The 72089-nt window shown below is 45.8% G+C and overlaps 2 protein-coding genes across 2 annotated transcripts in view; both read right to left on the bottom strand.

Annotated features, from left to right (window-relative positions):
* Window positions 1-36514, bottom strand: part of LOC311124911 (aminopeptidase N-like) — a gene marked incomplete at its 5' end in the record, with an annotated part of 67572 nt that extends 31058 nt beyond the window's left edge. Inside the window, 8 exons of the mRNA XM_084199007.1 lie at window positions 5527-5592; window positions 6742-6885; window positions 7231-7344; window positions 28433-28587; window positions 28802-28928; window positions 29449-29588; window positions 30203-30345; window positions 35922-36514. Coding sequence (XP_084055133.1) covers window positions 5527-5592; window positions 6742-6885; window positions 7231-7344; window positions 28433-28587; window positions 28802-28928; window positions 29449-29588; window positions 30203-30345; window positions 35922-36514 — 1482 coding nt within the window. The remainder of the gene's footprint in view (window positions 1-5526; window positions 5593-6741; window positions 6886-7230; window positions 7345-28432; window positions 28588-28801; window positions 28929-29448; window positions 29589-30202; window positions 30346-35921) is intronic.
* Window positions 36515-49914: 13400 nt separating this feature from the next.
* On the bottom strand, window positions 49915-71743 carry LOC311124908 (aminopeptidase N-like; the record flags this gene model as incomplete). Its single annotated transcript, XM_084199005.1, has 12 exons — window positions 49915-50596; window positions 52280-52361; window positions 55682-55822; window positions 64142-64309; window positions 64559-64669; window positions 64897-64988; window positions 66463-66568; window positions 66876-66917; window positions 69932-69987; window positions 70084-70217; window positions 70568-70644; window positions 71568-71743. Coding segments are annotated over 12 exons (1338 nt in total), but the record flags the coding sequence as incomplete, so codon positions are not given.
* Window positions 71744-72089: the final 346 nt, after the last annotated feature.

Here is a 72089-nt window from a genome sequence, read left to right as displayed (position 1 = left end):
TGGTGTCAGCCTGAAGGAGTTTCAGGGTTGGTGTCAGCCTGAAGGAGTTTCAGGGTTGGTGTCAGGCTGAAGGAGTTTCAGGGTTGGTGTCAGGCTGAAGGAGTTTCAGGGTTGGTGTCAGCCTGAAGCTGTTTCAGGGTTGGTGTCAGGCTGAAGGAGTTTCAGGGTTGGTGTCAGCTTGAAGGAGAATCAGGGTTGGTGTCAGCTTGAAGGAGAATCAGGGTTGGTGTCAGCTTGAAGGAGTTTCAGGGTTGGTGTCAGCTTGAATGAGTTTCAGGGTTGGTATCAGGTTGAAGGAGTTTCAGGGTTGGTGTCAGGTTGAAGAAATTTCAGGGTTGGTGTCAGGTTGAAGGAGTTTCAGGGTTGGTGTCAGCTTGAAGGAGTTTCAGGGTTGGTGTCAGCTTGAAGGAGTTTCAGGGTTGGTGTCAGCTTGAAGGAGAATCAGGGTTGGTGTCAGCCTGAAGCTGTTTCAGGGTTGGTGTCAGGCTGAAGGAGTTTCAGGGTTGGTGTCAGCTTGAAGGAGAATCAGGGTTGGTGTCAGCTTGAAGGAGAATCAGGGTTGGTGTCAGCTTGAAGGAGTTTCAGGGTTGGTGTCAGCTTGAATGAGTTTCAGGGTTGGTATCAGGTTGAAGGAGTTTCAGGGTTGGTGTCAGGTTGAAGAAGTTTCAGGGTTGGTGTCAGGTTGAAGGAGTTTCAGGGTTGGTGTCAGCTTGAAGGAGTTTCAGGGTTGGTGTCAGCTTGAAGGAGTTTCAGGGTTGGTGTCAGGTTGAAGAAGTTTCAGGGTTGGTGTCAGGTTGAAGGAGTTTCAGGGTTGGTGTCAGCTTGAAGGAGTTTCAGGGTTGGTGTCAGCTTGAAGGAGTTTCAGGGTTGGTGTCAGGCTGAAGGAGTTTCAGGGTTGGTGTCAGGTTGAAGGCGTTTCAGGGCTGGTGTCAGGTTAAAGGTGTGGGTCGGCCCAGACCAGTGTCTAAGCCTATGGCACTGACCCCCGCGTGAGCCTCCTTTTGGACCATTATAGTCTTTGGACCCGGAGGTCCTTCCTACAAGACTGCCCTTCTCATGGCCTTAGCGGACAAGCATGTTGGGACAATCTCCACGCTATCAGTACACCCTTCCTGTTTGGAGTTTGCTCCTTCTGTTATGCCTATAGACTAGAGGTCTCTAGCGTTCCAGCTATCCTCTGTCTCACCTCCTCCGTTTGCTTCCAGTGAACAGCAGAGGTTGCATGGCAGTAGTGGGTGCACACACATACAGTATCAGTCAATAGTTTGGACACACCTGCTCATTCAAGGGTTTTTCTTTATTTTTACTGTTTTATGTATTATAGAATAATAGTGAAGACATCACAACTATGAAATAACACATATGGAATCAAGTAGCAACCAAAAAAGTGTTAAAGAAATCAAAATATATGTTGCCTTAACGACAGTTTTGCACACTCTTGGCATTCTCTCAACCAGCTTCATGAAGTAGTCACCTGGAATGCATTTAAATTAACAGGTGTGCCTTCTTAAAAGTTAATTTGTGGAATTTCTTTCCTTCTTAATGCGTTTGAGCCAATCAATTGTGTTGTGACAAGGTAGGTGGGGGGTATACAGAAGATAGCCCTATTTGGTAAAAGACTAAGTCCATATTATGGCAAGAACAGCTCAAATAAGCAAAGAGAAACGACAGTCCATCATTATTTTAAGACATAAAGGTCAGTCAATGCGGAACATTTCAAGAAATTTGAAAGTTTCTTCAAGTGCAGTCGCAAAAACCATCAAGGGCTGTGATGAAACTGGCTCTCATGAGGACCGCCACAGGAAAGGAAGACCCAGAGTTACCTCTGCTGCAGAGAATAAGTTCATTAGAGTTACCAGCCTCAGATTGCAGCCCAAATAAATGCTCCACAGACTTCAAGTAACAGATTCATCTCAACATCAACTGTTCAGAGAAGACTGTGTGAATCAGGCCTTCATGGTCGAATTGCTGCAAAGAAACCACTACTAAAGGACACCAATAAGATGAAGAGACTTGCTTGGGCCAAGAAACACGAGCAACGGACATTAGACCGGTGGAAATCTGTCCTTTGGTCTGATGAGTCCCAAATTTGAGATTTTTGGTTCCAACCGCCGTGTCTTTGTGAGACGGAGAGTAGGTGAACGGATAATCTCCGAGCCACTGCCTGTTCACCCCGCTATCATCCAGAAGACGAGGTCAGTACAGGTGCATCAAAGCTGGGACTGAGAGTAAATAGTCCGGGTGGCCATTTGATGAATTGTTCAGCAGTCTTATGGCCTGGTTGTAGAAGCTGTTAAGGAGCCTTTTGGACCTTGGCGCTCCGGTACCGCTTGCCGTGTGTTAGCAGAGAGAACAGTCTATGACTTGGGTGACTGGAGTCTTTGGTACCGCTTGCCGTGTGTTAGCAGAGAGAACAGTCTATGACTTGGGTGACTGGAGTCTTTGGTACCGCTTGCCGTGCGTTAGCAGAGAGAACAGTCTATGACTTGGGTGACTGGAGTCTTTGGTACCGCTTGCCGTGCGTTAGCAGAGAGAACAGTCTATGACTTGGGTGACTGGAGTCTTTGGTACCGCTTGCCGTGCGTTAGCAGAGAGAACAGTCTATGACTTGGGTGACTGGAGTCTTTGGTACCGCTTGCCGTGCGTTAGCAGAGAGAACAGTCTATGACTTGGGTGACTGGAGTCTTTGGTACCGCTTGCCGTGCGTTAGCAGAGAGAACAGTCTATGACTTGGGTGACTGGAGTCTTTGGTACCGCTTGCCGTGCGTTAGCAGAGAGAACAGTCTATGACTTGGGTGACTGGAGTCTTTGGTACCGCTTGCCGTGCGTTAGCAGAGAGAACAGTCTATGACTTGGGTGACTGGAGTCTTTGGTACCGCTTGCCGTGCGTTAGCAGAGAGAACAGTCTATGACTTGGGTGACTGGAGTCTTTGGTACCGCTTGCCGTGCGTTAGCAGAGAGAACAGTCTATGACTTGGGTGACTGGAGTCTTTGGTACTGCTTGCCGTGCGTTAGCAGAGAGAACAGTCTATGACTTGGGTGACTGGAGTCTTTGACCATTTTTGGAGCCTTCCTCTGACACTGCCTAGTATATAGGTCCTGGATGGCAGGAAGCTTGGCCCCAGTGATGTATTGGGCCGTACGCACTACACTCCACTACAGCCCCGTCGATGTCCTTTTCCTGTAGTCCACGATCATCTCCTTTGTCTTGCTCACATTTAGGGAGAGGTTGTTTTCCTGGCACCACACTGCCAGGTCTCTGACCTCCTCCCTATAGGCTGTCTCATCGTTGTCAGTGATCAGGACTACCGCTGTTGTGTCGTCAGCAAACTTAATGATGGTGTTGGAGTCGTGCTTGGCCACGCAGTCGTGGGTGAACAGGGAGTACAGGAGGGGACTGAGCACGCACCCCTGAGGGGCCCCGGTGTTGAGGATCAGCGTGGCAGATGTGTTGTTGCCTACCCTTACCACCTGGGGGCGCCCCATCAGGAAGTCCAGGATCCAGTTGCAGAGGGAGGTGTTTAGTCACAGGGTCCTTAGCTTAGTGATGAGCTTTGTGGGCACTATGGTGTTGAACGCTGAGCTGTAGTCAATGAACAGCATTCTCACATAGGTGTTCCTTTTGTCCAGGTGGGAAAGGGCAGTGTGGAGTGCGATTGAGATTGCGTCGTCTGTGGATCTGTTGGGGCGGTATGCGAATTGGAGTGGATCTAGGGTTTCCGGGATGATGGTGTTGATGTAAGCCATGCACGTCATGGCTACCGACGTGAGTGCTACGGGGCGGTAGTCATTTAGGCAGGTTACCTTTGCATTCTTGGGCACAGGGACTATGGTGGTCTGCTTGAAACATGCTGGTATTACAGACTCGGTCAGGGAGAGGTTGAAAATGTCAGCGAAGACACTTGCCAGTTGGTCTGCACATGCTCTGAGTACACGCCCTGGTAATCTGTCTGGCCCTTCGGTCTTGTGAATGTTGACCTGTTTAAAGGTCTTGGTCACATCGGCTACGGAGAGCGTGATCACACAGTCGTCATATTCCAGTCTGTGCTAGCAAAACAGTCCTGTAGCGTAGCATCTGCGTCATCTGACCACTTCCTTATTGAGCGAGTCACTGGAACTTCCTGCTTTAGTTTTTGCTGTAAGCAGGAATCAGGATGATAGAATTATGGTCAGATTTGCCAAATGGAGGGCGAGGGAGAGCTTTGTATGCATCTCTGTGTGTGGAGTAAAGGTGGTCTAGAGTTTATTTGCTCTGGTTGCACATGTGACATGCTGATAGAAATGAGGTAAAACTGATTTAAGTTTGCCTGCATTAATGTCCCCGGCCACTAGGAGCGTCGCTTCTGGATGAGCATTTTCTTGTTTGCTTATGGCCTTAGACAGCTCATTGAGTACGGTCTTAGTGCCAGCATTGGTTTGTGGTGGTAAATAAACAGCTACGAATAATATAGATGAAACTCTCTTGGTAGATAGTGGGTCTACAGCTTATCATGAGATACTCTACCTCAGGCGAGCAATACCTCGAGACTACCTTAATATTAGACATTGCACACCAGCTGTTATTGACAAATAGACACACACACCCACCCCTCGTCTTACCAGACGCAGCTGCTCTGTCCTGCCGATGCATGGAAAACCCAGCCAGCTCTATATTATCCATGTCATCGTTCAGCCACGACTCAGTGAAACATTACAATTTTTCATGTCCGTTGGTAGGATAGTCTCGATCATAGATCATCCAATTTGTTTTCCAGTGATTGCACGTTGGCCAATAGAACCGATGGTAGTGGTGATTTACTCACTCGCCTACGAATCCTCACAAGGCACCCCGACCCCCGCCCCGACCTCCGCCCCGACCTCCGCCCCGACCTCCGCCCCGACCTCCGCCCGACCTCCGCCCCGACCTCCGCCCCGACCTCCGCCCCGACCTCCGCCCCGACCTCCGCCCCCTGTGTCTCCGTCTTTTCTTCACGTGAATGACGGGGATTTGGGCCTGGTCTCCGGGAAGCAGTATATCCTTTGCGTCGGACTCATTAAATAATATATATTTGTCCAGTTCGAGGTGAGTAATCGCTGTTCTGATGTCCAGAAGCTATTTTCGGTCATAAGAGATGGTAGCATCAACTTTATGTACAAAATAAGTTACAAACAATGCGAAAAAACTAACAAAATAGCACAATTGGTTATGAGCCCGTAAAACGGCAGCCATCCCCTCTGGCGCCATTATATCATCACTTTAACAATGTTTACATACTGCTTTACTCATTTCATATGTATATACTGTATTCTAGTCTGGAAGTGGGCTCTGCGTTCATTGGCCCATTGGGTGTGTTTTTAGTTTTCTTAAAGTGAATGTGATTGGTCGTTGACTCCCAATAGCATGTTATACCTCGTTCCCTCCTTCAGGGAACAGTAGTTATATTCATAACTGTACGTTCTCACTTAAATATGTGTCACTTTATATATATCAACAAAATGATGTGATACAAAATATAGTGATTAGTAATGTACGTAAACAATACTCACACTAAGTCCTCGGGCGAAGACAGGCTCTGTCAAGAACTCAGACAGCATCCTCAGAACTGCAGCTCCCTGGGAGGAAGAGAACACAGGATATAAGAAATAAAACATGATGACTGACGTTTTGTGCCCGTCACGGCCCAGTACAGCCTGTCACCGCCCTGTACAGCCTGTCACGGCCCAGTACAGCCTGTCACGGCCCAGTACAGCCTGTCACGACCCAGTACAGCCTGCCTCACTCACCTGTCACGGCCCAGTACATTCTGCCTCACTCACTTGTCACGGCCCAGTACAGCCTGTCACGGCCCAGTACAGCCTGTCACGGCCCAGTACAGCCTGTCACGACCCAGTACAGCCTGTCACGACCCATTACATTCTGCCTCACTCACCTGTCACGGCCCAGTACATTCTGCCTCACTCACTTGTCACGGCCCAGTACAGCCTGTCACGACCCAGTACATTCTGCCTCACTCACCTGTCACGGCCCAGTACATTCTGCCTCACTCACTTGTCACGGCCCAGTACAGCCTGTCACGGCCCAGTACAGCCTGTCACGGCCCAGTACAGCCTGTCACGACCCAGTACATTCTGCCTCACTCACCTGTCATGGCCCAGTACATTCTGCCTCACTCACCTGTCACGGCCCAGTACAGCCTGTCACGACCCAGTACAGCCTGCCTCACTCACCTGTCACGGCCCAGTACAGCCTGTCACGACCCAGTACAGCCTGTCACGGCCCAGTACAGCCTGTCACGGCCCAGTACAGCCTGTCACGGCCCAGTACAGCCTGTCACGACCCAGTACAGCCTGTCACGACCCAGTACAGCCTGCCTCACTCACCTGTCACGGCCCAGTACAGCCTGTCACGGCCCAGTACAGCCTGTCACGGCCCAGTACAGCCTGTCACGGCCCAGTACAGCCTGTCACGGCCCAGTACAGCCTACCTCAGTCACCTGAGTCAAAATCCGTAAGAGAAATGCAGACACAAAATAATTTCATTTCCTTGAGGACGTGTGGCATTTGCTATTTCAATGTATTGCTGATTTATTTATTTAAAGGTGATTTTGACCCAGATGATTTTGACCCAGGTGACTTTGACCCAGGTGACTTTGACCCAGGTGACTTTGACCCAGGTGAATGTGGCATGCTGTGCTGTGTTGTGAAGGGCAGAAAAAGACTGCATCTGTAGGACGCCAGTAAGAGGTTTGATTAGAACCACACCTTGCTGTAGGTGATGGAGTCAAACAGTTCACTGATCTGTGCAGGTCTCATGATGTCTTCCTCTTTAGCAGAGAGAGGGTGAGAGGAGGCCAGCGCGTCTGCAGACATCACACCATGCACCTCATTCAGCACTATCAGGTCTGTCTGTGGAGAGAGAGTTAACAGGTCAACACAGAAGGCCTCCGCTTTTAAAATGTTCAGTCATTTAGCAGACGCTCTTATCCAGAGCGACTTACAGTTAAAGTGCATACATTTTTTTTTTTCATACTGGTCCCCCGTGGGAAACGAACCCTCAACCCTGGCGTTGCAAACGCCATGCTCTACCAACTGAGCTACACGGGACTTTCACTTTTATCGTCAAATGGAATTTGGAGAGCAGATTTCTTTGTCGGTTAAATCCTTGAGAAACATGTATATTTGGAGAGCTGTGTAACAGTTAAAGTTGTACCGTACACACAGATATGATTTTAAAAAAAAAGAAAGACTCACAATGTTCCATGTCGGTTCAGCAGAGTTGGCCCCCAGATACGAGACGTAGGAGGCAAAGCCCTCGTTGAGCCACAGGTCATTCCACCACTTCATGGTCACCAGGTTTCCAAACCACTGAGGACACATAAACCCCGTTCATACAGCGGCAGAGAGGGACAGGACACAGGCTGCAATACAATTACCAGAGACTGTCCTAATATGGACACCAAACATTAATAAGGTGTTAAATGAGCTATTACATGGAGCCTCTGGTTGCTCCCTATTTCCATAGGCTCCTGGTCAAACGTAGTGAACTATATATGGAACAGGATTCCATTTGGGATGCACCGTAGGCTACATGTAATAAATAATATTAGTATTAACACTTTAATCATTCCTTAAGAGTCTATCGATGCACCAGTGCGTCAGTCTAAGTAACATAATAAAATAATCCCCATCAAAATGTCAGTTGAAGCTGGAGACATCAGCTGGAGACATCCCAATAAATGTGTATTTTCACAAAAACGTCTGTAGTGTCTGAAGGCAACTCATAGAAATGAATGGAAGTATGGAGGTAGTTTTGTGCCAACTAAAATAAGGGGTTAAATATATGTCTAAAAGAATAACTACAATATTTCCAGAGTTTTCTTGTATCTCCGAGATATAGAACAAACACTTCAAAACCTTATTCCTTATGATTCATTTTTTGACTGTCTGTTTTGCCATTTCTGAGTGAGTTATTCAATGTGTTTCTATGGGCTACAGTAGTAAAGGCTAAAGTCCATATTTTCCACGTAAGACCAGTTCTGGAGTATGCTGTCGCTGCCTGGCACCCTGGCACCCTGGCACCCTGGCACCCTGGCACCCTGGCACCCTGGCACCCTGGCTCCCTGGCACCCTGGCACCCTGGCTCCCTGGCACCCTGGCACCCTGGCACCCTGGCACCCTGGCACCCTGGCATCCTGGCACCCTGGCTCCCTGGCACCCTGGCACCCTGGCACCCTGGCTCCCTGGCACCCTGGCACCCTGGCACCCTGGCCTCTCTCAACCTCTGTCTGCTCAGCTGGAGAGCGTCCAGAAGACAGCCTGCAGAATAATTATGGGCGAGTTGAACACCAGCTTTTGTGAAGCCCTCGAAACTCTAGGAATCATGTCTTTGGAGAGCAGATCTGCCTGACATTTGCTAAATCCCTGCAGAGGTCCCAGGTTGCAGACAGGCTCCCCCAGCCAGACAGCAGGTCTCTGGACGAGTAACCCGAAACAGCCAAACTGAACACCCATGACACGGACAGGCTGCTATCAGAACTCTCCCATCCCACACTTCACTAAACTAATCAATGCACACACCATTTAGCCCAGGGGCCTTAGGGATACCTATGGAAATATTTCTAAATCTGCCAACCCAAACCCTAGTCCCCCAGTCCCTGCCGCTGAAAAACATCCCCACAGCATGATGCTGCCACCACCATACTTCACCGTAGGGATGGTGCCAGGTTTCCTCCAGACATGGCGCTTGGAAGTCAGGCCAAAGAGTTCAATCTTGGTTTCATCAGACTAGAGAATCTTGTTTCTCATGGTCTGAGAGTCCTTTAGGTGCTTTTTGGCAAACTCCAAACAGGCTGTCATGTGCCTTTTACTGACGAGTGGCTTCCGTCTGGCCACTCTACCATAAAGGCCTGATTGGTGGAGTGTTGCAGAGATGGTTGTCCTTCTGGAAGGTTCTCCCATCTCCATAGAGGAACTCTGGAGGTCTGTCAGAGTGACCATCAGGTTCTTGGTCACCTCCCTGACCAAGGCCCTTCTCCCCAGATTGCTCAGTTTGTCCGGGCGGCCAGCTCAAGGAAGAGTCTTGGTGGTTCCAAACTTCTTCCATTTAAGAATGATGGAGGCCACTGTTTTCTTGGGGACCTTCAATGCTGCATAAATGTTTTGGTACCCTTCTCCAGATCTCTGCCTTGACACAATCCTGTCTCAGGGCACTACGGACAATTCCTTCGACCTCATGGCTTGGTTTTTGCTCTGACATGCACTGTCAACTGTGGGACCTTATATAGAGGTGTGTGCCTTTCCAAATCATGTCCAATCAATTGAATTTACCGCAGGTAGACTCCAATCAAGTTGTAGAAACATGTCAAGGATGATCAATGGAAACAGGATGCACCTGAGCTAAATTTCGAGTCTCATAACAAAGTGTCTGAATATTTATGTAAATAACGTATTTCTGTTTTTATTTTTAATAAATTTGCCAAAATTTATAAAAACCCGTTTTCACTTTGTCATTATGGGGTATTGTGTGTAGATTGACGAGGGAACATTTTAATTTCATCCATTTTAGAATAAGGCTGTAACGTAACAAAATGTGGAAAAAGTCAAGGGGTCTGAATACTTTCTGAATGCACTGTATGTAGTCAGTGGAGTGGACACTCAGCTATGTAGTCAGTGGAGTGGACACTCAGCTATGTAGTCAGTGGAGTGGACACTCAGCTATGTAGTCAGTGGAGTGGACACTCGGCTATGTAGTCAGTGGAGTGGAAACTCAGCTATGTAGTCAGTGGAGTGGACACAGCTATGTAGTCAGTGGAGTGGACACTCAGCTATGTAGTCAGTGGAGTGGATACTCAGCTATGTAGTCAGTGGAGTGGACACTCAGCTATGTAGTCAGTGGAGTGGACACTCAGCTATGTAGTCAGTGGAGTGGACACTCAGCTATGTAGTCAGTGGAGTGGACACTCAGCTATGTAGTCAGTGGAGTGGACACTCAGCTATGTAGTCAGTGGAGTGGACACTCAGCTATGTAGTCAGTGGAGTGGACACTCAGCTATGTAGTCAGTGGAGTGGACACTCAGCTATGTAGTCAGTGGAGTGGACACTCAGCTATGTAGTCAGTGGAGTGGACACTCGGCTATGTAGTCAGTGGAGTGGATACTCAGCTATGTAGTCAGTGGAGTGGACACTCAGCTATGTAGTCAGTGGAGTGGACACTCAGCTATGTAGTCAGTGGAGTGGACACTCAGCTATGTAGTCAGTGGAGTGGACACTCAGCTATGTAGTCAGTGGAGTGGACACTCAGCTATGTAGTCAGTGGAGTGGACACTCAGCTATGTAGTCAGTGGAGTGGACACTCAGCTATGTAGTCAGTGGAATGGATACTGAGCTACCTTAAAAGAAAATCCTGCCACAGGCGCAGAAATCTCTGTATTTTTAGCCATGACAATTTGGATTCCAGAAAAAAATTGAAGCGCAGCCACACCGTATATATAACAGTACAGTATTGACTGTAAAACATACCAGGGAGCCATCTGCAGCCACTCCGTATATATCACAGTATAGTATTGACTGTAAAACACACCAGGGAGCCATCTGCAGCCACACCGTATATATAACAGCATAGTATTGACTGTAAAACATACCAGGGAGCCATCTGCAGCCACTCTGTATATATAACAGCATAGTATTGACTGTAAAACATACCAGGGAGCCATCTGCAGCCACTCTGTATATATAACAGTATAGTATTGACTGTAAAACATACCAGGGAGCCATCTGCAGCCACTCTGTATATATAACAGTATAGTATTGACTGTAAAACATACCAGGGAGCCATCTGCAGCCACTCTGTATATATAACAGCATAGTATTGACTGTAAAACATACCAGGGAGCCATCTGCAGCCACTCCGTATATATAACAGTACTGTATTGACTGTAAAACATACCAGGGAGCCATCTGCAGCCACTCCGTATATATAACAGTACAGTATTGACTGTAAAACATACCAGGGAGCCATCTGCAGCCACTCTGTATATATAACAGCATAGTATTGACTGTAAAACATACCAGGGAGCCATCTGCAGCCACTCCGTATATATAACAGTACAGTATTGACTGTAAAACATACCAGGGAGCCATCTGCAGCCACTCCGTATATATAACAGTACAGTATTGACTGTAAAACATACCAGGGAGCCATCTGCAGCCACTCTGTATATATAACAGTATAGTATTGACTGTAAAACATACCAGGGAGCCATCTGCAGCCACTCTGTATATATAACAGCATAGTATTGACTGTAAAACATACCAGGGAGCCATCTGCAGCCACTCCGTATATATAACAGTACAGTATTGACTGTAAAACATACCAGGGAGCCATCTGCAGCCACTCCGTATATATCACAGTATAGTATTGACTGTAAAACACACCAGGGAGCCATCTGCAGCCACACCGTATATATAACAGCATAGTATTGACTGTAAAACATACCAGGGAGCCATCTGCAACCACTCTGTATATATAACAGCATAGTATTGACTGTAAAACATACCAGGGAGCCATCTGCAGCCACTCTGTATATATAACAGTATAGTATTGACTGTAAAACATACCAGGGAGCCATCTGCAGCCACTCTGTATATATAACAGTATAGTATTGACTGTAAAACATACCAGGGAGCCATCTGCAGCCACTCTGTATATATAACAGCATAGTATTGACTGTAAAACATACCAGGGAGCCATCTGCAGCCACTCCGTATATATAACAGTACAGTATTGACTGTAAAACATACCAGGGAGCCATCTGCAGCCACTCCGTATATATAACAGTACAGTATTGACTGTAAAACATACCAGGGAGCCATCTGCAGCCACTCTGTATATATAACAGCATAGTATTGACTGTAAAACATACCAGGGAGCCATCTGCAGCCACTCCGTATATATAACAGTACAGTATTGACTGTAAAACATACCAGGGAGCCATCTGCAGCCACTCCGTATATATAACAGTACAGTATTGACTGTAAAACATACCAGGGAGCCATCTGCAGCCACTCTGTATATATAACAGTATAGTATTGACTGTAAAACATACCAGGGAGCCATCTGCAGCCACTCTGTATATATAACAGCATAGTATTGACTGTAAAACATACCAGGGAGCCATCTGCAGCCACTCCGTATATATAACAGTACAGTATTGACTGTAAAACATACCAGGGAGCCATCTGCAGCCACTCTGTATATATAACAGTATAGTATTGACTGTAAAACATACCAGGGAGCCATCTGCAGCCACTCTGTATATATAACAGCATAGTATTGACTGTAAAACATACCAGGGAGCCATCTGCAGCCACTCTGTATATATAACAGCATAGTATTGACTGTAAAACATACCAGGGAGCCATCTGCAGCCACTCCGTATATATAACAGTACAGTATTGACTGTAAAACACACCAGGGAGCCATCTGCAGCCACTCTGTATATATAACAGCATAGTATTGACTGTAAAACACACCAGGGAGCCATCTGCAGCCACTCTGTATATATAACAGCATAGTATTGACTGTAAAACACACCAGGGAGCCATCTGCAGCCACTCTGTATATATAACAGCATAGTATTGACTGTAAAACATACCAGGGAGCCATCTGCAGCCACTCCGTATATATAACAGTATAGTATTGACTGTAAAACATACCAGGGAGCCATCTGCAGCCACTCCGTATATATAACAGTATAGTATTGACTGTAAAACATACCAGCCATCTGCAGCCACTCTGTATATATAACAGCATAGTATTGACTGTAAAACACACCAGGGAGCCATCTGCAGCCACTCTGTATATATAACAGTATAGTATTGACTGTAAAACATACCAGGGAGCCATCTGCAGCCACTCCGTATATATCACAGCATAGTATTGACTGTAAAACACACCAGGGAGCCATCTGCAGCCACTCTGTATATATCACAGTATAGTATTGACTGTAAAACATACCAGGGAGCCATCTGCAGCCACTCCGTATATATAACAGCATAGTATTGACTGTAAAACATACCAGGGAGCCATCTGCAGCCACTCCGTATATATAACAGTACAGTATTGACTGTAAAACATACCAGGGAGCCATCTGCAGCCACTCCGTATATATCACAGTATAGTATTGACTGTAAAACACACCAGGGAGCCATCTGCAGCCACACCGTATATATAACAGCATAGTATTGACTGTAAAACATACCAGGGAGCCATCTGCAGCCACTCTGTATATATAACAGCATAGTATTGACTGTAAAACATACCAGGGAGCCATCTGCAGCCACTCTGTATATATAACAGTATAGTATTGACTGTAAAACATACCAGGGAGCCATCTGCAGCCACTCTGTATATATAACAGTATAGTATTGACTGTAAAACATACCAGGGAGCCATCTGCAGCCACTCTGTATATATAACAGCATAGTATTGACTGTAAAACATACCAGGGAGCCATCTGCAGCCACTCCGTATATATAACAGTACAGTATTGACTGTAAAACATACCAGGGAGCCATCTGCAGCCACTCCGTATATATAACAGTACAGTATTGACTGTAAAACATACCAGGGAGCCATCTGCAGCCACTCTGTATATATAACAGCATAGTATTGACTGTAAAACATACCAGGGAGCCATCTGCAGCCACTCCGTATATATAACAGTACAGTATTGACTGTAAAACATACCAGGGAGCCATCTGCAGCCACTCCGTATATATAACAGTACAGTATTGACTGTAAAACATACCAGGGAGCCATCTGCAGCCACTCTGTATATATAACAGTATAGTATTGACTGTAAAACATACCAGGGAGCCATCTGCAGCCACTCTGTATATATAACAGCATAGTATTGACTGTAAAACATACCAGGGAGCCATCTGCAGCCACTCCGTATATATAACAGTACAGTATTGACTGTAAAACATACCAGGGAGCCATCTGCAGCCACTCTGTATATATAACAGTATACTATTGACTGTAAAACATACCAGGGAGCCATCTGCAGCCACTCTGTATATATAACAGCATAGTATTGACTGTAAAACATACCAGGGAGCCATCTGCAGCCACTCTGTATATATAACAGCATAGTATTGACTGTAAAACATACCAGGGAGCCATCTGCAGCCACTCCGTATATATAACAGTACAGTATTGACTGTAAAACACACCAGGGAGCCATCTGCAGCCACTCTGTATATATAACAGCATAGTATTGACTGTAAAACACACCAGGGAGCCATCTGCAGCCACTCTGTATATATAACAGCATAGTATTGACTGTAAAACACACCAGGGAGCCATCTGCAGCCACTCTGTATATATAACAGCATAGTATTGACTGTAAAACATACCAGGGAGCCATCTGCAGCCACTCCGTATATATAACAGTATAGTATTGACTGTAAAACATACCAGGGAGCCATCTGCAGCCACTCCGTATATATAACAGTATAGTATTGACTGTAAAACATACCAGCCATCTGCAGCCACTCTGTATATATAACAGCATAGTATTGACTGTAAAACACACCAGGGAGCCATCTGCAGCCACTCTGTATATATAACAGTATAGTATTGACTGTAAAACATACCAGGGAGCCATCTGCAGCCACTCTGTATATATAACAGCATAGTATTGACTGTAAAACATACCAGGGAGCCATCTGCAGCCACTCCGTATATATAACAGTACAGTATTGACTGTAAAACATACCAGGGAGCCATCTGCAGCCACTCCGTATATATCACAGTATAGTATTGACTGTAAAACACACCAGGGAGCCATCTGCAGCCACACCGTATATATAACAGCATAGTATTGACTGTAAAACATACCAGGGAGCCATCTGCAGCCACTCTGTATATATAACAGCATAGTATTGACTGTAAAACATACCAGGGAGCCATCTGCAGCCACTCTGTATATATAACAGTATAGTATTGACGGTAAAACATACCAGGGAGCCATCTGCAGCCACTCTGTATATATAACAGTATAGTATTGACTGTAAAACATACCAGGGAGCCATCTGCAGCCACTCTGTATATATAACAGCATAGTATTGACTGTAAAACATACCAGGGAGCCATCTGCAGCCACTCCGTATATATAACAGTACAGTATTGACTGTAAAACATACCAGGGAGCCATCTGCAGCCACTCCGTATATATAACAGTACAGTATTGACTGTAAAACATACCAGGGAGCCATCTGCAGCCACTCTGTATATATAACAGCATATTATTGACTGTAAAACATACCAGGGAGCCATCTGCAGCCACTCTGTATATATAACAGCATAGTATTGACTGTAAAACATACCAGGGAGCCATCTGCAGCCACTCCGTATATATAACAGTACAGTATTGACTCTAAAACATACCAGGGAGCCATCTGCAGCCACTCCGTATATATAACAGTACAGTATTGACTGTAAAACATACCAGGAAGCCATCTGCAGCCACTCTGTATATATAACAGTATAGTATTGACTGTAAAACATACCAGGGAGCCATCTGCAGCCACTCTGTATATATAACAGCATAGTATTGACTGTAAAACATACCAGGGAGCCATCTGCAGCCACTCCGTATATATAACAGTACAGTATTGACTGTAAAACATACCAGGGAGCCATCTGCAGCCACTCTGTATATATAACAGTATAGTATTGACTGTAAAACATACCAGGGAGCCATCTGCAGCCACTCTGTATATATAACAGCATAGTATTGACTGTAAAACATACCAGGGAGCCATCTGCAGCCACTCTGTATATATAACAGCATAGTATTGACTGTAAAACATACCAGGGAGCCATCTGCAGCCACTCCGTATATATAACAGTACAGTATTGACTGTAAAACACACCAGGGAGCCATCTGCAGCCACTCTGTATATATAACAGCATAGTATTGACTGTAAAACACACCAGGGAGCCATCTGCAGCCACTCTGTATATATAACAGCATAGTATTGACTGTAAAACACACCAGGGAGCCATCTGCAGCCACTCTGTATATATAACAGCATAGTATTGACTGTAAAACATACCAGGGAGCCATCTGCAGCCACTCCGTATATATAACAGTATAGTATTGACTGTAAAACATACCAGGGAGCCATCTGCAGCCACTCTGTATATATAACAGCATAGTATTGACTGTAAAACATACCAGGGAGCCATCTGCAGCCACTCCGTATATATAACAGTACAGTATTGACTGTAAAACATACCAGGGAGCCATCTGCAGCCACTCTGTATATATAACAGTATACTATTGACTGTAAAACATACCAGGGAGCCATCTGCAGCCACTCTGTATATATAACAGCATAGTATTGACTGTAAAACATACCAGGGAGCCATCTGAAGCCACTCTGTATATATAACAGCATAGTATTGACTGTAAAACATACCAGGGAGCCATCTGCAGCCACTCCGTATATATAACAGTACATTATTGACTGTAAAACACACCAGGGAGCCATCTGCAGCCACTCTGTATATATAACAGCATAGTATTGACTGTAAAACACACCAGGGAGCCATCTGCAGCCACTCTGTATATATAACAGCATATTATTGACTGTAAAACACACCAGGGAGCCATCTGCAGCCACTCTGTATATATAACAGCATAGTATTGACTGTAAAACATACCAGGGAGCCATCTGCAGCCACTCCGTATATATAACAGTATAGTATTGACTGTAAAACATACCAGGGAGCCATCTGCAGCCACTCCGTATATATAACAGTATAGTATTGACTGTAAAACATACCAGCCATCTGCAGCCACTCTGTATATATAACAGCATAGTATTGACTGTAAAACACACCAGGGAGCCATCTGCAGCCACTCTGTATATATAACAGTATAGTATTGACTGTAAAACATACCAGGGAGCCATCTGCAGCCACTCTGTATATATAACAGCATAGTATTGACTGTAAAACATACCAGGGAGCCATCTGCAGCCACTCCGTATATATAACAGTACAGTATTGACTGTAAAACATACCAGGGAGCCATCTGCAGCCACTCCGTATATATCACAGTATAGTATTGACTGTAAAACACACCAGGGAGCCATCTGCAGCCACACCGTATATATAACAGCATAGTATTGACTGTAAAACATACCAGGGAGCCATCTGCAGCCACTCTGTATATATAACAGCATAGTATTGACTGTAAAACATACCAGGGAGCCATCTGCAGCCACTCTGTATATATAACAGTATAGTATTGACTGTAAAACATACCAGGGAGCCATCTGCAGCCACTCTGTATATATAACAGTATAGTATTGACTGTAAAACATACCAGGGAGCCATCTGCAGCCACTCTGTATATATAACAGCATAGTATTGACTGTAAAACATACCAGGGAGCCATCTGCAGCCACTCCGTATATATAACAGTACAGTATTGACTGTAAAACATACCAGGGAGCCATCTGCAGCCACTCCGTATATATAACAGTACAGTATTGACTGTAAAACATACCAGGGAGCCATCTGCAGCCACTCTGTATATATAACAGCATAGTATTGACTGTAAAACATACCAGGGAGCCATCTGCAGCCACTCTGTATATATAACAGCATAGTATTGACTGTAAAACATACCAGGGAGCCATCTGCAGCCACTCCGTATATATAACAGTACAGTATTGACTGTAAAACATACCAGGGAGCCATCTGCAGCCACTCCGTATATATAACAGTACAGTATTGACTGTAAAACATACCAGGGAGCCATCTGCAGCCACTCTGTATATATAACAGTATAGTATTGACTGTAAAACATACCAGGGAGCCATCTGCAGCCACTCTGTATATATAACAGCATAGTATTGACTGTAAAACATACCAGGGAGCCATCTGCAGCCACTCCGTATATATAACAGTACAGTATTGACTGTAAAACATACCAGGGAGCCATCTGCAGCCACTCTGTATATATAACAGTATAGTATTGACTGTAAAACATACCAGGGAGCCATCTGCAGCCACTCTGTATATATAACAGCATAGTATTGACTGTAAAACATACCAGGGAGCCATCTGCAGCCACTCTGTATATATAACAGCATAGTATTGACTGTAAAACATACCAGGGAGCCATCTGCAGCCACTCCGTATATATAACAGTACAGTATTGACTGTAAAACACACCAGGGAGCCATCTGCAGCCACTCTGTATATATAACAGCATAGTATTGACTGTAAAACACACCAGGGAGCCATCTGCAGCCACTCTGTATATATAACAGCATAGTATTGACTGTAAAACACACCAGGGAGCCATCTGCAGCCACTCTGTATATATAACAGCATAGTATTGACTGTAAAACATACCAGGGAGCCATCTGCAGCCACTCCGTATATATAACAGTATAGTATTGACTGTAAAACATACCAGGGAGCCATCTGCAGCCACTCCGTATATATAACAGTATAGTATTGACTGTAAAACATACCAGCCATCTGCAGCCACTCTGTATATATAACAGCATAGTATTGACTGTAAAACACACCAGGGAGCCATCTGCAGCCACTCTGTATATATAACAGTATAGTATTGACTGTAAAACATACCAGGGAGCCATCTGCAGCCACTCTGTATATATCACAGCATAGTATTGACTGTAAAACACACCAGGGAGCCATCTGCAGCCACTCTGTATATATCACAGTATAGTATTGACTGTAAAACATACCAGGGAGCCATCTGCAGCCACTCCGTATATATAACAGCATAGTATTGACTGTAAAACATACCAGGGAGCCATCTGCAGCCACTCCGTATATATAACAGTACAGTATTGACTGTAAAACATACCAGGGAGCCATCTGCAGCCACTCCGTATATATCACAGTATAGTATTGACTGTAAAACACACCAGGGAGCCATCTGCAGCCACACCGTATATATAACAGCATAGTATTGACTGTAAAACATACCAGGGAGCCATCTGCAGCCACTCTGTATATATAACAGCATAGTATTGACTGTAAAACATACCAGGGAGCCATCTGCAGCCACTCTGTATATATAACAGTATAGTATTGACTGTAAAACATACCAGGGAGCCATCTGCAGCCACTCTGTATATATAACAGTATAGTATTGACTGTAAAACATACCAGGGAGCCATCTGCAGCCACTCTGTATATATAACAGCATAGTATTGACTGTAAAACATACCAGGGAGCCATCTGCAGCCACTCCGTATATATAACAGTACAGTATTGACTGTAAAACATACCAGGGAGCCATCTGCAGCCACTCCGTATATATAACAGTACAGTATTGACTGTAAAACATACCAGGGAGCCATCTGCAGCCACTCTGTATATATAACAGCATAGTATTGACTGTAAAACATACCAGGGAGCCATCTGCAGCCACTCCGTATATATAACAGTACAGTATTGACTGTAAAACATACCAGGGAGCCATCTGCAGCCACTCCGTATATATAACAGTACAGTATTGACTGTAAAACATACCAGGGAGCCATCTGCAGCCACTCTGTATATATAACAGTATAGTATTGACTGTAAAACATACCAGGGAGCCATCTGCAGCCACTCTGTATATATAACAGCATAGTATTGACTGTAAAACATACCAGGGAGCCATCTGCAGCCACTCCGTATATATAACAGTACAGTATTGACTGTAAAACATAACAGGGAGCCATCTGCAGCCACTCTGTATATATAACAGCATACTATTGACTGTAAAACATACCAGGGAGCCATCTGCAGCCACTCTGTATATATAACAGCATAGTATTGACTGTAAAACATACCAGGGAGCCATCTGCAGCCACTCTGTATATATAACAGCATAGTATTGACTGTAAAACACACCAGGGAGCCATCTGCAGCCACTCCGTATATATAACAGTACAGTATTGACTGTAAAACACACCAGGGAGCCATCTGCAGCCACTCTGTATATATAACAGCATAGTATTGACTGTAAAACACACCAGGGAGCCATCTGCAGCCACTCTGTATATATAACAGCATAGTATTGACTGTAAAACACACCAGGGAGCCATCTGCAGCCACTCTGTATATATAACAGCATAGTATTGACTGTAAAACATACCAGGGAGCCATCTGTAGCCACTCCGTATATATAACAGTATAGTATTGACTGTAAAACATACCAGCCATCTGCAGCCACTCTGTATATATAACAGCATAGTATTGACTGTAAAACACACCAGGGAGCCATCTGCAGCCACTCTGTATATATAACAGTATAGTATTGACTGTAAAACATACCAGGGAGCCATCTGCAGCCACTCTGTATATATAACAGCATAGTATTGACTGTAAAACATACCAGGGAGCCATCTGCAGCCACTCCGTATATATAACAGTACAGTATTGACTGTAAAACATACCAGGGAGCCATCTGCAGCCACTCCGTATATATCACAGTATAGTATTGACTGTAAAACACACCAGGGAGCCATCTGCAGCCACACCGTATATATAACAGCATAGTATTGACTGTAAAACATACCAGGGAGCCATCTGCAGCCACTCTGTATATATAACAGCATAGTATTGACTGTAAAACATACCAGGGAGCCATCTGCAGCCACTCTGTATATATAACAGTATAGTATTGACTGTAAAACATACCAGGGAGCCATCTGCAGCCACTCTGTATATATAACAGTATAGTATTGACTGTAAAACATACCAGGGAGCCATCTGCAGCCACTCTGTATATATAACAGCATAGTATTGACTGTAAAACATACCAGGGAGCCATCTGCAGCCACTCCGTATATATAACAGTACAGTATTGACTGTAAAACATACCAGGGAGCCATCTGCAGCCACTCCGTATATATAACAGTACAGTATTGACTGTAAAACATACCAGGGAGCCATCTGCAGCCACTCTGTATATATAACAGCATAGTATTGACTGTAAAACATACCAGGGAGCCATCTGCAGCCACTCCGTATATATAACAGTACAGTATTGACTGTAAAACATACCAGGGAGCCATCTGCAGCCACTCCGTATATATCACAGAATAGTATTGACTGTAAAACACACCAGGGAGCCATCTGCAGCCACACCGTATATATAACAGCATAGTATTGACTGTAAAACATACCAGGGAGCCATCTGCAGCCACTCTGTATATATAACAGCATAGTATTGACTGTAAAACATACCAGGGAGCCATCTGCAGCCACTCTGTATATATAACAGTATAGTATTGACTGTAAAACATACCAGGGAGCCATCTGCAGCCACTCTGTATATATAACAGTATAGTATTGACTGTAAAACATACCAGGGAGCCATCTGCAGCCACTCTGTATATATAACAGCATAGTATTGACTGTAAAACATACCAGGGAGCCATCTGCAGCCACTCCGTATATATAACAGTACAGTATTGACTGTAAAACATACCAGGGAGCCATCTGCAGCCACTCCGTATATATAACAGTACAGTATTGACTGTAAAACATACCAGGGAGCCATCTGCAGCCATTCTGTATATATAACAGCATAGTATTGACTGTAAAACATACCAGGGAGCCATCTGCAGCCACTCCGTATATATAACAGTACAGTATTGACTGTAAAACATACCAGGGAGCCATCTGCAGCCACTCCGTATATATAACAGTACAGTATTGACTGTAAAACATACCAGGGAGCCATCTGCAGCCACTCTGTATATATAACAGTATAGTATTGACTGTAAAACATACCAGGGAGCCATCTGCAGCCACTCTGTATATATAACAGCATAGTATTGACTGTAAAACATACCAGGGAGCCATCTGCAGCCACTCCGTATATATAACAGTACAGTATTGACTGTAAAACATACCAGGGAGCCATCTGCAGCCACTCTGTATATATAACAGTATAGTATTGACTGTAAAACATACCAGGGAGCCATCTGCAGCCACTCTGTATATATAACAGCATAGTATTGACTGTAAAACATACCAGGGAGCCATCTGCAGCCACTCTGTATATATAACAGCATAGTATTGACTGTAAAACATACCAGGGAGCCATCTGCAGCCACTCCGTATATATAACAGTACAGTATTGACTGTAAAACACACCAGGGAGCCATCTGCAGCCACTCTGTATATATAACAGCATAGTATTGACTGTAAAACACACCAGGGAGCCATCTGCAGCCACTCTGTATATATAACAGCATAGTATTGACTGTAAAACACACCAGGGAGCCATCTGCAGCCACTCTGTATATATAACAGCATAGTATTGACTGTAAAACATACCAGGGAGCCATCTGCAGCCACTCCGTATATATAACAGTATAGTATTGACTGTAAAACATACCAGGGAGCCATCTGCAGCCACTCCGTATATATAACAGTATAGTATTGACTGTAAAACATACCAGCCATCTGCAGCCACTCTGTATATATAACAGCATAGTATTGACTGTAAAACACACCAGGGAGCCATCTGCAGCCACTCTGTATATATAACAGTATAGTATTGACTGTAAAACATACCAGGGAGCCATCTGCAGCCACTCTGTATATATCACAGCATAGTATTAACTGTAAAACATACCAGGGAGCCATCTGCAGCCACTCCGTATATATAACAGTATAGTATTGACTGTAAAACATACCAGGGAGCCATCTGCAGCCACTCTGTATATATAACAGTATAGTATTGACTGTAAAACATACCAGGGAGCCATCTGCAGCCACTCTGTATATATAACAGCATAGTATTGACTGTAAAACATACCAGGGAGCCATCTGCAGCCACTCCGTATATATAACAGTACAGTATTGACTGTAAAACATACCAGGGAGCCATCTGCAGCCACTCTGTATATATAACAGTATAGTATTGACTGTAAAACATACCAGGGAGCCATCTGCAGCCACTCTGTATATATAACAGCATAGTATTGACTGTAAAACATACCAGGGAGCCATCTGCAGCCACTCTGTATATATAACAGCATAGTATTGACTGTAAAACATACCAGGGAGCCATCTGCAGCCACTCCGTATATATAACAGTACAGTATTGACTGTAAAACACACCAGGGAGCCATCTGCAGCCACTCTGTATATATAACAGCATAGTATTGACTGTAAAACACACCAGGGAGCCATCTGCAGCCACTCTGTATATATAACAGCATAGTATTGACTGTAAAACACACCAGGGAGCCATCTGCAGCCACTCTGTATATATAACAGCATAGTATTGACTGTAAAACATACCAGGGAGCCATCTGCAGCCACTCCGTATATATAACAGTATAGTATTGACTGTAAAACATACCAGGGAGCCATCTGCAGCCACTCCGTATATATAACAGTATAGTATTGACTGTAAAACATACCAGCCATCTGCAGCCACTCTGTATATATAACAGCATAGTATTGACTGTAAAACACACCAGGGAGCCATCTGCAGCCACTCTGTATATATAACAGTATAGTATTGACTGTAAAACATACCAGGGAGCCATCTGCAGCCACTCTGTATATATCACAGCATAGTATTAACTGTAAAACATACCAGGGAGCCATCTGCAGCCACTCCGTATATATAACAGTATAGTATTGACTGTAAAACATACCAGGGAGCCATCTGCAGCCACTCCGTATATATAACAGCATAGTATTGACTGTAAAACATACCAGGGAGCCATCTGCAGCCACTCCGTATATATAACAGTACAGTATTGACTGTAAAACATACCAGGGAGCCATCTGCAGCCACTCCGTATATATAACAGTACAGTATTGACTGTAAAACATACCAGGGAGCCATCTGCAGCCACTCTGTATATATAACAGCATAGTATTGACTGTAAAACATACCAGGGAGCCATCTGCAGCCACTCTGTATATATAACAGCATAGTATTGACTGTAAAACATACCAGGGAGCCATCTGCAGCCACTCCGTATATATAACAGTACAGTATTGACTGTAAAACATACCAGGGAGCCATCTGCAGCCACTCTGTATATATAACAGTATAGTATTGACTGTAAAACATACCAGGGAGCCATCTGCAGCCACTCTGTATATATAACAGCATAGTATTGACTGTAAAACATACCAGGGAGCCATCTGCAGCCACTCTGTATATATAACAGCATAGTATTGACTGTAAAACATACCAGGGAGCCATCTGCAGCCACTCTGTATAAATAACAGTACAGTATTGACTGTAAAACACACCAGGGAGCCATCTGCAGCCACTCTGTATATATAACAGCATAGTATTGACTGTAAAACACACCAGGGAGCCATCTGCAGCCACTCTGTATATATAACAGCATAGTATTGACTGTAAAACATACCAGGGAGCCATCTGCAGCCACTCTGTATATATAACAGTATAGTATTGACTGTAAAACACACCAGGGAGCCATCTGCAGCCACTCTGTATATATAACAGTATAGTATTGACTGTAAAACACACCAGGGAGCCATCTGCAGCCACTCTGTATATATCACAGTATAGTATTGACTGTAAAACATACCAGGGAGCCATCTGCAACCACTCCGTATATATAACAGTACAGTATTGACTGTAAAACATACCAGGGAGCCATCTGCAGCCACTCTGTATATATAACAGCATAGTATTTACTGTAAAACATACCAGGGAGCCATCTGCAGCCACTCTGTATAAATAACAGTACAGTATTGACTGTAAAACACACCAGGGAGCCATCTGCAGCCACTCTGTATATATAACAGCATAGTATTGACTGTAAAACACACCAGGGAGCCATCTGCAGCCACTCTGTATATATAACAGCATAGTATTGACTGTAAAACATACCAGGGAGCCATCTGCAGCCACTCTGTATATATAACAGTATAGTATTGACTGTAAAACACACCAGGGAGCCATCTGCAGCCACTCTGTATATATAACAGTATAGTATTGACTGTAAAACACACCAGGGAGCCATCTGCAGCCACTCTGTATATATCACAGTATAGTATTGACTGTAAAACATACCAGGGAGCCATCTGCAACCACTCCGTATATATAACAGTACAGTATTGACTGTAAAACATACCAGGGAGCCATCTGCAGCCACTCTGTATATATAACAGCATAGTATTGACTGTAAAACATACCAGGGAGCCATCTGCAGCCACTCCGTATATATAACAGTACAGTATTGACTGTAAAACATACCAGGGAGCCATCTGCAGCCACTCCGTATATATAACAGTACAGTATTGACTGTAAAACATACCAGGGAGCCATCTGCAGCCACTCTGTATATATAACAGTATAGTATTGACTGTAAAACATACCAGGGAGCCATCTGCAGCCACTCTGTATATATAACAGCATAGTATTGACTGTAAAACATACCAGGGAGCCATCTGCAGCCACTCCGTATATATAACAGTACAGTATTGACTGTAAAACATACCAGGGAGCCATCTGCAGCCACTCTGTATATATAACAGTATAGTATTGACTGTAAAACATACCAGGGAGCCATCTGCAGCCACTCTGTATATATAACAGCATAGTATTGACTGTAAAACATACCAGGGAGCCATCTGCAGCCACTCTGTATATATAACAGCATATTATTGACTGTAAAACATACCAGGGAGCCATCTGCAGCCACTCCGTATATATAACAGTACAGTATTGACTGTAAAACACACCAGGGAGCCATCTGCAGCCACTCTGTATATATAACAGCATAGTATTGACTGTAAAACACACCAGGGAGCCATCTGCAGCCACTCTGTATATATAACAGCATAGTATTGACTGTAAAACACACCAGGGAGCCATCTGCAGCCACTCTGTATATATAACAGCATAGTATTGACTGTAAAACATACCAGGGAGCCATCTGCAGCCACTCCGTATATATAACAGTATAGTATTGACTGTAAAACATACCAGGGAGCCATCTGCAGCCACTCCGTATATATAACAGTATAGTATTGACTGTAAAACATACCAGCCATCTGCAGCCACTCTGTATATATAACAGCATAGTATTGACTGTAAAACACACCAGGGAGCCATCTGCAGCCACTCTGTATATATAACAGTATAGTATTGACTGTAAAACATACCAGGGAGCCATCTGCAGCCACTCTGTATATATCACAGCATAGTATTAACTGTAAAACATACCAGGGAGCCATCTGCAGCCACTCCGTATATATAACAGTATAGTATTGACTGTAAAACATACCAGGGAGCCATCTGCAGCCACTCCGTATATATAACAGCATAGTATTGACTGTAAAACATACCAGGGAGCCATCTGCAGCCACTCCGTATATATAACAGTACAGTATTGACTGTAAAACATACCAGGGAGCCATCTGCAGCCACTCCGTATATATAACAGTACAGTATTGACTGTAAAACATACCAGGGAGCCATCTGCAGCCACTCTGTATATATAACAGCATAGTATTGACTGTAAAACATACCAGGGAGCCATCTGCAGCCACTCTGTATATATAACAGCATAGTATTGACTGTAAAACATACCAGGGAGCCATCTGCAGCCACTCCGTATATATAACAGTACAGTATTGACTGTAAAACATACCAGGGAGCCATCTGCAGCCACTCTGTATATATAACAGTATAGTATTGACTGTAAAACATACCAGGGAGCCATCTGCAGCCACTCTGTATATATAACAGCATAGTATTGACTGTAAAACATACCAGGGAGCCATCTGCAGCCACTCTGTATATATAACAGCATAGTATTGACTGTAAAACACACCAGGGAGCCATCTGCAGCCACTCTGTATATATAACAGCATAGTATTGACTGTAAAACATACCAGGGAGCCATCTGCAGCCACTCTGTATATATAACAGTATAGTATTGACTGTAAAACACACCAGGGAGCCATCTGCAGCCACTCTGTATATATAACAGTATAGTATTGACTGTAAAACACACCAGGGAGCCATCTGCAGCCACTCTGTATATATCACAGTATAGTATTGACTGTAAAACATACCAGGGAGCCATCTGCAACCACTCCGTATATATAACAGTACAGTATTGACTGTAAAACATACCAGCCATCTGCAGCCACTCTGTATATATAACAGTATAGTATTGACTGTAAAACATACCAGGGAGCCATCTGCAGCCACTCTGTATATATAACAGTATAGTATTGACTGTAAAACATACCAGGGAGCCATCTGCAGCCACTCCGTATATATAACAGTATAGTAATGACTGTAAAACATACCAGCCATCTGCAGCCACTCTGTATATATAACAGTATAGTATTGACTGTAAAACATACCAGGGAGCCATCTGCAGCCACTCCGTATATATAACAGTATAGTATTGACTGTAATACATACCAGCCATCTGCAGCCACTCTGTATATATAACAGTATAGTATTGACTGTAAAACACACCAGGGAGCCATCTGCAGCCACTCCGTATATATAACAGTATAGTATTGACTGTAAAACATACCAGCCATCTGCAGCCACTCTGTATATATAACAGTATAGTATTGACTGTAAAACATACCAGGGAGCCATCTGCAGCCACTCTGTATATATAACAGTATAGTATTGACTGTAAAACATACCAGGGAGCCATCTGCAGCCACTCCGTATATATAACAGTATAGTATTGACTGTAAAACATACCTGCCATCTGCAGCCACTCTGTATATATAACAGTATAGTATTGACTGTAAAACATACCAGGGAGCCATCTGCAGCCACTCTGTATATATCACAGCATAGTATTGACTGTAAAACATACCAGGGAGCCATCTGCAGCCACTCCGTATATATAACAGTATAGTATTGACTGTAAAACATACCTGCCATCTGCAGCCACTCTGTATATATAACAGTATAGTATTGACTGTAAAACATACCAGGGAGCCATCTGCAGCCACTCCGTATATATCACAGTATAGTATTGACTGTAAAACATACCAGGGAGCCATCTGCAGCCACTCCGTATATATCACAGTATAGTATTGACTGTAAAACATACCAGGGAGCCATCTGCAGCCACTCCGTATATATAACAGTACAGTATTGACTGTAAAACACACCAGGGAGCCATCTGCAGCCACTCCGTATATATCACAGTATAGTATTGACTGTAAAACATACCAGGGAGCCATCTGCAGCCACTCCGTATATATAACAGCATAGTATTGACTGTAAAACATACCAGGGAGCCATCTGCAGCCACTCCGTATATATCACAGTATAGTATTGACTGTAAAACATACCAGCCATCTGCAGCCACTCTGTATATATAACAGCATAGTATTGACTGTAAAACATACCATGTGAGCCAGTTCATGAGAGATGACGGTAGCGATCCACTCTTTGTCTGCGTTGGATGAGCTAACAGGGTTGAAGAGCAGGGCTGTCTCTCTGTAGGTGATCAGACCCCAGTTCTCCATGGCTCCAGCACTGAAGTCAGGCAGAGCTATCTGGTCTACAACATACAGGAGTGTTCATATCTCAAATGGTGCCCTATTCCCTATATAGTACACTACTTTTGTCTAGAGGCCTGTGGGCCCTGGTTTAAAGTAGTGCACCACACAAGGGAATAGGGCGTCATTTGGGACGCACACTGAATATGCGTATCCTCTTCAACAACAGACGGGGAATCTGAGAGTAAGAATATTACGTAGCTCTTTAAGTCTTACCTGATTTGGTCAGAGGATAGCTAGAGTTGTAGTAATTTTCAAAGAACTCCAGGATTGGTCCAGTTTTTTTGAGGGCGTAATCTCCCTGGCCTTCAGCAATGGCCTGTTTACGAGCCCAAATCCTGATCTGGAAATAAAGACATGTTTTCCTTCATGAGATCCTGTCCCCTGGTCTGCCCTGTCAGCTGTACTGAGCTGGAGAGACCGCTAGAGGGCAGCACAGAGAAATAAAACAATAACGTCTCCCTCATCCTGAAGACACAACGGTGTAGTATGCTGACGTTTCCCCTAGACGCTGATCTGGGGTCAGTTTTGCATTTTCACTACTAATGGTTAAAGGGAGACTTCGGGATTTTGACCGAGAGCAGTATCCCTTTAAGGTTAGGATTTGGGTCATCTCTCGTGAACAGACTACGTAAACACCTGACCAAATTACGCGAGCTTTTAGAGTTCTGGGATAACTGAGGTAAGGATTTGGGTCATCTCTCGTGAACAGACTACGTAAACACCTGACCAAATTACGCGAGATTTTAGAGTTCTGGGATAACTGAGGATTTGGGGAGGGGAAGCTGGTCCTAGATCTGTATGAAGGGGAAACTTCTCCCCAACGCAGACCAATAAGATCCAGAGCTGTTAATAATACGTACCAAAACCTTTTCCCCTTCTGGTGACCGGATGAAATCGAACTCACTGACTACAAAGGCCAGTAGATAGGTTGACATGAGGGGTGTGGGTTTGAAGCTGGTCCGAGTAACATCCTGGTCGTTGACAGTGACGTTGACTGAGGCTACAGGTGGAGAGAGAAACGGGTTAGTGAGCGTAGCAGAGACGACACATTGGTTTTCCCAGCAGGAGACCAGAGTTCAGATCCCTCCAGTGACAACAGGAACTCTCTGAGGTTCTACCATAGATTCTAGAAGGTTACACAACTTAGTATATAGTCAGCTGAGTACGGCAGTGGATCAGCCTATAAGGTATATTTGTATAGCAGCTTACTTTAAAAAAGACAAAAAAATGCAATGCTTGTATTTTCTTCAGCCAGTTGTTGAGAGTTTGGCAGAACTGGTTCTCTCAGTCTGAGCGAGAGGTACATTTGGCAGATTGTAGCATTAAACTCTCTAACTATAATCTAGGAAACAGATCACAGATCCCATCCCATTTGGACCTAGAAGCAGCCAACAGCACACATACCTAGATTCATGCCATTGGCCAGAGCCAGGGTTCCATGCTTACCTAGATTCATGCCATTGGCCAGAGCCACGGTTCCATTCTTACCTAGATTCATGCCATTGGCCAGAGCCACGGTTCCATGCTTACCTAGATTCATGCCATTGGCCAGAGCCAGGGTTCCATGCTTACCTAGATTCATGCCATTGGCCAGAGCCAGGGTTCCATGCTTACCTAGATTCATGCCATTGGCCAGAGCCACGGTTCCATGTGCGTGGAGGAGGGTGATGTGGAACACGGCCTTCATGGCAGGTTCATCAAAGCAGGGGAAGGCTTTCCTGGCGTCCACAGGCTGCATCTGAGTGGTTGCTACAACTCTGCCGACACACACAGCAACCGGTATCACAACAGCACTGAAGACTAGACAGTTACAACTCTACCGACACACACAGCAACCGGTATCACAACAGCACTGAAGACTGGACAGCTACAGTTTAGACATAGTGACTGTAGGTGCAATGCATTCAGTCATTCACACTTATAAATCCTTCTGCATATTGTAGTTATTACTGAAATATGTTGCGCTTGTTATTACTGCTGTACTACAAGGCTGTTACAGTTAGACGTAGAGTCAATACATTCATATTGCATGTTGTAGTTGCAGTTTGATAAGACTCTTATCAGCAGTTGAAGCGGTTTGAAGTTCACATTGAAAGATAAAGGTACTGAGTGTCTTAGTTCAAGGACCATCAGTTAATTACCTAAAGCACTGACTGGTGAGAATGTTCAGAATACATTGCACTTGGAATGTATTGAACTGCACCCCCATGGTATACCACAGGAGGCTGCTGAGGGGAGGGCTCTTAATAATGTCTGGAACGGAGCCAATGGAATGGAGTCAAACACCTGGAAACCATGGAAACCATGTGTTTAATGTATTTGATACCATTCCACCGATTCCGCTCCAGTCATTAGAACGAGCCTGTCCTCCCCAATGAAGGTGTCCCCAACCTCCTGTGGTATACACATGAACAACTGTTCCAGAGGAGAGCTGCCAGGAAGCGTTTCATCGTACACTACGCTGTACCCTGTGTATATGACAAATAAACCTTGATTTGATGAGAACAATTCATCATGACTCAGCACTCTGTATTACAGTATCAAATTTGTCTTTGGATCAACGTCAACAAATTACTTCAAGTGATTAAAAGTCCAATGAATCAAGTCACTGTAAACCCAAAGTTCAGTTGAATACTAAATATTATTTCATGTAAATGCACCCATTTTTTCATCTTGTTCAGAGTTGATTTTTCACTTTGGAATTACCTATCCAAAACGCTTCAATTGCGGTACAAGCAGTTCAATCAATTCCCCGCAAAATGAGAAATTACACTGGTTCAATAACATTCAATAATTACTCCGAATTGATCTTTACATAAAACTTTAACGGTCACAATATTTACATTTTAGTAGACGCTCTTATCCAGAGCAGTTGGGGTTCAGAGCCTTGCTCAGGGACAGAGACGCTCTTATCCAGAGCAGTTTGGGTTCAGAGCCTTGCTCAGGGACAGAGACGCTCTTATCCAGAGCAGTTGGGGTTCAGAGCCTTGCTCTGGGACAGAGACGCTCTTATCCAGAGCAGTTGGGGTTCAGAGCCTTGCTCAGGGACAGAGACGCTCTTATCCAGAGCAGTTGGGGTTCAGAGCCTTGCTCAGGGACAGAGACGCTCTTATCCAGAGCAGTTGGGGTTCAGAGCCTTGCTCTGGGACAGAGACGCTCTTATCCAGAGCAGTTGGGGTTCAGAGCCTTGCTCTGGGACAGAGACGCTCTTATCCAGAGCAGTTGGGGTTCAGAGCCTTGCTCAGGGACAGAGACGCTCTTATCCAGAGCAGTTGGGGTTCAGAGCCTTGCTCAGGGACAGAGACGCTCTTATCCAGAGCAGTTGGGGTTCAGAGCCTTGCTCAGGGACAGAGACGCTCTTATCCAGAGCAGTTGGGGTTCAGAGCCTTGCTCAGGGACAGAGACGCTCTTATCCAGAGCAGTTGGGGTTCAGAGCCAGATTTATCACCTAGTCGGCTCGGGGATTCGAACCAGTGACCGATGGGCTACCTGCCACCCTATTGTAGGCAAATGGTGACATCTAAACAATGGACGCCTTAACGAGGTTTCTAAGTATCATTACAGATTCAGTGGACAAACAAATCTCTGCTTGGGGAATACAACAGAACAGATGAATTTGAATGACATTCACTCTGACGGGTGGCAAAGAGCATGATGTGTTGAAAGCAATTTAGAACCTGCAGTCGGTTCAAACACAATGATCTCCCAAATTCATTGTTTAACTTCAGACTAATTGAATATGTTGAAGATAAAACCCAAAGCACATACCAATCAATAACAGCAGCTCAGATGAACAATGACATCAGTGGCAGTCAATGTTTTACAGTGTATCTTATGCAAGTATCATTACAGGTGTTAGTTATTAAGAGGATTAATAAAATAAAAGCCTAAAAGCCACGCCCCCAATAAACCACACCCCCAACTCTTCTAATAAACTGCCGACACTACACTACCCCACCATTCCACTACCCCACCACCCCACTACTCCACCACCCCACTACCCCACCTCTACACTACCCCACCACTACACTACCCCACCACCCCACTACCCCACCACCCCACTACCCCACCACCACACTACCCCACCACCCCACTACCCCACCACCCCACTACCCCACCACTCCACTACCCCACCACTCCACTACCCCACCACTACACAACCCCACCACTACACTACCCCACCACCCCACCACTACACTACCCCACTACCCCACCACCCCACTACTACACTACCCCACCACTACACTACCCCACTACCCCACCACCCCACCACCCCACTACTACACTACCCCACCTCTACACTACCCCACCACTACACTACCCCACCACCACACTACCCCACCACTACACTACCCCACCACTACACTACCCCACCTCTACACTACCCCACCACTACACTACCCCACCTCTACACTACCCCACCACTCCACTACCCCGCCACTACACTACTCCACCACCACACTACCCCACCACTACACTACCCCACCACTACACTACCCCACCTCCACACTACCCCACCACTACACTACCCCATCTCTACACTACCCCACCACCCCACTACCCCACCACCCCACCACTACACTACCCCACCACCCCACCACTACACTACCCCATCTCTACACTACCCCACCACTACACTACCCCATCTCTACACTACCCCACCACTACACTACCCCATCTCTACACTACCCCACCACCCCACTACCCCACCACCCCACCTCTACACTACCCCACCACCCCACCACTACACTACCCCACCACTCCACTACCCCACCACTACACTACCCCACCTCTACACTACCCCACCACTACACTACCCCACCACCCCACTACCCCACCACTCCACTACCCCACCACTACACTACCCCACCTCTCCACTACCCCACCACTACACTACCCCGCCACTCCACTACCCCACCACCCCACTACCCAACCACCCCACCACTACACTACCCCACCACTCCACTACCCCACCACCTCACTACCCCACCACTCCACTACACCACCACCCCACTACCCCACTACCCCACTACCCCACCACTCCACTACCCCACCACTACACTACCCCACCACTACACTACCCCACCACTCCACTACCCCACCACCCCACCACTACACTACCCCACCACTACACTACCCCACCACTACACTACCCCACCACCCCACTACCCCACCACTCCACTACCCCACCACTACACTACTCCACCACCACACTACCCCGCCACTCCACTACCCCACCACTCCACTACCCCACCACTCCACTACCCCACCACTCCACTACCCCACCACTACACTACCCCACCACCCCACTACCCCACCACCCCACTAGCCCACCACTACACTACCCCACTACCCCACCACCCCACTACCCCACCACTCCACTACCCCACCACCCCACTACCCCACCACTACACTACCCCACCACTACACTACACCGCCACCCCACTACCCCACCACTCCACCACTCCACCACTCCACCACTCCACTACCCCACCACTCCACTACCCCACTACCCCACCACTACACTACCCCACCACTACACTACCCAACCACTCCACTACCCCACCACTACACTACCCCACCACCCCACTACCCCACCACCCCACTACCCCACCACTACACTACCCCACTACCCCACTACCCCACCACCCCACTACCCCACCACTCCAATACCCCACCACCCCACTACCCCACCACTCCACTACCCCACCACTACACTACCCCGCCACTACACTACCCCACCACTACACTACCCCACCACTCCACCACTCCACCACTTCACCACTCCACCACTCCACTACCCCACTACCACACCACTACACTACCCCACCTCTACACTACCCCACCACCCCACTACCCCACCACTACACTACCCCACCACTACACTACCCCGCCACTACACTACCCCACCACCCCACTACCCCACCTCTCCACTACCCCACCAACACACTACCCCACCACTCCACTACCCCACCACCCCACTACCCCACCACTCCACTACCCCACCAACACACTACCCCACCAATCCACTACCCCACCAACACACTACCCCACCACTCCACTACCCCACCAACACACTACCCCACCACTCCACTACCCCACCACTCCACTACCCCACCAACACACTACCCCACCACTCCACTACCCCACCAACACACTACCCCACCACTCCACTACCCCACCACTCCACTACCCCACCAACACACTACCCCACCACTCCACTACCCCACCAACACACTACCCCACCACTACACTACCCCACCACTACACTACCCCACCACCCCACTACCCCACCACCCCACTACCCCACCACTACACTACCCCACCACTCCACTACACTACCCCACCACTCCACTACCCCACCACCACACTACCCCACCTCTACACTACCCCACCACTCCACTACCCCACCACTCCACTACCCCACCAACACACTACCCCACCACTCCACTACCCCACCACTCCACTACCCCACCTCTACACTACCCCACCACTCCACTACCCCACCACCCCACTACCACACCACCCCACCACCCCACTACCCCACCACTCCACTACCCCGCCACTCCACTACCCCACCAACACACTACCTCACCACTCCACAACCCCACCACTACACTACCCCACCACCCCACTACCCCACCACCCCACTACCCCACCACTACACTACCCCACCACCCCACTACTACACTACCCCACCACTCCACTACCCCACCAACACACTACCCCACCTCTACACTACCCCACTACCCCACCACCCCACTACCCCACCACTACACTACCCCACCACCCCACTACTACACCACTACACTGCCCCACCACTACACTACCCCACCACCCCACTACTACACTACCCCACCACTACACTGCCCCACCACTACACTACCCCACTACCCCACCACTCCACTACCCCACTACTCCACCACTACACTACCCCACCACTACACTACCCCACCACTACACTACCCCACCACTACACTACCCCACCACTACACTGCCCCACCACTACACTACCCCACTACCCCACCACTCCACTACCCCACTACTCCACCACTACACTACCCCACCACTACACTGCCCCACCACTACACTACCCCACCTCTCCACTGCCCTGCCACTATTCAATGTGGATGTGCATGAGGTGTTGAAAGCGTCATTTAATTAATAAATTACATTGATCTGTCAAATTTGTTATTTGATTTCAGACACATTTTATAGAATAGGTTTAACAAACCAAAGCGTAATTTTCAATCATTCCAATCAGTAAATGCACTTCAGATGAACAACAGTGTACGGCACAGGTGACACTTTTATTAATTTATGTTTTCCTTACTTTCTCACTGGGGGACTCCCCTCCTCTGTATATTCACTCCTGTAGAAGCCTCCCAGGTCATCAGCCAGTTCTCCTATAAAATCAGTGTACAGCTCATACTGTTTCCCCACAATCAGATTACTATCCAGCTGGATCACTAGGAACTGAGTAGGAACCTGCAGCCAGCTTTTCTTTATGGTGGGAGCAGTAGATCCATCCAGGCCAGTCAGTCTGGCATGGTGGCCATTGAGCAGAGTCAGGTTCAGCTTGTTAGAGTGGATGAGGATGAGATCTGTGTCCTTCTTACACTGGAACACCACAGCTGACTGTCCTGTGAAGACGTAGAGGCCAGTAGAGGCATTGACAACCAGTCGAGGCCAGAGGGTGATGTTGTAGGAGACGGGAGACAGGGAGTCAGGCAGTCTGTAGTGGTCCCAGGGGTCTTTAGGAGTGGAGGGGGTGGGGGGCACTCCACCTCCATCTGCTGCCTCCTGGTTCTTGGCCTTCTCCTGGCTATAGACCACTGACAGGGCGATGATGGCGGCCACCACTCCAGTCCCCACGATCACACCAACTATCCCCAATGTCTTGCTGATGAAGAACCCTTTCCCCATGTCTGTAGGGATGTAGAGTAGGGACAGAAAGTACTGTCTGTAGGGATAGTAACAGACTGAGATCTGTCTATCTGAGGGTAGTGTAATGACAGACAGACAGACAGAGAGAGACCCAGAGGGGAATGTGTTTCTTATTTATTCCCTCTGAGGAACTCCCACGCTACGCCAGAGACTTCTAATCAGCTGGGTTAATAGTTGATCAGCCAGCCCAGGACAACCTGAGAGTTCTAATCAGCTGGGTTAATAGTTGATCAGCCAGCCCAGGACAACCTGAGAGTTCTAATCAGCTGGGTTAATAGTTGATCAGCCAGCCCAGGACAACCTGAGAGTTCTAATCAGCTGGGTTAATAGTTGATCAGCCAGCCCAGGACAACCTGGGAGTTCTAATCAGCTGGGTTAATAGTTGCCCAGGACAACCTGAGACTTCTAATCAGCTGGGTTAAGAGTTGATCAGCCAGCCCAGGACAACCTGAGAGTTCTAATCAGTATTCATGAAGATGTGTGGATAACAGAGTGCTGACTAGCTATTGGACTTGATTCTTGCTTCCTGTTTCTGGACAGAAGATCTTTCCCTGTATAAAGTGTTGAGATCTTTCCCTGTATAAATGTCACGGTTTCGGCCGAGGCTGCTCCTCCTCCTTGTTCGGGCAGGTTCCGGCGGTCGTCGTCCCCGCAGTATTAGCTATCACCGTTTGATGTTTTCGATGTCTGTTTGGTTTGGTCTGATTGTGTACACCTGTTTCCTGTTTGGTTAATTATGTCTCCTATAAGTTTCTCGTTTGGTTAGTCTTGTGTTGTGTGTTATTGTCTGCCTGTCATAGGAGCTGCGTGTTTTCGCTCTGTTTGTTTGTTTGGTGTTTTACACACAGTTTGCGTAATCGCTCGCCTCTGTTTGTTTTCGAGGCCATGTATTGTATTTTGTCACCTTTGACTAGTAAAGTCTGTTGGACGAAGCCTCTGTGTCCTGCGCCTGACTCCTCCACCACATCCACATCAGTTCATTTGACAGAATAACACACCACCTATGGAGTCAGCAGGAGCAGCGGCGGCACCCAAGTCGCTGGAGGAACGGATCAGCTATCAGGACACGATGATCCAGCAACTTGGGGCCACCATGAACGAGGTGTCTAACACTCTGCGCCGTTTGGTCACCGGAGAGGTGCCCACACCTCCGCACACCATACCATCACCATCGGCCAGTCCTTCTCTTCCAGCACCGGAACCCAGTGGTATTCGGCTCTCGCTCCCGAGGGCCTATGATGGTACCGCAGCCGGGTGTCAGGGGTTCCTCCTGCAGGTGGAACTCTACCTGGCTACCATACACCCGGCGCCCTCGGGATACGAGAGCGTCTCCGCCCTCATCTCCTGTCTCACCGGCAAGGCGTTGGAGTGGGCCAACGCCGAATAGAGGGGAATAGACACCATCACCTACGCGGAGTTCTCCCGCCGCTTCAGGGCAGTGTTCGACCATCCACCTGAAGGGAAGGCGGCGGGGGAGCGTCTGTTCCACCTCCGACAGGGGAGGAGGAGTACACAGGAGTTCGCCCTGGAGTTCCGGACTCTAGCGGCGGATGCAGGGTGGAATGAGCGGGCCCTCATCGACCACTACCGTTGTAGTCTACGGGAGGACGTCCGTCGAGAGTTGGCCTGCAGGGATGCCCACCTCACCTTCGACCAGCTGGTGGTCATGTCCATCCGGCTTGACACCCTGCTGGCAACCCGCGGACGTTCCGAGTGGGGGTCGTCCATTCCACCCTCCAGCACCTCCGAGCCGAGCCCTATGGAGCTCGGAGGTGCTGGCGCTAGAGAGAGGAGGAGGAGCCCGAGGGGGGCTGTCCCCTGCACCAACTGTGGCCGTGGAGGGCACACTGCGGCCAGGTGCTGGGGAGGGTCTCCTAGGGGAGAGGACGACAGGTTACGCACTGGGGAGTCATTCCAGGTGAGTAGGCGTCCCACTTACCCAGAGCTCTCTGTTGTGCACGTCTGTTTACCTGTACATTTTCCACAGGTTGCACCTCATTCCCAGCATAAGGCGCTAGTAGATTCAGGCGCAGCTGGGAATTTTGTTGATCGACATTTTTGTTTGAAACTAGGAATTCCCCTTCTTCCTGTCGACGCCCCCTTTCCAGTCCATGCGTTAGACAGCCGTCCCCTGGGATCGGGGTTGATTAGGGAGGTCACAGCGCCACTTAGGATGAGGACGCAGGGGGGTCATGAGGAGACTATTCAGCTATATCTGATTGACTCTCCTGCGTATCCGGTGGTGTTGGGGCTTCCCTGGTTGATTACCCATAATCCTTCTATTTCGTGGCAACAGAGGGCTCTTAAGGAGTGGTCTGCTCAGTGTGTGGGGCGATGTCTAGGTGTTTCCGTGGGGGCGACCTCGGTGGAGAGTCCAAACCAGGTGCCCGCGCTGCACATTCCCCCTGAGTATGAGGATTTGGCAATCGTGTTCAGTAAGGCGACGGCGACGCAATTGCCACCACATAGACAGGGGGATTGTGCGATAGACCTCCAGGTAGGAGCTGCGCTTCCGCGGAGCCATGTGTTTCCTTTGTCTCAAGAGGAGAAGAGAGCTATGGAGACTTACATAGCCGAGTCTCTGAGACAGGGATACATACGTCCCTCCACTTCCCCTGCGTCCTCGAGTTTCTTTTTTGTGAAGAAAAAGGATGGAGGTTTGCGCCCGTGTATTGATTACCGTAGTCTCAATCAGATCACGGTGAAATACAGTTATCCACTCCCGCTGATTGCGACTATGACGGAGTCATTGCACGGGGCGCGTGTCTTCACAAAATTAGATCTCAGGATCGCATACAACTTGGTGCGCATTAGAGAGGGCGACGAATGGAAGACAGCATTTAGTACCACCTCAGGTCATTACGAGTATCTCGTCATGTCATACGGGTTGATGAACGCTCCTTCAGTCTTCCAATCCTTCGTAGATGAGATCTTCAGGGACATGCAGGGGCAGGGTGTGGTCGTGTACATAGATGACATTCTTGTGTACTCTTCTACCCGAGCCGAGCATGTAGCCCTGGTGCGCCGAGTGTTGAGGAGGTTGTTGGAGCACGACCTGTATGTCAAGGCAGAGAAATGTCTGTTTTTCCAGGAGTCTATCTCCTTTTTGGGTTATCAGTTGTCTGCGTCAGGGGTGAAGATGGAGGTTGACCGAGTGTCAGCCGTGCGTAATTGGCAAACTCTAACTACTGTTAAAGAGGTGTAGCGGTTTTTTTAGGTTTTGCAAATTACTACCGGAGGTTTATCCGGGGTTTTGGACAGGTGGCAGCTCCCATAACGTCTCTGTTGAAGGGGGGTCCGGTGCGTTTGCAGTGGTCAGTCGAGGCGGACAGGGCTTTTGGGAGACTGAAGGACCTGTTTACTTCGGCTCCGGTGCTGGCGCATCCGGATCCCGCTTTACCATTTCAGGTGGAGGTTGACGCGTCAGAGGCCGGTATTGGGGCCGTACTTTCGCAACGGTCCGGCACGCCACCTAAACTCCGCCCCTGTGCTTTTTACTCCAAAAAGCTCAGCCCGGCGGAGCGAAATTATGACGTAGGGGACAGGGAGCTGTTAGCCGTGGTACAGGCCCTAAAGGTGTGGAGGCATTGGCTTGAGGGGGCTCAACACCCTTTTCTCATTTTGACTGACCACCGTAACCTGGAGTACATCCGGGCAGCTAGGAGATTGAACCCTCGCCAGGCGCGGTGGAACATGTTTTTAGCCCGGTTCGTATTTAAGATCACGTACATTCCTGGGTCCCAGAACGGTAAGGCAGACGCACTGTCTCGGCGGTATGACACGGAGGAGAGGTCCGTTGACCCCACCCCCATACTGCCGGAGTCTTGTCTGGTGGCACCGGTGGTGTGGGAGGTCGATGCTGAAATCGAGCGGGCGTTGCGTACCGACCCTAGTCCTCCACAGTGTCCGGTGGGTCGGACGTACGTTCCGCTCGAGGTTCGGGATCGACTGATATATTGGGCTCACACGTCACCCTCCTCTGGACATCCTGGTATTGGCCGGACTGTGCACTGCCTTAGCGCTAAGTACTGGTGGCCAACGTTAGCAAGGGATGTGAGGGTTTGTCTCCTCCTGTTCGGTGTGCGCCCAGTGTAAGGCGCCTAGACACCTGCCCAGGGGTAAGTTACAACCCCTGCCCGTTCTACTACGACCATGGTCTCACCTCTCGGTGGATTTCGTCACAGACCTTCCCCCTTCACAGGGGAATACTACTATACTGGTCGTTGTGGATCGGTTCTCTAAGGCCTGTCGTCTGCTCCCAATGCCGGGTCTTCCTACTGCCCTACAGACCGCCGAAACACTATTCACCCACGTGTTCCGGCACTACGGGGTACCCGAGGATATAGTGTCTGATCGAGGTCCCCAGTTTACCTCCAGAGTCTGGAGGGCGTTTATGGAGCGTTTGGGGGTCTCGGTGAGCCTGACCTCGGGTTACCACCCGGAGAGTAATGGGCAGGTGGAACGTGTGAACCAGGATGTGGGTAAGTTTCTTAGATCGTATTGCCAGGGCCGGCCGGAGGAGTGGGCGAGGTATGTCCCCTGGGCAGAGATGGCCCAGAACTCTCTCCGCCACTCCTCAACCAATCTAACCCCTTTCCAATGTGTGTTAGGTTACCAGCCGGTTCTGGCACCGTGGCAGCAGAGCCAGATCGAGGCTCCTGCGGTGGATGAGTGGGTGCGGCGCTCGGAGGAGACGTGGAACGCTTCACACGTCCACCTGCAGCGGGCCATCCGTCGTCAGAAAGCGAGCGCCGATCTCCACCGCAGTGAGGGGCCGGTGTACGCACCTGGTGATCGAGTCTGGCTCTCTACCAGAAACCTGCCTCTCCGCCTGCCCTGCCGGAAACTGGGTCGGCGGTTTGTGGGGCCTTTTAAAGTCCTGAGAAGATTGAACGAGGTGTGTTACAGGATACAACTGCCTATTGATTATAAGAATATTAACCCCTCGTTCCATGTGTCTCTTCTCAGGCCGGTGGTAGCTGGTCCACTCCAGGACGATGAGATCAGGGAGACTCCTCCGCCCCCACTGGACATCGAGGGGGCTCTGGCGTACACTGTTCGGTCCATCTTGGATTCGAGACGTCGGATGGGGGGTCTCCAATATCTCGTGGAGTGGGAGGGGTACGGTCCGGAGGAACGGTGCTGGGTGCCGAGGAGAGACATCCTAGACCAGTCTCTCCTGACGGAGTTCCACCGTGGACACCCTACGCGCCCTGCTCCGCGTCCTCCTGGTCGTCCCCGAGGCCGGGTTCGGCGCACGGCTTGAGCCGCGCGTCAAGGGGGGGGTACTGTCACGGTTTCGGCCGAGGCTGCTCCTCCTCTTTGTTCGGGCAGGTTTCAGCGGTCGTCGTCCCCGGAGTATTAGCTATCACCGTTTGATGTTTTCGATGTCTGTTTGGTTTGGTCTGATTGTGTACACCTGTTTCCTGTTTGGTTAATTATGTCTCCTATAAGTTTCTCGTTTGGTTAGTCTTGTGTTGTGTGTTATTGTCTGCCTGTCATAGGAGCTGCGTGTTTTCGCTCTGTTTGTTTGTTTGGTGTTTTACGCACAGTTTGCGTAATCGCTCGCCTCTGTTTGTTTTCGAGGCCGTGTATTGTATTTTGTCACCTTTGACTAGTAAAGTCTGTTGGACGAAGCCTCTGTGTCCTGCGCCTGACTCCTCCACCACATCCACATCAGTTCATTTGACAATAAAGTGTTGAGGTCTTTCCAAGTATAAAGTGTTGAGATCTGTCCCTGTATAAAGTGTTGAGATCTTTCCCTGTATAAAGTGTTGAGGTCTTTCCCTGTATAAAGTGTTGAGGTCTTTCCCTGTATAAAGTGTTGGGAGATCTTTTCCTGTATAAAGTGTTGAGGTCTTTCCCTGTATAAAGTGTTGAGGTATTTCCCTGTATAAAGTGTTGGGAGATCTTTCCCTGTATAAAGTGTTGAGGTCTCTCCCTGTATAAAGTGTTGAGGTCTTTCCCTGTATAAAGTGTTGAGATCTTTCCCTGTATAAAGTGCTGAGAACTTTCCCTGTTTAAAGTGTTGAGATCTTTCCCTGTATAAAGTGTTGAGATCTTTCCCTGTATAAAGTGTTGAGGTCTTTCCCTGTATAAAGTGTTGAGGTCTTTCCCTGTATAAAGTGTTGGGAGATCTTTCCCTGTATAAAGTGTTGGGAGATATTTCCCTGTATAAAGTGTTGAGATCTTTCCCTGTTTAAAGTGTTGAGATCTTTCCCTGTATAAAATGTTGAGATCTTTCCCTCTATAAAGTGTTGAGGTCTTTCCCTGTATAAAGTGTTGAGGTCTTTCCCTGTATAAAGTGTTGAGATTTTTCCCTGTATAAAGTGTTGGGAGATCTGTGGTCCTCTGTAGCTCAGCTGGTAGAGCACGGCGCTTGTAACGCCAAGGTAGTGGGTTCGATCCCCGGGACCACCCATACACAAAAAAATTTTTTTATGTATGCATGCATGACTGTAAGTCGCTTTGGATAAAAGCGTCTGCTAAATGGCATATTATATTATTATTATATTATTATCTTTCCCTGTATAAAGTGTTGGGAGATCTTTCCCTGTATAAAGTGTTGAGGTCTTTCCCTGTATAAAGTGTTGAGGTCTTTCCCTGTATAAAGTGTTGAGATCTTTCCCTGTATAAAGTGCTGAGAACTTTCCCTGTTTAAATTGATGATCTTTCCCTGTGTAAAGTGTTGAGGTCTTTCCCTGTATAAAGTGTTGAGGTCTTTCCCTGTATAAAGTGTTGAGATCTTTCCCTGTATAAAGTGCTGAGATCTTTCCAAGTATAAAGTGTTGATATCTGTCCCTGTATAAAGTGTTGAGATCTTTCCCTGTATAAAGTGTTGTGATCTTTCCCTGCATAAAGTGTTGCGAGGTCTTTCCCTGTATAAAGTGTTTATCGTTCCCTGTATAATGTGTTGGGAGATCTTTCCCTGTATAACGTATTGAGGTCTTTCCCTGTATAACGTGTTGAGGTCTTTCCCTGTATAACGTGTTGGGATATCTTTCCCTGTATAAAGTGTTGAGGTCTTTCCCTGTATAAAGTGTTGAGATCCTTCCCTGTATAAAGTGCTGAGGTCTTTCCAAGTATAAAGTGTTGAGATCTGTCCCTGTATAAAGTGTTGAGATCTTTCCCTATATAAAGTGTTGCGAGGTCTTTCCCTGTATAAAGTGTTGATATCGTTCCCTGTATAACGTGTTGATGTCTTTCCCTGTATAACGTGTTGAGATCTTTCCTGTATAACGTGTTGGGAGATCTTTCCCTGTATAAAGTGTTGGGAGGTTTTTCCCTGTATAAAGTGTTGGGAGGTCTTAGTGTTGGGAGATCTTTCCGTATCACGCCTACTCCCGCTCCCTCTCTCCAGCGCTCGATGTCACCGGTCTACTAACCACCGGCCCTGGCAACCATTATTTCGCACACCTGGTCTCCATCATTACACACACCTGGTCCCCATCATTACACACCTGGTCTCCATCATTACACACACCTGGTCTCCATCATTACACACCTGCTCTCTATCATTACACACACCTGGTCCCCATCATTACACACCTGGTCTCCATCATTACACACACCTGGTCCCCATCATTACACACCTGGTCTCCAACATTACACACACCTGGTCTCCATCATTACACACCTGCTCTCTATCATTACACACACCTGGTCCCCATCATTACACACACCTGGTCCCCATCATTACACACACCTGGTCCCCATCATTACACACACCTGTTCCCCATCATTACACACACCTGTTCTCCACCATTACACACACCTGGTCTCCATCATTACACACACCTGGTCCCCATCATTACACACACCTGTTCTCCATCATTACACACACCTGGTCCCCATCATTACACACACCTGGTCTCCATCATTACACACACCTGGTCTCCATCATTACACACACCTGTTCTCCATCATTACACACACCTGTTCTCCACCATTACACACACCTGGTCTCCATCATTACACACACCTGGTCCCCATCATTACACACACCTGCTCTCCATCATTACACACACCTGGTCCCCATCATTACACACACCTGGTCCCCATCATTACACACACCTGGTCTCCATCATTACACACAACTGCTCTCCACCATTACACACACCTGGTCTCCACCATTACACACACCTGTTCTCCACCATTACACACACCTGGTCTCCATCATTACACACACCTGCTCTCCATCATTACACACACCTGCTCTCCATCATTACGCACACCTGGTCTCCACCATTACACACACCTGTTCTCCACCATTACACACACCTGGTCCCCATCATTACACACACCTGGTCTCCATCATTACACACACGTGGTCTCCATCATTACACACACCTGGTCTCCATCATTACACACACCTGTTCTCCACCATTACACACACCTGGTCCCCATCATTACACACACCTGGTCTCCATCATTACACACACCTGGTCTCCATCATTACACACACCTGGTCTCCACCATTACACACACCTGTTCTCCACCATTACACACACCTGGTCCCCATCATTACACACACCTGGTCTCCATCATTACACACAACTGCTCTCCACCATTACACACACCTGGTCTCCATCATTACACACACCTGGTCTCCACCATTACACACACCTGTTCTCCACCATTACACACACCTGGTCCCCATCATTACACACACCTGGTCTCCATCATTACACACACCTACCTGGTCTCCATCATTACACACACCTGTTCTCCATCATTACACACACCTGGTCTCCATCATTACACACACCTGGTCTCCATCATTACACACACCTGTTCTCCACCATTACACACACCTGTTCTCCACCATTACACACACCTGGTCTCCATCATTACACACACCTGCTCTCCATCATTACACACAACTGCTCTCCATCATTACGCACACCTGGTCTCCACCATTACACACACCTGTTCTCCACCATTACACACACCTGGTCTCCATCATTACACACACCTGTTCTCCACCATTACACACACCTGGTCTCCATCATTACACACACCTGGTCTCCATCATTACACACACCTGTTCTCCATCATTACACACACCTGGACTTCATCATTACACACACCTGGTCCCCATCATTACACACACCTGGTCTCCATCATTACACACACCTGGTCCCCATCATTACACACACCTGGTCCCCATCATTACACACACCTGGTCTCCATCATTACACACACCTGGTCTCCATCATTACACACACCTGGTCTCCATCATTACGCTCACCTGGTCTCCATCATTACACACACCTGGACTTCATCATTACACACACCTGGTCCCCATCATTACACACACCTGGTCTCCATCATTACACACAACTGCTCTCCACCATTACACACACCTGGTCTCCACCATTACACACACCTGTTCTCCACCATTACACACACCTGGTCTCCATCATTACACACACCTGCTCTCCATCATTACACACACCTGCTCTCCATCATTACGCACACCTGGTCTCCACCATTACACACACCTGTTCTCCACCATTACACACACCTGGTCCCCATCATTACACACACCTGGTCTCCATCATTACACACACCTGGTCTCCATCATTACACACACCTGGTCTCCATCATTACACACACCTGTTCTCCACCATTACACACACCTGGTCCCCATCATTACACACACCTGGTCTCCATCATTACACACACCTGGTCTCCATCATTACACACACCTGGTCTCCACCATTACACACACCTGTTCTCCACCATTACACACACCTGGTCCCCATCATTACACACACCTGGTCTCCATCATTACACACAACTGCTCTCCACCATTACACACACCTGGTCTCCATCATTACACACACCTGGTCTCCACCATTACACACACCTGTTCTCCACCATTACACACACCTGGTCCCCATCATTACACACACCTGGTCTCCATCATTACACACACCTGGTCTCCATCATTACACACACCTGGTCTCCATCATTACACACACCTGGTCTCCACCATTACACACACCTGGTCCCCATCATTACACACACCTGGTCCCCATCATTACACACAACTGCTCTCCACCATCACCTTGATGACCTTCCCTTTATTTAGCCCTCAGTAGCCTCAGTCTTCAGGCAGTATTGGTTTGTTTTCATGTTCAGTCCGCATCCCCTGTTTTGTTCATTTGCCTTGCATCATTGTTATTAAACTCTCCTTCTGCACCTGCTTCCTGACTCCCTGAGTATGCGTGACACCATTTATAAAGTGTTGGGAGATCTTTCCCTGTATAAAGTGTTGGGAGTGTCACGAACCGGCTCAAAGTTCGTAACAAAAGGGAGACAACGTGGAGACAAGGAATACCAAAATATATAATTTATTAACTAAAGTCAACTAAGTACAATGAACAATGGTGTGAGTAATCAGTAGTGTAAGTGAGTGTTTTGCATAAATGTCATAATGCAAGGTGTTGAAAGGTGCCAACGCAACCAACAAAATTACCACAACAACAATCACTAAGGTGTCTGCCTGGAGAGAGTCTCCCCAATGAATGTGGAAGAGGTCCATTTATCCTGGGACACACCCGGGCCCAGATGTTTCCCATGTAGCTGACGACCCTCCCAACTCCGCCCACCGGCATCCTAATAAGGAAACAAGAGCAAAGAGAGAATACGGCAGACAGAGTGGGAGGGGCGTCACAGGGTGGGAGGGGCGTCACAGGGTGGGAGGGGCATCACATGGTGGGAGGGGCGTCACAGGGTGGGAGGGGCATCACAGGGTGGGAGGGGCGTCACAGGGTGGGAGGGGCGTCACAGGGTGGGAGGGGAATCACATGGTGGGAGGGGCGTCACATGGTGGGAGGGGCGTCACAGGGTGGGAGGGGCATCACATGGTGGGAGGGGCGTCACATGGTTGGAGGGGCGTCACAGGGTGGGAGGGGCATCACAGGGTGGGAGGGGCATCACATGGTGGGAGGGGCGTCACATGGTGGGAGGGGCGTCACAGGGTGGGAGGGGCGTCACAGGGTGGGAGGGGCGTCACAGGGTGGGAGGGGCGTCACAGGGTGGGAGGGTCGTCACAGGAGGTCCTAGTGTTGGGAGATCTTTCCCTGTATAAAGTGTTGTGAGATCTTTCCCTGTATAAAGTGTTGTGAGATCTTTCCCTGTATAAAATGTTGTGAGATCTGTCCCTGTATAAAGTGTTGTGAGATCTGTCCCTGTATAAAGTGTTGGGAGATCCTTCCCTGTATAAAGTGTTGTGAGATGTGTCCCTGTATAAAGTGTTGAGATCTTTCCCTGTATAAAGTGTTGTGAGATCTGTCCCTGTATAAAGGGTCCTCTGTAGCTCAGCTGGTAGAGCACGGCGCTTGTAACGCCAAGGTAGTGGGTTCGATCCCCGGGACCACCCATACACAAAAATGTATGCACGCATTGACTGTAAGTCGCTTTGGATAAAAGCGTCTGCTAAATGGCATATTATTATTATTATTATTAAAGTGTTGTGAGATCTGCCCCTGTATAAAGTATTGTGATATCTTTCCCTGTATAAAGTGTTGTGAGATCTTTCCCTGTATAAAGTGTTGGGAGATCTTTCCCTGTATAAAGTGTTGGGAGATCTTTCCCTGTATAAAGTGTTGGGAGATCTTTCCCTGTATAAAGTGTTGGGAGATCTTTCCCTGTATAAAGTGTTGAGAGATCTTTCCCTGTATAAAGTGTTGAGGTCTTTCCCTGTATAAAGTGTTGAGATCTTTCCGTTTATAAAGTGTTGGGAGATCTTTCCTTGTATGAAGTGTTGAGGTCTTAGTGTTGGGAGATTTTTCCCTGTATAAAGTGTTGTGAGATCTGTCCCTGTATAAAGTGTTGTGAGATCTTTCCCTGTATAAAGTGTTGTGAGATTTTTCCCTGTATAAAGTGTTGAGATCTTTCCCTGTATAAAGTGTTGAGATCTGTCCCTGTATAAAGTGTTGTGAGATCTGTCCCTGTATAAAATGTTGTAAGATCTGCCCCTGCATAAAGTGTTGTGAGATCTTTCCCTGTATAAAGTGTTGTGAGATCTGTCCCTGTATAAAGTGTTGTGAGATCTGTCCCTGTATAAAGTGTTGAGATCTGTCCCTGTATAAAGTGTTGTGAGATCTGTCCCTGTATAAAGTGTTGAGATCTTTCCCTATATAATGTGTTGTGAGATTTTTCCCTGTATAAAGTGTTGAGATCTTTCCCTGTATAAAGTGTTGAGATCTTTCCCTGTATAAAGTGTCCAGATCTTTCCCAGGGTGCAGTGTGTTTGAGCTGTTCATACTGTACAAATGTCGTATCATAATTTGAGCCAGTGTGCTACAGCAGGAAAAGAATACTGCAGCAACAGGAAATGTGAATTGTAATGTGGATTATAATAAATTGAATTTTTTTGTAGGGGTTGCTATATTTTTCATAAGGGAAAATCAAGTCGGAAATGTTAAAGTGGAAATCACAAACTTTAGATGCCTTTTTCAACCTTGAATACACTACTATTTACATTTCCTGCTCTGCTGGAAAAGTCCTGCGACAACAGGATGATCCCTAACCCTAACCCGACCAAGCAGTCAGTGTATACCAGACACATGTATGACCCATGTCCTTCTGACTTGCTCTCTCTCCTAACTTTCCTGTCTCCTCTCCAAATAAAATCACACAAAACTGTTGACTGTCAGATATAATCTGGTAGTGATGAACTCTCTGAGTAACGTCCCTCCAGTTGAAGACCCTGGTGCTTGTCTAATAGGCTGCAAGGGGAACCGCCCCTCCTCCTCCCTACCTGGTGCTTGTCTAATAGGCTGCAAGGGGAACCGCCCCTCCCCCTCCCTACCTGGTGCTTGTCTAATAGGCTGCAAGGGGAACCGCCCCTCCCCCTCCCTACCTGGTGCTTGTCTAATAGGCTGCAAGGGGAACCGCCCCTCCCCCTCCCTACCTGGTGCTTGTCTAATAGGCTGCAAGGGGAACCGCCCCTCCCCCTCCCGACAACTATCGATAGACGCAGTATAAACCAGCCTTTAGTCTTGAAATCTTTGACTGTTTAGAACACTACCGTACTCACTCTGTTTAGCACATGGCCTCACATGTGAATCCTTAAAGAGATGGGTGGGGCTAAGGCTTAAGAGGGTGTGAACGATGCTGAATGGGTGTCAACAAAGAAGAGCTCTCCAGTAGGTGTACCAAAACATTCAAGGGACATTTTCTCAAAAGTCAGGTTACAAGTTTATAAACTTTCAAAGCAGAATTACTTTCCCATTGTTCCTCAACTGTAGTGTATGGTATACCATTTTCTAGCTCCGAGTCTCTACTTTTATCCAATGTAAAAAACACAATTTCAAATTTTGCTACATAATTGAGCCGGTCGGTCACAAAAGCAATTGCAACACACTCTAAAAAAAATCATACTTTAATCAAAGGAGTCATTTTTTTTATTCTTCCCATAGTTACTGAGATATTGTCATTTTTTATGGGAATCCAGTGCATCCTTTTATAAAGAAGGAAACTGTGTCAGATTTACAATAACCAACTAAAGGTACAGAGGATGAAAGTACTAGGTAGATTGAAAACTCAACATATTAACGGAGCATATATTGGCAGACATTTTAGGAACATGAGAACATGAACAACTGACAATCCAAAATGGATGCACATAAACCACACATCATGATTCAAATAACAACATGATTTTGGTCAATTCATCATTATACAGTTTAGCTGTGTCCCAAACGGCACCCTATTCCCTACGTAGTGCACTACTTTTAACCAGAGCCCTATGTAGCACACTATATAGGGAATAGGGTGCTATTTGTAACGCAGCCCCATGTTTCTGGTCTGTTTTATACCGACTGTATTTCCCTGATGGTTCAATAAGCAGTAACACCATTGGCCTGGTAGTGTTGTGCTGTAGTGGAAGGTGTTTCACGTGGATTCATTGGTGAACCAGTTCATAACGTGCTCCTGGTTCTCTGCCACCCATTTGATGTTGGCCGTAGTCTTCTCAATAGCCTGCTCCAGAGCCAGCGTCCCAGAGCCAAACCCTACATGGGCATTGTCCTCTTTAAACTGCTTCAGCTGAAAAACAAATCCATACAATTATAGACACATCGTAGAAATCAGAATACTGACTCAACAATGTTGCACTTTCTAACTAATTTGAGACGGAGGAAAACAAGCTCTGTTTCCCTGAAACCATACATACATACCTCTAGCTTAATTTATACCTTACGTACGTATAAGCTGAGCAAAATGACGATCCTGTGTTCTAGCGGTGAGTTTGTAATTGCGGAGCTGCATACCTCTGTATATTTTTGGTACGCAGCTACGCAGGATCGTCATTCTACGTAGCTAATTGTAGTTGTAGCGCTGGGTACGGTATAAATTAGGCTTGACACCAAGCATTATCATCCAGCTCTATTAACAGACCTCTACACAGTGGGACAGACAGGAAACAGCCCAGGGCTGCACAACCCTGTTCCTGGACAGCTACCGTCATGTAGGTTTTCACTCCAACCCTGTTCCTGGAGAGCTACCCTCCTGTAGGTTTTCACTCCAACCCTGTTCCTGGAGAGCTACCGTCATGTAGGTTTTCACTCCAACCCTGTTCCTGGACAGCTACCCTCCTGTAGGTTTTCACTCCAACCCTGTTCCTGGACAGCTACCGTCCTGTAGGTTTTCACTCCAACCCTGTTCCTGGACAGCTACCGTCATGTAGGTTTTAACTCCAACCCTGTTCCTGGACAGCTACCGTCCTGTAGGTTTTAACTCCAACCCTGTTCCTGGAGAGCTACCCTCCTGTAGGTTTTCACCCCAACCCTGTTCCTGGACAGCTACCGTCATGTAGGTTTTCGCTCTAATAATTAGCTGGTTGATAAGCTGAATCAGGTTAGTTACAACTTGGATTGGAGTGAACATCTACAGGTTGGTAGCGCTCCAGGAACAGGGTTGGGGTGAAAACTTGCAGGAGGTTAGAGCTCCAGGAACAGGGTTGGGGTGAAAACTTGCAGGAGGTTAGAGCTCCAGGAACAGGGTTGGGGTGAAAACTTGCAGGAGGTTAGCGCTCCAGGAACAGGGTTGGGGTGAAAACTTGCAGGAGGTTAGAGCTCCAGGAACAGGGTTGGGGTGAAAACTTGCAGGAGGTTAGCGCTCCAGGAACAGGGTTAGGGTGAAAACTTGCAGGAGGTTAGCGCTCCAGGAACAGGGTTAGGGTGAAAACTTGCAGGAGGTTAGCGCTACAGGAACAGGGTTAGGGTGAAAACTTGCAGGAGGTTAGCGCTCCAGGAACAGGGTTAGGGTGAAAACTTGCAGGAGGTTAGCGCTCCAGGAACAGGGTTAGGGTGAAAACTTGCAGGAGGTTAGCGCTCCAGGAACAGGGTTAGGGAGAAAACTTGTAGGAGGTTAGCGCTCCAGGAACAGGGTTAGGGTGAAAACTTGCAGGAGGTTAGCGCTCCAGGAACAGGGTTAGGGTGAAAACTTGCAGGAGGTTAGCGCTCCAGGAAGAGGGTTAGGGTGAAAACTTGCAGGAGGTTAGCGCTCCAGGAACAGGGTTAGGGTGAAAACTTGCAGGAGGTTAGCGCTCCAGGAACAGGGTTAGGGTGAAAACTTGCAGGAGGTTAGCGCTCCAGGAACAGGGTTAGGGTGAAAACTTGCAGGAGGTTAGCGCTCCAGGAACAGGGTTAGGGTAAAAACTTGCAGGAGGTTAGCGCTCCAGGAACAGGGTTGGGCAGCCCTGCTTCAGCTCGAGGCCACAGTACCAACCTGCTTCAGCTCAAACTCAGTAGAGAATCTCCTGGTCACACCGTTGAGGAGGTTAGAAAATGAGAAGGATCCTCCACCATATCTACAAGATAGAGAGGGATACAGAGATACATTATTATTATCATTACTTAGTGAATGAAACGTAAAATCAGTTTCTCTGATACATATTTACGGGAAGTTACATTATGTCCAATAGCCCCATATAGACTTACACTGTAAATATGTAGTTCAAAATAACCCAGATGACTTACACTGTAAATATGTAGTTCAAAATAACCCTGATGACTTACACTGTAAATATGTAGTTCAAAATAACCCTGATGACTTACACTGTATAGATGTAGTTCCACCTAGTTAAGAGATGTACTGTAGAGGTGTGGATGAGAGAGTAAAGATATACAGTTGAAGTCGGAAGTTTATATACACCTTAGCCAAATACATTTAAACTAAGTTTTTCACAATTCCTGACATTTAATCCTAGTAAAAATTCCCTTTCTTAGGTCAGTTAGGATCACCACTTTTAATTTAAGAATGTGAAATGTCAGAATAATAGTAGAGAGAATGATTTATTTCAGCTTTTATTTATTTCATCACATTCCCAGTGGGTCAGAAGTTTACATACACTCAATTAGTATTTGGTAGCATTGCCTTTAAATTGTTTAACTTGGGTCAAACATTTCTGGTAGCCTTCCACAAGCTTGCTTTAACTTCCTGACTGATGTCTTGAGATGTTGCTCCAATATATCCTTATTTACAGTGGGGAAAAAAAGTATTTAGTCAGCCACCAATTGTGCAAGTTCTACCACTTAAAAAGATGAGAGAGGCCTGTAATTTTCATCATAGGTACACGTCAACTATGACAGACAAATTGAGATTTTTTTTCAAGAAAATCACATTGTAGGATTTTTAATGAATTTATTTGCAAATTATGGTGGAAAATAAGTATTTGGTCACCTACAAACAAGCAAGATTTCTGGCTCTCACAGACCTGTAACTTCTTCTTTAAGAGGCTCCTCTGTCCTCCACTCGTTACCTGTATTAATGGCACCTGTTTGAACTTGTTATCAGTATAAAAGACACCTGTCCACAACCTCAAACAGTCACACTCCAAACTCCACTATGGCCAAGACCAAAGAGCTGTCAAAGGACACCAGAAACAAAATTGTAGACCTGCACCAGGCTGGGAAGACTGAATCTGCAATAGGTAAGCAGCTTGGTTTGAAGAAATAAACTGTGGGAGCAATTATTAGGAAATGGAAGACATACAAGACCACTGATAATCTCCCTCGATCTGGGGCTCCACACAAGATCTCACCCCGTGGGGTCAAAATGATCACAAGAACGGTGAGCAAAAATCCCAGAACCACACGGGGGGACCTAGTGAATGACCTGCAGAGAGCTGGGACCAAAGTAACAAAGCCTACCATCAGTAACACACTATGCCGCCAGGGACTCAAATCCTGCAGTGCCAGACGTGTCCCCCTGCTTAAGCGAGTACATGTCCAGGCCCGTCTGAAGTTTGCTAGAGTGCATTTGGATGATCCAGAAGAGGATTGGGAGAATGTCATATGTCATATGGTCAGATGAAACCAAAATATAACTTGTCGTGTTTGGAGGACAAAGAATGCTGAGTTGCATCCAAAGAACACCATACCTACTGTGAAACATGGGGGTGGAAACATCATGCTTTGGGGCTGTTTTTCTGCAAAGGGACCAGGACGACTGATCCGTGTAAAGGAAAGAATGAATGGGGCCATGTATCGTGTGATTTTGAGTGAAAACCTCCTTCCATCAGCAAGGGCATTGAAGATGAAACGTGGCTGGGTCTTTCAGCATGACAATGATCCCAAACACACCGTCCGGGCAACGAAGGAGTGGCTTCGTAAGAAGCATTTCAAGGTCCTGGAGTGGCCTAGCCAGTCTCCAGATCTCAACCCCATAGAAAATCTTTGGAGGGAGTTGAAAGTCCGTGTTGCCCAGCGACAGCCCCAAAACATCACTGCTCTAGAGGAGATCTGCATGGAGGAATGGGCCAAAATACCAGCAACAGTGTGTGAAAACCTTGTGAAGACTTACAGAAAATGTTTGACCTGTGTCATTGCCAACAAAGGGTATATAACAAAGTATTGAGAAACTTTTGTTATTGACCAAATACTTATTTTCCACCATAATTTGCAAATAAATTCATTAAAAATCCTACAATGTGATTTTCTGGATTTTTTTTCCTCATTTTGTCTGTCATAGTTGACGTGTACCTATGATGAAAATTACAGGCCTCTCTCATCTTTTTAAGTGGGAGAACTTGCACAATTGGTGGCTGACTAAATACTTTTTTTCCCCACTGTACTTGTGTCATGCACAAAGTAGATGTCCTAACTGACTTGCCAAAACTATAGTTTGTTAACAAGACATTTGTGGAATGGTTGAAAAACGATTTTTTATGACTCCTAAGTGTATGTAAACTTCCGACTTCAACTGTAGTTCCACCGAGCCCTGAAGACTTACTCTGTATAGATGTAGTTCCACCGAGCCCTGAAGACTTACTCTGTATAGATGTAGTTCCACCGAGCCCTGAAGACTTACTCTGTGTAGATGTAGTTCCACCGAGCCCTGAAGACTTACTCTGTATAGATGTAGTTCCACCGAGCCCTGAAGACTTACTCTGTATAGATGTATTTCCACCGAGCCCTGAAGACTTACTCTGTGTAGATGTAGTTCCACCGAGCCCTGAAGACTTACTCTGTATAGATGTAGTTCCACCGAGCCCTGAAGACTTACTCTGTATAGATGTAGTTCCACCGAGCCCTGAAGACTTACTCTGTGTAGATGTAGTTCCACCGAGCCCTGAAGACTTACTCTGTATAGATGTAGTTCCACCGAGCCCTGTTGACTTACTCTGTATAGATGTAGTTCCACCGAGCCCTGAAGACTTACTCTGTATAGATGTAGTTCCACCGAGCCCTGAAGACTTACTCTGTATAGATGTAGTTCCACCGAGCCCTGAAGACTTACTCTGTATAGATGTAGTTCCACCGAGCCCTGAAGACTTACTCTGTATAGATGTAGTTCCACCGACCCCTGAAGACTTACTCTGTATAGATGTAGTTCCACCGACCCCTGAAGACTTACTCTGTATAGATGTAGTTCCACCGAGCCCTGAAGACTTACTCTGTATAGATGTAGTTCCACCGACCCCTGAAGACTTACTCTGTATAGATGTAGTTCCACCGAGCCCTGAAGACTTACTCTGTATAGATGTAGTTCCACCGAGCCCTGAAGACTTACTCTGTATAGATGTAGTTCCACCGAGCCCTGAAGACTTACTCTGTATAGATGTAGTTCCACCGAGCCCTGAAGACTTACTCTGTATAGATGTAGTTCCACCGACCCCTGAAGACTTACTCTGTATAGATGTAGTTCCACCGAGCCCTGATGAAGTCCCAGGCCAGGGGCGTCCCCACCACGTTCCCAGCGATGTAGCCGATGGTGGAGGTGCTGTCCTGCTTACGGATCTTAGCTGGATCCAGGGAATAATCCAGATATCTGTAGTATCAACACAAAAATGGGATTTGGGATTTGACCTAAATCAGATCTTTAACCTAATGGTGTTGCTCTAAACATGCCCTAATCCCCATAGCAACACGGCCATTTTAAAAGCGCAGGGCTTGTGCAACGTCATTTTTCATTTTACAGGAATAATTGTTCACATACAGGAGTGATATACAGTGCCTTCAGAAAGTATTCACACCCCTTGACTTTTTCCACATTCTGTTGTGTTACAGCCTGAATTTAAAGTTGATTACACTGGCCTACACCAACGGGGGGCCAGTATGAAACATTTATGCACTCACTAATTGTAAGTCGCTCTGGATAAGAACGTCTGCTAAATGACTAAAATGTAAATGTAAATGTAATATCCCATAATGTCAAAGTGGAATTATGTTTTTCAAAATGTTTACAAATTAATTACAAATGAAAAGCTGAAATGTCTTGAGTCAATAACTATTCAACCCCTTTGTTATGGCAAGTTAAATAAGTTCAGGAGTAAGAATCACATAAGTTGCATGGACTCACTCTGTGTGCAATAATAGTGTTTAACATGATTTTTGAACGACTACTTCATCTCTGTACCCCCCACAATTATCTGTAAGGTCCCTCAGTCGAGAACTGAATTTCAAACACAGATTCAACCCCAAAGACCAGGGAGGTTTTCCAATGCCTCACAAAGAAGGGCACCTACTGGTAGATGGGTAAAAAAATTAAATAAATGCAGACATTTAATATCCCTTTGAGCATGGTGATGTTATTAATTACACTTTGGATGGTGTATCAATACACCCAGTCACTACATAGATATAGGCGTTCTTCCTAACTCAGTTGCCGGAGAGGAAGGAAACCACTGAGGGATTTCATCATGAGGCCAATGGTGACTTTAAAACAGTTACAGAGTCTAATGGCTGTGATAGGAGGAAACAGAGGATGGATCAACAACATTGTAGGTACTCCACAATACTAACCTAAATTACAGAGTGAAAAGAAGGAAGCCTGTACAGAACAAACATATTCCAACAGATTCATCCTGTTTTCAACAAGGCATTAAAGTAACACTGCAAAAAATGTGACAAAGCATTTAACTTTTTGTCCTGAATACAAAGTGTTATGTTTGGGGCAAATCCAACACAACACATTACTGAGGACCACTCTCCATATTTTCAAGCATAGTGGTGGCTGAATCATGTTATGGGTATGCTTGTAATCGTTAAGGACTGGGGAGTTTGTCAGGATAAAAAATAAATGGAATGGAGGTAAACACAGGCAAATGCCTAGAGGAAAACCTGGTTCAGTCTGCTTTCCAACAGACACTGGGAAATGAATTCAAGGCCAAATCTACACTGGAGTTGCTTACCAAGAAGACAGTGAATGTTCCTGAGTGGCCGAGTTTTAGACTTAAATCTACTTGAAAATCTATGGCAAGACCTGAAAATGGTTGTCTAGCAATGATCAACAACCAATTTGACAGAGCTTGAAGAATTTTGAAAATAATAAATGGGCAAATGTTGCACAATCCAGGTGTGTAAAGCTCTTAGAGACTTCCCAGAAAGACTCACAGCTGTAATCGCTGCCAAAGGTGACTCTAGCATGTATTGACTCAGGGGTGTGAATACTTATGTATATTAGATATTTATGTATTTCATTTTCAATAAATGTGCAAACATTTCTAAAAACATGTTTTCACTTTGTCATTATGGGGTATTGTGTGTACATTTACATTTTAGTCATTTAGCAGACGCTCTTATCCAGAGCGACTTACAGGAGCAATTAGGGTTAAGTGCCTTGCTCAAGGGCACATTGACAGATTTTTTACCTAGTCGGCTCGGGGATTAGAACCAGCGACCTTTCGGTTACTGGCACAACGCTCTTAACCACTAAGCTACCTGCCTGCATCTGAGGAGAAAGCTGAAGCCTCTACCTATCCATTGGTGTAAATATATCCCCTGTCTGAAACCTCTACCTATCCATTGGTGTAAATATATCCCCTGTCTGAAGCCTCTACCTATCCATTGGTGTAAATATATCCCCTGTCTGAAACCTCTACCTATCCATTGGTGTAAATATATCCCCTGTCTGAAGCCTCTACCTATCCATTGGTGTAAATATATCCCCTGTCTGAAGCCTCTACCTATCCATTGGTGTAAATATATCCCCTGTCTGAAGCCTCTACCTATCCATTGGTGTAAATATATCCCCTGTCTGAAGCCTCTACCTATCCATTGGTGTAAATATATCCCCTGTCTGAAGCCTCTACCTATCCATTGGTGTAAATATATCCCCTGTCTGAAGCCTCTACCTATCCATTGGTGTAAATATATCCCCTGTCTGAAGCCTCTATCTATCCATTGGTGTAAATATATCCCCTGTCTGAAACCTCTACCTATCCATTGGTGTAAATATATCCCCTGTCTGAAGCCTCTACCTATCCATTGGTGTAAATATATCCCCTGTCTGAAGCCTCTACCTATCCATTGGTGTAAATATATCCCCTGTCTGAAGCCTCTACCTATCCATTGGTGTAAATATATCCCCTGTCTGAAGCCTCTACCTATCCATTGGTGTAAATATATCCCCTGTCTGAAGCCTCTATCTATCCATTGGTGTAAATATATCCCCTGTCTGAAGCCTCTACCTATCCATTGGTGTAAATATATCCCCTGTCTGAAGCCTCTACCTATCCATTGGTGTAAATATATCCCCTGTCTGAAGCCTCTACCTATCCATTGGTGTAAATATATCCCCTGTCTGAAGCCTCTACCTATCCATTGGTGTAAATATATCCCCTGTCTGAAGCCTCTACCTATCCATTGGTGTAAATATATCCCCTGTCTGAAGCCTCTACCTATCCATTGGTGTAAATATATCCCCTGTCTGAAGCCTCTACCTATCCATTGGTGTAAATATATCCCCTGTCTGAAGCCTCTACCTATCCATTGGTGTAAATATATCCCCTGTCTGAAGCCTCTACCTATCCATTGGTGTAAATATATCCCCTGTCTGAAGCCTCTACCTATCCATTGGTGTAAATATATCCCCTGTCTGAAGCCTCTACCTATCCATTGGTGTAAATATATCCCCTGTCTGAAGCCTCTACCTATCCATTGGTGTAAATATATCCCCTGTCTGAAGCCTCTACCTATCCATTGGTGTAAATATATCCCCTGTCTGAAGCCTCTACCTATCCATTGGTGTAAATATATCCCCTGTCTGAAGCCTCTACCTATCCATTGGTGTAAATATATCCCCTGTCTGAAGCCTCTACCTATCCATTGGTGTAAATATATCCCCTGTCTGAAGCCTCTACCTATCCATTGGTGTAAATATATCCCCTGTCTGAAGCCTCTACCTATCCATTGGTGTAAATATATCCCCTGTCTGAAGCCTCTACCTATCCATTGGTGTAAATATATCCCCTGTCTGAAGCCTCTACCTATCCATTGGTGTAAATATATCCCCTGTCTGAAGCCTCTACCTATCCATTGGTGTAAATATATCCCCTGTCTGAAGCCTCTACCTATCCATTGGTGTAAATATATCCCCTGTCTGAAGCCTCTACCTATCCATTGGTGTAAATATATCCCCTGTCTGAAGCCTCTACCTATCCATTGGTGTAAATATATCCCCTGTCTGAAGCCTCTACCTATCCATTGGTGTAAATATATCCCCTTTCTGAAGCCTCTACCTATCCATTGGTGTAAATATATCCCCTGTCTGAAGCCTCTACCTATCCATTGGTGTAAATATATCCCCTGTCTGAAGCCTCTACCTATCCATTGGTGTAAATATATCCCCTGTCTGAAGCCTCTACCTATCCATTGGTGTAAATATATCCCCTGTCTGAAGCCTCTACCTATCCATTGGTGTAAATATATCCCCTGTCTGAAGCCTCTACCTATCCATTGGTGTAAATATATCCCCTGTCTGAAGCCTCTACCTATCCATTGGTGTAAATATATCCCCTGTCTGAAGCCTCTACCTATCCATTGGTGTAAATATATCCCCTGTCTGAAGCCTCTACCTATCCATTGGTGTAAATATATCCCCTGTCTGAAGCCTCTACCTATCCATTGGTGTAAATATATCCCCTGTCTGAAGCCTCTACCTATCCATTGGTGTAAATATATCCCCTGTCTGAAGCCTCTACCTATCCATTGGTGTAAATATATCCCCTGTCTGAAGCCTCTACCTATCCATTGGTGTAAATATATCCCCTGTCTGAAGCCTCTACCTATCCATTGGTGTAAATATATCCCCTGTCTGAAGCCTCTACCTATCCATTGGTGTAAATATATCCCCTGTCTGAAGCCTCTACCTATCCATTGGTGTAAATATATCCCCTGTCTGAAGCCTCTACCTATCCATTGGTGTAAATATATCCCCTGTCTGAAGCCTCTACCTATCCATTGGTGTAAATATATCCCCTGTCTGAAGCCTCTACCTATCCATTGGTGTAAATATATCCCCTGTCTGAAGCCTCTACCTATCCATTGGTGTAAATATATCCCCTGTCTGAAGCCTCTACCTATCCATTGGTGTAAATATATCCCCTGTCTGAAGCCTCTACCTATCCATTGGTGTAAATATATCCCCTGTCTGAAGCCTCTACCTATCCATTGGTGTAAATATATCCCCTGTCTGAAGCCTCTACCTATCCATTGGTGTAAATATATCCCCTGTCTGAAGCCTCTATCTATCCATTGGTGTAAATATATCCCCTGTCTGAAACCTCTACCTATCCATTGGTGTAAATATATCCCCTGTCTGAAGCCTCTACCTATCCATTGGTGTAAATATATCCCCTGTCTGAAGCCTCTACCTATCCATTGGTGTAAATATATCCCCTGTCTGAAGCCTCTACCTATCCATTGGTGTAAATATATCCCCTGTCTGAAGCCTCTACCTATCCATTGGTGTAAATATATCCCCTGTCTGAAGCCTCTATCTATCCATTGGTGTAAATATATCCCCTGTCTGAAGCCTCTACCTATCCATTGGTGTAAATATATCCCCTGTCTGAAGCCTCTACCTATCCATTGGTGTAAATATATCCCCTGTCTGAAGCCTCTACCTATCCATTGGTGTAAATATATCCCCTTTCTGAAGCCTCTACCTATCCATTGGTGTAAATATATCCCCTGTCTGAAGCCTCTACCTATCCATTGGTGTAAATATATCCCCTGTCTGAAGCCTCTACCTATCCATTGGTGTAAATATATCCCCTGTCTGAAGCCTCTACCTATCCATTGGTGTAAATATATCCCCTGTCTGAAGCCTCTACCTATCCATTGGTGTAAATATATCCCCTGTCTGAAGCCTCTACCTATCCATTGGTGTAAATATATCCCCTGTCTGAAGCCTCTACCTATCTATTGGTGTAAATATATCCCCTGTCTGAAGCCTCTACCTATCCATTGGTGTAAATATATCCCCTGTCTGAAGCCTCTACCTATCCATTGGTGTAAATATATCCCCTGTCTGAAACCTCTACCTATCCATTGGTGTAAATATATCCCCTGTCTGAAGCCTCTACCTATCCATTGGTGTAAATATATCCCCTGTCTGAAGCCTCTACCTATCCATTGGTGTAAATATATCCCCTGTCTGAAGCCTCTACCTATCCATTGGTGTAAATATATCCCCTGTCTGAAGCCTCTACCTATCCATTGGTGTAAATATATCCCCTGTCTGAAGCCTCTACCTATCCATTGGTGTAAATATATCCCCTGTCTGAAGCCTCTACCTATCCATTGGTGTAAATATATCCCCTGTCTGAAGCCTCTACCTATCCATTGGTGTAAATATATCCCCTGTCTGAAGCCTCTACCTATCCATTGGTGTAAATATATCCCCTGTCTGAAGCCTCTATCTATCCATTGGTGTAAATATATCCCCTGTCTGAAGCCTCTACCTATCCATTGGTGTAAATATATCCCCTGTCTGAAGCCTCTACCTATCCATTGGTGTAAATATATCCCCTGTCTGAAGCCTCTATCTATCCATTGGTGTAAATATATCCCCTGTCTGAAGCCTCTACCTATCCATTGGTGTAAATATATCCCCTGTCTGATTCACAATTTGTCCACTAGATTGCAGTAGGAGATCACATGACGTGTCTTGGCCACTTGAAACCAGTTGCATCTGTTTTGGGAAGTGAGTGAGTAACTGTGCCAAAATGGCACAATCAGCCTGACATCTTAAAATGACCATAGCAATCAGCCTGACATCTTAAAATGACCCTAGCAATCAGCCTGACATCTGAAAATGACCCTAGCAATCAGCCTGACATCTTAAAATGACCCTAGCAATTAGCCTGACATCTGGAGATGACCCTAGCAATTAGCCTGACATCTGGAAATGACCCTTGCAATCAGCCTGACATCTGAAATGACCCTAGCAATCACCTTGGCATCTGAAATGACCCTAGCAATCAGCCTGACATCTGAAAATGACCCTAGAAAACAGCTTGACATCTGAAATGACCCTAGCAATCAGCCTGATCTGAAAATGACCCTAGCAATCAGCCTGACATCTGAAAATGACCCTAGCAATCAGCCTGACATCTGAAATGACCCTAGCAATCAGCCTGACATCTGAAAATGACCCTAGCAATCAGCCTGACATCTGAATATGACCCTAGCAATCAGCCTGACATCTGAAATGACCCTAGCAATCAGCCTGACATCTTACAATGACCCTAGCAATCAGTCTGACATCTTAAAATGACCCTAGCAATCAGCCTAAGATCTTAAAATGACCCTAGCAATCAGCTTGACATCTTAAAATGACCCTAGCAATCAGCCTGACATCTTAAAAAGACCCCAGCAATCAGCCTGACATCTGAAATGACCCTAGAAATCAGCTTGACATCTGAAATGACACTAGCAATCAGCCTGATCTGAAAATGACCCTAGCAATCAGCCTGATCTGAAAATGACCCTAGCAATCAGCCTGACATCTTAAAATGACCCTAGCAATCAGCCTAACATCTGAAAATGACCCTAGTAATCAGCCTGACATCTGAAATGACCCTAGCAATCAGCCTGACATCTTACAATGACCCTAGCAATCAGTCTGACATCTTAAAATGACCCTAGCAATCAGCCTAAGATCTTAAAATGACCCTAGCAATCAGCTTGACATCTTAAAATGACCCTAGCAATCAGCCTGACATCTTAAAAAGACCCCAGCAATCAGCCTGACATCTGAAATGACCCTAGAAATCAGCTTGACATCTGAAATGACACTAGCAATCAGCCTGATCTGAAAATGACCCTAGCAATCAGCCTGATCTGAAAATGACCCTAGCAATCAGCCTGACATCTTAAAATGACCCTAGCAATCAGCCTAACATCTGAAAATGACCCTAGTAATCAGCCTGACATCTGAAATGACCCTAGCAATCAGCCTGACATCTGAAAATGACCCTAGCAATCAGCCAGACATCTTACAATGACCCTAGCAATCAGTCTGACATCTTAAAATAACCCTAGCAGATCTTAAATGATGGGGGGCGAGATTCTTATGACACTGCCAGCAGTAAGATTTTAGTTCGATTTCCAAAAAGACAAGGGGCTTTCTATTTTCAGACAAAAAAAACTAATTTGGGGGACCCGGTAACGTGTCCAAAACAAGCGTTCAGAGTTTAACAGGATAAAGGTCTATCATCACTCCAGGCTCTGTCGCAGCCGGCCGCGACCGGGAGACTCATGGGCGTCGCACAATTGGCCCAGCATCGTCCAGGGTAGGGGAGGGAATGGCCGGCAGGGATGTAGCTCAGTTGATAGAGCATGGCGTTTGCAACGCCAGGGTTGTGGGTTCGATTCCCACGGGGGGCCAGTATAAAAACATATGTATTCACTAACAGTAAGTCGCTCTGGATAAGAGCGTCTGCTAAATGACTAAAATGTAAAATGTAAATGTAAATCACTCCAATTTAAGTGTTTTGTGTTTTGGGTCACTAAACCAGTCCTTTTCTTCAACAAAACACAAGATGAACTGATTCTGTGTGTTAGCTCCTGTTGAGGATCAGATTGTGCCTACCTGTTCAGCAGCCAGGGGACCTTAGTACAGGCCAGGGTTAGCTACCTGTTCAGCAGCCAGGGGACCTTAGTGCAGGCCAGGGTTAGCTCCCTGTTCAGCAGCCAGGGGACCTTAGTACAGGCCAGGGTTAGCTACCTGTTCAGCAGCCAGGGGACCTTAGTGCAGGCCAGGGTTAGCTACCTGTTCAGCAGCCAGGGGACCTTAGTGCAGGCCAGGGTTAGCTCCCTGTTCAGCAGCCAGGGGACCTTAGTGCAGGCCAGGGTTAGCTACCTGTTCAGCAGCCAGGGGACCTTAGTGCAGGCCAGGGCTGACCTCAGCTTGGCAGCCTCTGTGGCTACTGTGGCGTTCTTGAACATCTGCCAGGCGAAGTCCCATTCCTCCACCCCTCCTGCTGCGATAGCGTTACAGTACACTGTCGTCTTCAGGTTGGGGTGAATCCTGTCAATAAAGAGTTCAATAAACACAAAGTTAGCATCAATAAGAGAAGGAAAACAATCACCTTAACTATATACATCATTCTTAGGGTCGCAAACTTCTGGTATTCATTTCCCCGTTGAAGGATTCCCGGTTTTCCTGCTTGTTCCCTCCTGATTCCAGGAATCTTCCAACTGGGATTTCTGGAAAACCGAGGAATTTTGAGAAAGTTCCCGGAATTTTGCAACCCAAATAATTGTGCTTCGTACTCACGGGTTGTGGTCTGGGTTCAGCATCCACTCTCTGAACCAGGCGCTGGTGAGAGCCCTGCAGCGCTCCACTCCCATGCGGCAAGCAAAGGATATGGCGTTGATCTGGTTGTACCTGAGAGATAGGGGACAAGAGGGACAGGGCTGTGGAATGGCCCACAACACATTATGATCATATCTAGTTCATTCTAAATAGCACACTATTCCCTATGTAGTGCACTACTTTTGAAAACAGACCAATAAAGTTTATATACTGTTGTAAGAAAAGCAACATAAAAGAAATAAAATGATGTATCTTAATTGGTTTAAAATAACATTTCATTTGAAAAGCAGTGTTGTTACTGGTCGTTGTGTCCGGTGGGGACTCTGGTCCAATCATCCGTGATCGTCCTGAAGTGCTCAAACAGGGGGGTGATCTTCATCTTCAGGTAAGCCTAAGAGACAAACAGATCCCAGTACAGTATGTTATATAACAGACACAATATATGATATATTATATTATAGTAAGAACCCACCTGTAGCACCCCGTATGCCTGATATATTATATTATAGTAAGAACCCACCTGTAGCACCCCGGATGCCTGATATATTATATTATAATAAGAACCCACCTGTAGCACCCCGTATGCCTGATATATTATATTATAATAAGAACCCACCTGTAGCACCCCGTATGCCTGATATATTATATTATAATAAGAACCCACCTGTAGCACCCCGTATGCCTGATATATTATATTATAATAAGAACCCACCTGTAGCACCCCGTATGCCTGATATATTATATTATAATAAGAACCCACCTGTAGCACCCCGTATGCCTGATATATTATATTATAGTAAGAACCCACCTGTAGCACCCCGTATGCCTGATATATTATATTATAATAAGAACCCACCTGTAGCACCCCGTATGCCTGATATATTATATTATAATAAGAACTCACCTGTAGCACCCCGCATGCCTGATATAGTATATTATAATAAGAACCCCACCTGTAGCACCCCGTATGCCTGATATATTATATTATAGTAAGAACCCACCTGTAGCACCCCGTATGCCTGATATATTATATTATAATAAGAACCCACCTGTAGCACCCCGTATGCCTGATATATTATATTATAGTAAGAACCCACCTGTAGCACCCCGTATGCCTGATATATTATATTATAATAAGAACCCACCTGTAGCACCCCGGATGCCTGATATATTATATTATAATAAGAACCCACCTGTAGCACCACGTATGCCTGATATATTATATTGTAATAAGAACCCACCTGTAGCACCCCGTATGCCTGATATATTATATTATAGTAAGAACCCACCTGTAGCACCCCGTATGCCTGATATATTATATTATAATAAGAACCCACCTGTAGCACCACGTATGCCTGATATATTATATTATAATAAGAACCCACCTGTAGCACCCCGTATGCCTGATATATTATATTATAGTAAGAACCCACCTGTAGCACCCCGTATGCCTGATATATTATATTATAATAAGAACCCACCTGTAGCACCCCGGATGCCTGATATATTATATTATAATAAGAACCCACCTGTAGCACCCCGTATGCCTGATATAGTATATTATAATAAGAACCCACCTGTAGCACCCCGTATGCCTGATATAGTATATTATAATAAGAACCCACCTGTAGCACCCCGTATGCCTGATATATTATATTATAATAAGAACCCACCTGTAGCACCCCGTATGCCTGATATATTATATTATAATAAGAACCCACCTGTAGCACCCCGTATGCCTGATATATTATATTATAATAAGAACCCACCTGTAGCACCCCGTATGCCTGATATATTATATTATAGTAAGAACCCACCTGTAGCACCCCGTATGCCTGATATATTATATTATAATAAGAACCCACCTGTAGCACCCCGTATGCCTGTCCACGGTCGAACATGAGGATGTAGTAGTTGAGATTCCTGAGTGCTGACTCCCAGGGGATGTAGTCTCTCTCCTGAGACAGGTACCTGGTAATATATCATATATAATATAAGAGCTGACTACCAGGGGATGTAGTCTCTCTCCTGAGAAAGGTACTTGGTAATATATCATCTGTATAGTAGAATATATTATAATCTGTATAGTAGAATATATTATAATCTGTATAGTAGAATATATTATAATCTGTATAGTAGAATATATTATAATCTGTATAGTAGAATATATTATAATCTGTATAGTAGAATATATTATAATCTGTATAGTAGAATATATTATAATCTGTATAGTAGAATATATTATAATCTGTATAGTAGAATATATTATTCTAGTTACCTGGTGGTCCTCAGAGCTAATGTGGTGTTGATCACCTTGGCCCTGGAAACACACAACAACATGACATCACAACTACATCATGTCACACAGCTCAACTACATCATGCCACACAGCTCAACTACATCATGCCACACAGCTCAACTACATCATGCCACACAGCTCAACTACATCATGTCACACAGCTCAACTACATCATGTCACACAGCTCAACTACATCATGCCACACAGCTCAACTACATCATGCCACACAGCTCAACTACATCATGCCACACAGCTCAACTACATCATGTCACACAGCTCAACTACATCATGTCACACAGCTCAACTACATCATGCCACACAGCTCAACTACATCATGTCACACAGCTCAACTACATCATGCCACACAGCTCAACTACATCATGCCACACAGCTCAACTACATCATGCCAGCTCAACTACATCATGCCACACAGCTCAACTACATCATGCCACACAGCTCAACTACATCATGTCACACAGCTCAACTACATCATGCCACACAGCTCAACTACATCATGCCAGCTCAACTACATCATGCCACACAGCTCAACTACATCATGCCACACAGCTCAACTACATCATGCCACACAGCTCAACTACATCATGCCAGCTCAACTACATCATGCCAGCTCAACTACATCATGTCACACAGCTCAACTACATCATGCCACACAGCTCAACTACATCATGCCAGCTCAACTACATCATGTCACACAGCTCAACTACATCATGCCACACAGCTCAACTACATCATGCCAGCTCAACTACATCATGCCACACAGCTCAACTACATCATGCCACACAGCTCAACTACATCATGTCACACAGCTCAACTACATCATGCCACACAGCTCAACTACATCATGCCACACAGCTCAACTACATCATGCCAGCTCAACTACATCATGCCACACAGCTCAACTACATCATGCCACACAGCTCAACTACATCATGCCACACAGCTCAACTACATCATGCCAGCTCAACTACATCATGCCAGCTCAACTACATCATGTCACACAGCTCAACTACATCATGCCACACAGCTCAACTACATCATGTCACACAGCTCAACTACATCATGTCACACAGCTCAACTACATCATGCCAGCTCAACTACATCATGCCACACAGCTCAACTACATCATGCCAGCTCAACTACATCATGCCACACAGCTCAACTACATCATGCCAGCTCAACTACATCATGCCAGCTCAACTACATCATGTCACACAGCTCAACTACATCATGTCACACAGCTCAACTACATCATGCCAACTCAACTACATCATGCCACACAGCTCAACTACATCATGTCACACAGCTCAACTACATCATGCCACACAGCTCAACTACATCATGTCACACAGCTCAACTACATCATGCCACACAGCTCAACTACATCATGTCACACAGCTCAACTACATCATGCCAGCTCAACTACATCATGTCACACAGCTCAACTACATCATGCCACACAGCTCAACTACATCATGTCACACAGCTCAACTACATCATGCCACACAGCTCAACTACATCATGTCACACAGCTCAACTACATCAAGCCACACAGCTCAACTACATCATGCCACACAGCTCAACTACATCAAGCCACACAGCTCAACTACATCATGTCACACAGCTCAACTACATCATGTCACACAGCTCAACTACATCATGACACACAGCTCAACTACATCATGCCAACTCAACTACATCATGTCACACAGCTCAACTACATCATGCCAACTCAACTACATCATGCCACACAGCTCAACTACATCATGTCACACAGCTCAACTACATCATGCCACACAGCTCAACTACATCATGTCACACAGCTCAACTACATCATGTCACACAGCTCAACTACATCATGTCACACAGCTCAACTACATCATGACACACAGCTCAACTACATCATGACACACAGCTCAACTACATCATGCCACACAGCTCAACTACATCATGCCAACTCAACTACATCATGCCACACAGCTCAACTACATCATGCCAACTCAACTACATCATGACACACAGCTCAACTACATCATGCCACACAGCTCAACTACATCATGTCACACAGCTCAACTACATCATGTCACACAGCTCAACAACATCATGTCACACAGCTCAACTACATCATGCCACACAGCTCAACTACATCATGCCACACAGCTCAACTACATCATGTCACACAGCTCAACTACATCATGTCACACAGCTCAACTACATCAAGCCAGCTCAACTACATCATGCCACACAGCTCAACTACATCATGTCACACAGCTCAACTACATCAAGCCAGCTCAACTACATCATGCCACACAGCTCAACTACATCATGTCACACAGCTCAACTACATCATGTCACACAGCTCAACTACATCAAGCCAGCTCAACTACATCATGTCACACAGCTCAACTACATCATGTCACACAGCTCAACTACATCAAGCCAGCTCAACTACATCATGTCACACAGCTCAACTACATCATGACACACAGCTCAACTACATCATGTCACACAGCTCAACTACATCATGTCACACAGCTCAACTACATCATGTCACACAGCTCAACTACATCATGTCACACAGCTCAACTACATCATGTCACACAGCTCAACTACATCATGTCACACAGCTCAACTACATCATGCCACACAGCTCAACTACATCATGACACACAGCTCAACTACATCATGCCAACTCAACTACATCATGCCACACAGCTCAACTACATCATGCCACACAGCTCAACTACATCATGCCACACAGCTCAACTACATCATGCCAACTCAACTACATCATGCCACACAGCTCAACTACATCATGCCAACTCAACTACATCATGACACACAGCTCAACTACATCATGCCACACAGCTCAACTACATCATGCCAACTCAACTACATCATGCCAGCTCAACTACATCATGTCACACAGCTCAACTACATCAGCTTCCAGCTTCCACAAAGTTCACCAGGAAATACAGAACGTGTGGGACATTAGCTCAACTTAGAAAGAGCTTTACCTGGCCAGATTGAAGGCATCGTCCACTATCTGAGCTCTGTTGATTAAAGGTATGACCTGCACACAGAAGTTGTGATGTTATGTTGCGTCATATGGAATCATATTGTGATAGGTAATATCCACAATAACAGTGGAATAATAACATCTGCTGACTGTGTGGTCTGTGGTGAGCTGGTTGAGGAGTCGTTCCCAGTTGTCCATGTCGTAGTTAACCCTGTAGTAGCCAGACACGTTGAGGTTGGCCAGAAGCCAGTCAGATCCTGCTGTTCTCATGGGGAGGTGTCTGTCTGGGGGAGAACCAAAACACACTGGGCTCAGCTAGGCTTGCAACATTCCGCCAGCTTTCACTAAATTCACTGGTTTTCCAGAAAATCCTGGTTAGAGGATTCCTGGATTTCCTGGTTATTCCCTAGAAATTCCATGAATCTTCCAACCAGGATTTCTGGAAAACAGGGGATTTTTAAGAAAGTTACCAGAATTTTGCAACCCTGGTCTCAGGTTAGGATTGAACACAGACCACACTGTACTGATGTACAATAACATGATATGGACCTGGACCTATTCAATAGTCCAGGTCCATCTTCCACTGACACCCATGCAGGTCTTCATTTGACACAAACAATAGCATTAGAAGTACCTGTTTTCTGAAGAAGCCAGTGTTGCTCTCTCTCCACTCCTCCCTTCATCCATTTGATGGGGACCAACCAGGTGTAACTAAACAAGCATAGAACAGGATGGTCAGGTGACTGAATTCAACATTATTTTGGGGTTTATCATCATGACCTTATTGTTGGACACCCAGGCTATATTAACCCTTCCGTAACCCCAGGCTGTACTAACCCTTCCTTAACCCCAGGCTGTACTAACCCTTCCTTAACCCCAGGCTGTACTAACCCTTCCCTCACCCCAGGCTGTACTAACCCTTCCTTAACCCCAGGCTGTACTAACCCTTCCTTAACCCCAGGCTGTACTAACCCTTCCTTAACCCCAGGCTGTCCTAACCCTTCCTTAACCCCAGGCTGTACTAACCCTTCCTTAACCCCAGGCTGTCCTAACCCTTCCTTAACCCCAGGCTGTACTAACCCTTCCTTAACCCCAGGCTGTACTAACCCTTCCTTAACCCCAGGCTGTACTAACCCTTCCTTAACCCCAGGCTGTACTAACCCTTCCGTAACCCCAGGCTGTACTAACCCTTCCTTAACCCCAGGCTGTACTAACCCTTCCTTAACCCCAGGCTGTACTAACCCTTCCTTAACCCCAGGCTGTACTAACCCTTCCTTAACCCCAGGCTGTACTAACCCTTCCTTAACCCCAGGCTGTACTAACCCTTCCTTAACCCCAGGCTGTACTAACCCTTCCTTAACCCCAGGCTGTACTAACCCTTCCTTAACCCCAGGCTGTACTAACCCTTCCTTAACCCCAGGCTGTACTAACCCTTCCTTAACCCCAGGCTGTACTAACCCTTCCTTAACCCCAGGCTGTACTAACCCTTCCTTAACCCCAGGCTGTACTAACCCTTCCTTAACCCCAGGCTGTACTAACCCTTCCTTAACCCCAGGCAGTACTAACCAGGCTACCTGCCACCCTGGTCTACGGTAAAACAGCATCACAGAACTGAGATCAAGAAGAATGGTAACTTGTATGGAGAGGGTCTGTCCACTACAGAGTCAGGGTCCAGGAGGAAGTGCTTCTGGGTAATGTGTCCCGTGGCCGTATCTATGGTAACCACTGGGAAGCCCATCTGAAGGATCCAGCGGTTCATGATGTCATGCACTGTGTGAGGTAGACTCATCCCTGGAGTGGTGATGACAGCCTGTCAGAGGATTAAACACATAACACCTTAACACACACAATGATAGAGGTGGACCCATCTCTACGGTCCTTCAAGACACATTTTAACCACAGGCACCCTGTAAGAGGGGGACCCATCTCTACGGTCCTTCAAGACACATTTTAACCACAGGGGGTTTTCACCCTGTAAGAGGTGGACCCATCTCTACGGTCCTTCAAGACACATTTTAACCACAGGGGGTTTTCACCCTGTAAGAGGTGGACCCATCTCTACGGTCCTTCAAGACGCATTTTAACCACAGGCAACCTGTAAGAGGTGGACCCATCTCTACGGTCCTTCAAGACACATTTTAACCACAGGCACCCTG

The sequence above is a fragment of the Coregonus lavaretus genome (assembly GCF_964263955.1).
Source record: "Coregonus lavaretus genome assembly, contig: HAP1_SCAFFOLD_284, whole genome shotgun sequence".
Taxonomy (NCBI): domain Eukaryota; kingdom Metazoa; phylum Chordata; class Actinopteri; order Salmoniformes; family Salmonidae; genus Coregonus; species Coregonus lavaretus.
The sequence above is the reverse complement of the archived record's forward strand: the minus strand, read 5'-3'. Positions and strand labels throughout refer to the sequence as shown.